Source organism: Cololabis saira, chromosome 3, assembly GCF_033807715.1.
Source record: "Cololabis saira isolate AMF1-May2022 chromosome 3, fColSai1.1, whole genome shotgun sequence".
Lineage (NCBI taxonomy): Eukaryota > Metazoa > Chordata > Actinopteri > Beloniformes > Belonidae > Cololabis > Cololabis saira.
In genome coordinates, this window is record NC_084589.1 from 30,424,976 (window position 1) to 30,485,744 (window position 60,769).

The 60,769-nt window shown below is 41.2% G+C and overlaps 1 protein-coding gene across 1 annotated transcript; it reads left to right on the forward strand.

Moving 5' to 3' along the window:
- The first annotated feature begins 2,649 nt into the window (after window positions 1–2,649).
- Window positions 2,650–54,361, forward strand: erfl1 (Ets2 repressor factor like 1). The gene is made up of 7 exons (XM_061718450.1): window positions 2,650–2,747; window positions 15,320–15,470; window positions 47,351–47,424; window positions 48,254–48,488; window positions 50,053–50,230; window positions 51,839–51,968; window positions 53,544–54,361. The coding sequence occupies exons 3-7, from the start codon at window positions 47,364–47,366 to the stop codon at window positions 54,359–54,361; spliced, it is 1,422 nt and encodes a 473-aa protein (XP_061574434.1). The 5' UTR covers window positions 2,650–2,747; window positions 15,320–15,470; window positions 47,351–47,363.
- The last annotated feature ends 6,408 nt before the right edge of the window (window positions 54,362–60,769 follow it).

Sequence of the window (60,769 nt, forward strand, 5' to 3'; positions counted from 1 at the left end):
GTTTAGAGATAAATGCCAAAAAGTTACAGTCACATCCAGACCAGAAAAATCCCAAGCAGAAGCTGAAATAATCATGCAATTTTTAAAGTGACAGAGTAGAACTACCAAAAACTTCATTCATCTTACCGTCAAAGAAAACCGTGCAACTCTAGAATCTCAGATCTGACAGGAGCTCACCTTTAGTAACAGTAACACCTACTGTGTCAAGTTAGATTAGTTGGTGACAAACCTCTGAAATGTGTTTCTCTAACTTTTTATGACACTATGAACCTCATACGTTTACGGGATACCAGAAAACACAGTTCCAACACCGGAAGAACGACTGTTGAACGACTGGGGACTTCATTCCATGGAATGAAGTCTACTTGTTTGTCTTGTGGTCTGAAGTCTGGCCTCCTTTGTTCCCTGTTGGATATAGAGCACTATTATAGGTAATCATATCAGGAGAATCCGAGCAGGTTTAGAGATAAATGCCAAAAAGTTACAGTCACATCCAGACCAGAAAAATCCCAAGCAGAAGCTGAAATAATCATGCAATTTTACAAGGACCCTAAAGTGACAGAGTAGAACTACCAAAAACTTCATTCATCTTACCGTCAAAGAAAACCGTGCAACTCTAGAATCTCAGATCTGACAGGAGCTCACCTTTAGTAACAGTAACACCTACTGTGTCAAGTTAGATTAGTTGATGACAAACCTCTGAAATGTGTTTCTCTAACTTTTTAGACACTATATGAACTTCATAAGTTTACGGGATACCAGAAAACACAGTTCCAACACCGGAAGACGACTGTTGTATTGCTTCAGCTTTCAAATTAGACAAACAAATATAATAAGTGTTTTGATTGGTTGTTATATGTCAGCAACACATGTTTACTATCTTTAGAGGCATGTTGTTTTATCAACACAGCTCTGGGTCAATGTCTTCATGTTATCTTTGAATCAAACGCACAAGCTCAAAAGGATGACTTTGTTCCCCTAACAGTGCAGCTCATTGAGTTTTTGCTCCAATATCTTCCAAAGCAGACAGTGTGAATCTCAATCACATAATTGATTTGGGTAAACGAACATGCATGGTGTGAGGAAGTCCTCTTTGCAATGACAGAAAATGGTAACGTGTCCGAGCGGCCAGGCCCAAATCAGCAATGATAAAAGCGGAGCTGAAATGGCTTGTGGGATGGAATCGAGAGAAATGAGATACGCCAAATTAGAAGAGATTGGCCTGATGGACTTGGATTAGAAGGAAAGAGGTATATAGGGAGGGGATGACGAGAAAAGGAGGAAAATGAGGGAGTGAGTGAGTGCATATGTGGAAGATGGGGAGAAATGGAAGAGGAGGAGGATGGAGGGGGGGTGGGGGGTCTCAGTACTTGGCAGTCTCTGGGTATCTCAGGTTCTCTCCGGCCGGGAAAGCGGTCGATATTTAATTGTTATTGCTAGCATGGAACGCACGGAAGCGGGGCCTGTACGAAAATTTCTCATTTATTTGGTATTCTTGTTTTCTCTCCCTTTCCTCCCTTCACCCACGGCGCCTCGTTGCGGGGTAAGATAGAGAAAAGTGAGGGGGGGCTTTTTGAGGGTCTTGTGTGCGCACTGGGGGCAAATGGAGAAAGGGGGGGGGGACGAGATCCTTGAATGAATCCTCCTCTCCCAAGTTTAGTTTCTGTCCCCAGACACATCACATCCACGCACTATCACCTCCACGATGCCCGAACTCCCCTCACCTCTCTGCACTCCATCTGCCCCACCTTTTCCCCAAAATGAAAAATCCGTCATTTTCATCAAACGTCCAACCAAATATTATCTACACTCCATCCCCGAAGATCGAATCTTATTTGGGAGTGGGGGGGCGGGGGGGTGCGGTATTTGCCATCTGTTTTCAAATTTCATTCCTCCATGAACTTTATTTTCCCTCGACTTCGGACAAAATTATAACCCGATCGATCCGTTTTCTGGCCACCAGCACCCGTCTACATATATTTTCCTTGTAGCGCTCCCTTCACTGTGCAGGTCAATTTTCAGCCTCACGTCCACACGAACACGCGCAGGAACACAGTCTGCAGCTGATGGAAACTAAAGGCTGATTTATGGTCCCGCGTTAAATCGACGCAGAGCTTACGCCGTAGGGTATCGCGGCGACGCAAGGCTGATTTATGGTACCGCGTTACACCAACGCAGAGCCTACGCCGTACCCCACGGCGTAGGCTCTGCGTCGATTTTACGCGGGACCATAATTCAGGCTTTAAATGCGGCCGGTTCAGGCTCAGCACCTTCTCTGTTACCCCCTCCCCTCTTCTCTCTCGTCCTCTCATCCCTCCCCTCGCACCTCTGACCGCTTCTCCTTTACCATCTCTTTCTTGTCCCGTTTGCATTGCGCGCGTAAAGTATACCGTGCCAGTTTTTGGACAGCAGCAGGTTACAGCGGACTGAGTCCAGTTTTCTTGTCAACTTTTTTGCTGCTCCGAGGATAACTTTTTCTTCTCCCCCGCTGTATCTTTGCGCGCTTCCCCGTTTCCCTCACTTTCTTTTTCTGTCGCGCTGCGCACCGTATCCACTCATATTTCCACTCATACATCATGCCAGTGTAACTCTTAACCAGTGTAGTTTAATGCAGCAGGAAGGATGCGCTAGTCCGATCTTCTCCTAAACTGCTACGATTACCATCAACCCCTCTGCGCACGTCGACAGGATTCCCATTAAACCAAGTGGGAGCTGCTGGACAAGTCAATGAAGGTGCATCGGTGAAGGTAAGCACCTTACTTCCTTATTCTGTTACGCACAGACGCGTATTAATAATTGAGAAAGCCGCCAGAAATCAGAGTCTCGTGAGAAATCTGATGCGCTTTGGTGGTGGGGGGAACACGCGCACCCCCTGCCAAACATTGATTGATGCAGGCTGTGTTCGCGCAGCACGTCCTGCATCTTTCCTCAACTAGATCGCTCACAGATTTTTTCATTTTGGAATAAAAACGTGTTAGAGCGTCGTATTTTCTTGTTATACTGCTTCATGAAGCAGAGACGTTAGGGACAGGGGTTGATGACAGAAGTGGAGGATAAGCTGCGAGAGGAAGTATGGAGACAAACTTGGGGAAATGAGGATATTCACTTCAAAAAGTTGTCCAACACCTGTTCATGTGTTAAAGCTGCTATTAAAACACGAGAATATGATACTGTATGCACATATTGTCCTTATTCGGTGTAGAGTGGAGAGACACACAACTATATTTAAATAATTGATTCACTGGTTAAAAATGTCGAAGATATCAACGTCATTGGTGTTGTCTTGGTCTGCTCAGGGTTTGTGATTATAAAGAACTCCTTCAAAAATAAATAGAGCAGAGAAGTGAGGGTCTCTGAGATCCTATATATGTACACTTCAGATGCTGCTCTGATTTCTGGAATGACTTTGTGAAGTCATGTAGAGTTTTTATACTTAGTTTTTAGGTTTTATGTTGAGTTAATTTCAATTTCACAAAAAGGGACACTGTGGTAAGAAGTGATATTGTCTACACCTAGGTTTTTGTTGAAGAAGCTCATATGTGCAGTTGTATAATCATTTTCACCAGTGATTTGTGTGTTTTTTTTATATATATAATTTATTTCCATAATGACAAACAGGAAACATTCCCTGATTTTTCAGTGATAATTATTGTTATGGGTAATACAACGCTCATCCTTGCACATGTTTCCTCTCCTGATGTCCAACCTTCTGATGACTGTCAACATGACCTCTTCATTGATTACAAGTTCATGTCACACAAGGTCAAAAACATTACACAGATGCAGTGCATGACACTAAGACTGCAACACAGCTTCTGTTGTAGAATATGTAATATATTAAAGATAATTATGAGCTAAATCCGAGCAACTGATTTGTAGCACCCAGGGTGCTTGATCTCAAATCTGAGCCATACGTCAACGCTCTCCACTTGATGTATAGCTCTTCCGGTTAAACTTTAGATGGATAGCAGTTTTGAGTCACAATCATTTAGTCTGTTTGACCATTTTTCAGCTTTGCTGTTTCAACATAAATATTATATTATCAATGTAAAGCAATGGTTTGAAAATACTTTCAGATCCTTATGACTGGTCATGCAGGAATTAATACAAGTCATTAGTTTCATCAATATAAAATATCTTTCCGGTGAGGTATTTTCTTTATGTTTAGCAGTTTGTGACTTAAAATTATACTCACAAAGAGAGTCCCGTAAATATTTATTGTGATTAACAAGGCTTTAAAATATTAAATAACTGAGTTCAGCAATGAAATTTAACGTTATGCTTACAACCTTACAAAACTCAAAGTTGTTGTTTTGGGGCAGGTGCAGAACCTGAACTGCACTAATCTGTACCACTGGCTCCCAACAGGACCCAGTCCCAGACAAAAGTCTGCATTTGTGGTGTTTAGTTCCCATTTCAGGTTTTTTTTTTTTTTTTACTTTATCCCTTATCCCTACATCCCTCCAGTTTTCACTTCTTCCAGAAGACTTGACGTTGATAATGTGTTAATCAATACGGCAGCTTTGTGCTTATTCTAAACAACATTATATCAGCGGCCTCGGTATGAATCAAGTTTCTGATAGTCCACTGCCAGGGAGTGTCCCTGCATTGATTAAGTATTAGCTTCACCACCTCTAACACCCAGCCACTTGTTTGTAAACGGTGGTTTATTTGCGAGGTATTCAAACAATCACTAAGCATGTGAGCCAATATTTATAGAGGCTTTAACGGGTTCATTATAGTCGGTGGGAATTGTTCCACAGGGGGGATGAAGCACTCGTAAAGGGCCGGGCGGAGTTAGTCCCCATCCGCTGAGCATTTGACAGTACAGTCAATGGCCCCAATCATTCCTCATCTGCTTTATGACCACACAGACTTTTATAGCTGTTATGGGGACTAAAACAAAAGCATAAATGGATGCAAAGGGTAAGATGGTGCATTTTATCGAGAGTCGCTCTCTGTAAAGTCCATAATCCACTTGATGATAGATAGGGCCCAGGAGTTTTGCCTGTGCACACACATTGTTGCTTCACAGGAAACATTGCCAATTACTTCAAATGAATTTAACTTTTTTATTTCACATCTACAATTAGTACATTCTTATAAACAAAAATACATAAGAAGTCATGATTTTGCATGTATTTCATCTGACTGTGAATTGTTGGAGCCAGACATGTCAAATGACATGACAAATATACACTGTAAAAAGTACATGGTTGAAATGGTGGTTGTTCCCAGTCAAACTCTATGCATGAAAACACAAGTTACCAGGACATGCAAGTCATTTCTGCTTACTGTCTTCATCTTAACAAACTCTTAATTTCCTTTTCCAGTTCCCTGACACAAGTTTAAACTCCATTCTCCACCGTCCACTCACTTTTCTCCCCCTACCGTATCAAATTATTATTATTATTCTCTTTCCCTCTCCAAAGGGCCTCCTTCAGCCCCGCTGAGCTTCTGTCTAAAATCACTTACATGTGCTCCCTCTTTTTTGTGCTGTTTCCACCGTCTTCCACTTCACTCAAAGCATCTCTAGCTTGAGACCGCATGAACTCTGTTTTGGAATCACTGACCCCCCTCGGCTCTCTCCTCTCCCCTCTCCGTCTCCCACTTAACCCCATATTTCACAGCTGAACTACGGCTAATTTCATCCCCAGTCCTCTGAACAGAGCTCTCTATACTGCTCAAGCACGCTTAATTACCCACAATTAAAGCCAAACGCTAACGAGAAAATTGCTCTGTTATGAAATGACTTCAAAAGGACTGGAATAAGTAGAATGGATTGAAGGAAAAGTTGGGTGGTAGCCTCGGGAGGCAGGGAAGAGCTTCGCGGCTGTGTTTCCCCCTCGAGCTGTCTCAGTGGAGGGTGCCAAGCAAAGATTCCGGTGGCGATGCCTCAAGCTGTAGACCGCGGTGCTTAACGGCTAAACACAAGAGAAAGCACAAGTATTCATTTTAGTAATCGAAGAGTGACTCTGAATATTTTGTTGTTAAAGGGGGAGGAACAAAACTTCAGGTTTCACTGTGGTTTCTTTGATCCCAGCAGTTATATGTACTCATTAATCTTTAAAAAAAAATTCATGTATAGAGTACGCTATGATAAAAGGAGACCCACAACACACTGATACAGTATTAATGTATAAACCTGACTGATGATGTGCTGGATAACCTCTACAAAGTCAGCCAGGAATCAGCCTGTTGTCCTTGGCGTCTCCTGTGTTGCATGTCAAGACGAGGTGCCACTTAAACCGATACAAGGACGTTCAAGTTTTCCAATGGGTCCTTACCAATAGCTCCAGCCATCTTTGCTCTTTTAGTTTAATACCCGATCTTGCTGCTGTTCAGTATGATTGACAATTGGTTGGACTCATCGATTGTATAAAAAGACACACGCATAATAATGTTATCATTGTCCCGTCTTGAAGTATAAACTCGTACCCTGTGAAGCGAGCAGGATGTGGGTGGCTGGTTAGCGCGATAACTTTGAGAGACACCAACATGATGAAAGGCTGTCAGTGATGTAACATCTTAGCAACGTTAATACGTATATCTGTTAGTCATTCACATTCACAGTAGTTTGGATTCACATATATGTCTGTTTTAAACTAATTTAAGCCAATAACCTCACATTTTGCGCTTTTAACTAGCATCTCCTGTGTCTCAGTAAACAAATACTGTATACATCATCTCGTATTTCATGACTGCTGTTGCTACTGAGACCAATGGATTTTCAGCTGGTTGCCTGCACTCTATATGATGAGCAAAACAGGCTATTCTATAAGCCGATGCTTATTACATTTCATTTACTGAGGCAATTTGTAGCCTCTGCGCTTGTCATGATACATAGAAGCCGGGAAAAAGAGAGCGTTCTCCCTGATAAGTAAAACACACAGAAGCCAGGGCCTAAAGCCCTCAGGTCACCCAAATGTTAAAAAACTTGACAAACACTTCCTCAGGTTTGGCTCTTGTGTAATTCTGATAGTAAATGCAGTTTTCATTTATTCCGCTATTACTCTCTGAACGTGCTTTCTTCAACTGCAATACAGTGGAGATAAGTGGAACATAAATTTTGGTACCCACAATTTTAATAAAACGCATTTTTATATTTTTAATGTTCAGAACAAATCAATATACTGTGGCGACCTCTGTTGAGTCAATGTTTTATGCAATCCCTTCAAAAATTGTTAAAATATATCAGTCTAAGTGACTGATATATGACCATTATTGTCCTTAGTGCAAAGCATGGCTTAAAAAAAATAATTCTGTAAAACAAAAAGTGATCTGTACTTTGGATAATACTTAAATGAATAAAAGTGATCCACATAGGATCCACGCATTTTGTGTTTGTTCTTTTTTAATAACAAAACTAAATTGTCCAAAACACATAACAAAACACTTTTGCAAAGTACCACATCCAGTAAGTGTATAATTTATGTGCTGTGTTTTATGTTTTACACATGACATCCCTTTATACGAGATGCTGGACTAACAAAAACGGCTGATAGCTGCTCCCAGAAATCAGAAAACAACATCGCTACCTTCAATACGACAATAAGACGGTCATTTTTATCTTAGTTTTTTATTGTGAGACAAGATAACACTACTTTATTACAAAACTGCAGCTGACCTGAGCTGAGACACCCAGATGTTCAGATGTTTGACCGCATCGACTACAATATACGTGACCAAAGACCCCGTTCCTGTTACAGAGGAATGAGCCTTCCATCAACATCCCCACCTCCCAACCACCCGATCCAATCCAATCTACAGTCGGCAAGATGAAACAAATAAACACTACTTCAGATTATTTACGTCCAGTTTACACCTCATGATGCAAGGTATGAGAAGGAAGGGGGGAAAAAAGAGGTATATGGTCTGGATAATTGGAACAGTGGAAGTAATAAGTGCAGCAGCTACAGTGATAACAATTAGATTTGATTTCATTTGAGAATGCCTCCACAGCTGCTCCCCACTCACCCCCTTAACCCCCTTCTTCCCCTGTTTTCCCTTCCCCCTCCTCTCCCTTCCCCTGCTCCTCTCCCCGTAGATTAAAGTGGGTGTGTTAATTCCGTGGTGTAGCGATCGAACAGCTCTGGCAACAATGGGAAATGGGCTATTGATCAGAACAGCTCAGATTAAGACTAGGCAGTGGAGCTCTTTCTTGCTCTCTTTTCCTTCCTTTTCTCCCCATTTCCCACCTTCTACTGGCTGTCTTCCTGTCTGTCCTGCTTGTGTCACCCCCTCCCCACCACACACATACACACACACACACTCGTGTCTTCTAACCTCAAAGAAGAAGACAGTGTTTTAAAGTCTATGAGGAATTAGTTGTCTTGGCCCCATTCCTCCTATGTTTCTAATTTATCTAATTCCAGCCCCAGCCAGACCTCATTGACTCTCTTAAAACATTTAGTTTTATCAGCCCTAAAATAAAAGGGGGGGGTGCAGTGAAACAACAAGTATATTGCAGGCTCAAGTTGAAATAGAATCCATAAAATTTCATCCTTTTAGCGGCGGTCTCGGCTGCAATGTGACATCTATCCACATCTGATTTCATATCACTCAATCACACTGTGGCTCTCTGTTGTGCCACAATTAAAATCTGTCATATCAAAACAGCTCACATCCCAAAATTAGCTGTCATGATTGTGCCGCAGGACGGAACACATTGAGTTTGCATTGGATAGACATAAAACATACCAAATGTAAGGAGACAGCAAATCCATACAGTGAAAAGTGAGCTAAGAATCGCCTGCTCTACTTATATTAATTAACTCAGTCAATGGGGATGTGATAGGTCCGTTTTTCATCCTCTTCCAGCGCCTCCCCACTCTGTCACACATACCTCCCAGGTGTCAGGGGATCAGACGCTCCAGCTGCTGAGCAACGGACGGCAGAGGAGGGATAAAAACAAACACACACAACAGGGTTGGAGTTAACTAGTCTACACTCAACTGGTTAGAGGTTACTGCCATGTTTAAAGGTGACATATATATATATATACATGTACAAATACCGACATGCACCATCGGCACATATACACACGCAGCAATGGTTGCATCAATATTACTATGACCCTCAGGGGACTCGAAGTATTGGCAAAGCTTTCATCTGCTGAGTGTATGAGTGTCTGATATTTTCATGACTCCCACACGCAAGCACAAGCACACTCAAGCTGACATACTCTGAGGGAAAAAAACAGCTGTAGAGACAAACAGATACTATACACAAGTGTAACTTTGAGAGATGTGAACCCAAAAATCGGGGCAAGGAGTTGAGAACAGATGGGGTCACTGCTCCAGGGGTGAACAAGCAGCGATAGAAGCCTGAGATGACACGTTGACACTAGAGGGCGATAAAGAGGCACATGGGTTGTCATGCATGTGTGGGAGCGTGTATGTGTGTGTGGCCGTGGCCATGGCCATGTAATACCAATCATGCATGGTACAATACATCTTGGTTGATGTCTGGCTAAACGTAGGAGCACCTTCAGCAGTAGATTCATTTCCCCAAGATGCACCACAGAGTGCCACAGGAAGTCATTCTTGTCTGTTGCCATCAGACTTTTCTGACACTTGGACTTAACCAAACTTTACAAATCTTCATCAGACTCCCGTCATCACTTTTACTTATTTATTTTAGTCATAATTCTTTGTGCAATACTGCATAAATGGACTTTACCTAACACCCATCTTTGTATACGGTACATAACAATCATACACAAGTTTAATAGGTATAACTAATAAGTATATTTCGTAGCATACAATGTGTGTATATGTATTTTCATTTTCCCATGTAAATGTAAATTTTTTTGCTCTTTTCCTTTTTTGTGAGTTCAATTTTTATGAGTTTGAGCTCCTGCACACAACAATGTCCCCCTGGGATTACTAAAATATTCTAATTTTGAATAAAAACCCCACCAAACACAAGTCATTTAAGACAAGTCCATTACTCTTATTGTTCCGATCAAACTTTATCTCTGAAATGAAAACAACACAGTTTCTCCTATTAAAAGGTGAGACCCCCTGTGACTGCACTTTGTCCAACAACCGAACTAAACCATGAATAGGAATAAAAGCAAGCCATCGATCCAATATTTCAGCAGGAATTGCAGTCAAGGCAGTCATCACGATGCTGACAAGGTCAAAAATTATAGGTTACATTTAAAATCCTTTTGTTGACAAAAGTCCTTCTTAGTCACATAAAGGCACATTTGCACTTGTAATTGTAGGTCACAACACGGTTTAGTGAGGTAACAATGATCCCTGCAAGCTTTCACATGGTCATTCTTGCTTTGACCCCAGCTGCAGTAGTTGCATAAAACGTTGCCAGTGCAAGATTGTGACCTTAATCCACCGTCAGCTTCAGCTCGCCGCCCGGCAGCAAGTGCATCCCTCCCTCCGGTTTCAGCCTCTTTCTCCCCATCCTTCCATCTCTCCTCTCCTCCTCTTCCCCTTGTCTCCTAATTCTCTTGTCATAGACTCTGGCTGTCCACCCTCAAGTGAGCGCCATTGGATTGCTTAATTGATTATTAAGCTTCTGATTAGGGATCAATTAAATAATTAAAGTTTGTTAAGCACAGAGTCAATTCAGTGGCACATGAGCTGCATGCTCTTCCCTGCTTTACATGTGTTTGTGTGTGTGATTTCACCCGTGGAGCGATGGAGGTAGTGAGATGAGCTGAAGACATGTGATGATGCTGTAGGGACTGTAAGGAAAATGTTGATAGTTTTCTTATAAAGACAGACTTCATGGATTGGGGATCCACTTTCAGTGACTCCGTTTTCCCCTTATAGTCACAGAAGAGGAAGAGTGAGGTACACTTTGCACATGATAAAAACAGAGATTCTTTGAGGTTCACGAGTAGGTTTTGTGTAATAGAAGACGTGATAATCAAAGTTGTCCACCAACACTTCAAAAGTCCATGAACTTTTGCTGCAGGTTTGGGGAACCATTCAAGGTGGACAACTTTGCTGGAGGGGCACTCGTGGCTCTCTATACTGTCCTGGAAGGGACACGCCAGGGTGGGACTCTTTCTTCTTTGTGGCAGCAATGGCAGCCCCGCATGAAAAGAGGAAAACTCGCCCAGACACGCAAACACACCTCTGCTCTGCACACACACACTCACACACACTCACAAACCTCATATATGAGACACAGGAGCGGAAACGGGTCGAATCCTACTTCAAATTCTCTTTCCTCTCGGCTTGTCGACCGGGGAAAACAAACCGACCCGAGGCACAGCGAATGGGGATTTACTAATTAACTACTTACACACACGCACACACACATACACACACACACACACACACACACACACACACACACACACACACACACGGAGAGAGAGAGAGAGAGAAAGAGAGAGAGAGATGGAGAGAGGAGACAGCGCCCCCCTCCCCCCCTCCCCCTCCTCCTCCTCTCCTCCTCCTCCTCCTCCTCCTCCCGGGTTCAGGTCGGTAGTGCTGCCTCTCCAGCTGCTGCCTCGCTGCGCCGTATCTGAGTGAATGCGTGTGGATTGACTGGTCGCACTTCAGCCGCAGAGAAACACCACTTCCCGAAAATAAAACTGGAGGTATGTAGTCATATTTGCTGATTTTTTTTTATTGCATTTATATATATTTTTTTTAGAATTTCACCTACCTTGACTGTCATTGTTTTCTGACAAAAGTTGCGGTTGTTGCGTTTTAGTGAGTGCGCTCCAAAGTGGTGTCTCGGCAACTATTATTACAATTGTTTTCCATATATTACAACTGCTTTTTATCTACATTGCGACCGCTTTGAGGAATGGCATAATCGAGGCAGAAAGATGCACCATGCTTAACTACATTTACGCGTATTTTGGGAACTCTTTTAGAGGCATCTTTTTGGAAAGGTTGCAAAAGTTTACATTCTACTCGCGTGTTTTTTTTTCTTCTTCTCATAGAACAGGATGTGATTAATGAGCGGGCTTGTCGTGAGCAGGTGTAAAAGCCTCGGCAGTGCGTTCAGCTGTCCGCGTTGGCCCCGGATTAGCCTTTGAATGTCTCTATTTGTTAAGACGGCAGCTCTCACCTCCGCGCCGCCGTATCAATCAGTCAATTAAACAGCCATTCACGCGGCGAACTGCACGAGACCCGAGTCCCTGCATATCTGCACTCTCTCTCCATCTGCGTGTCTGTTGGAGCGGGGCAGTGTGATTTACTTCCACAAATTTGTCAGCCTGTGTTTGTGTGAGATGTTGGGGGCATTCATTATTATTTCTGTTCCGAGCTGCAGGCTTGTGCTGGTCCTGGTTTATTATTATTATTATTATTATTATTATTATTATTATTATTATTATTATTATTATTATTATTATTATTATTATTATTATTATTATTATTATTATTATTATTATTATTATTATTATTATTATTATTATTATTATTATTATTATTATTATTATTATTATTATTATTATTATTATTAATAATAATAATTATTATTATTATTTGTATAGGGTTACGTTTTGAAAAAGTTTTTAATTTAAATAGTTAATTGCTAATTTCTATTGTTTTATTTTTTGATTTTGAGTCAGTCAGAAGTTCATCCGCCTTTGAGAGTTTTTCTAAGAATGTGTCAACGAATTAAACGTATCATTTTAGAAACCTTTTTTTCAGTTTTGTACCATCTTCAGCAACACCCTCATTAAGGAAAAAGAAATAGAAATCTGTCAGCAAGCAAATAGAAATGTTGAGCGAAGGGAAAAGATCTCGTTTACTCCAACAGGAGAGGAGCCCCTGGTTTGTGTGCGTATTTCCACGCTCACATGGGAGTTTGTTTAAGAAGTGGGAGACTCGATACAGTTCAGAGTCCAGCTTGAAAAAAAAAAAATTACAAAAATCGGAATAATCTTTATTTGATTTTACTGGTCTCTCCCGCCAATAAATTTATATATAAATATTTTTTTTATTTTTTATGTGTTTTCCCCCTTACAACTTTGATGCATATTTATGCGCGCTGTGGGTGTACTCCATCAATTATTTGTGCCAGTATATTTCCACATAAACAGTGTTTGTAAATCAATACATGCATGTAACTATTGCAGATTAAGAGATCGATCAATGGATCCATCCCCACTCCAGCCGATGTTGTTTTTCTGCCGTCAGTTCTTCACAGTCAACTTTCCACAAACAACATCAACCTCAGAAAAGTTTGGAAGCGTGTGCGTATAAGAGCGTGCATGTGACTTTAAAAGGAAAAAAATAGATTTACAACATGGAGGCCTTGAGTTCATTTGTTTCACTCTTGCATTGACAGTTAATTAGTTTACTCTTTTCATTAATTATATATATATATATATATATATATATATATATATATATATATATATATATATATATATATATATATATATATATATAATTAATGTATTATATATATACACACACACACACACACACACACACACACACACATAGCATATTTGAAACCATATGCTGCATATATCCTCGTGTACAGTGAAGTCGGGCCAATCTTACCTGTTCACTACAGTGTCCTCCAGGAACTACTCGCCATTTAATTTGATTATATTACTTTTTGTGCATTTTAATCCGTCTTTCTTTTGTCCAGTACCAGGTGGAAATATTTTTCCGACATTTGATGGCCTTTGGGGTAATTATCTGCCCCCGTCACTCACCCTCGCCTGCTGGTTCCTTCAAGTCTGTACAACTATCTCTAAACTAAGCCACCAGTTCACTTTTGTAACGCCGACGTTTATTTAACCGACATATTTAAGGAAATCATTATATACATATGTGAATCGTACGACTTCCAGGAGAAAAAAATTAAAACATAACATATTTATTATTATTATTATTATTATTATTATTAGTATTATTATTATTGGTTTCAAACTTATTCTCCAAACGCATTGTCCACCATCCGAAAATGTAATTGAATTTTTCATTGAATAAAGTTGTCTCCGGCTGAGAAAAAAAAAACAACTAAAAACTAAAAACGTATACGACATAATTGTATTATTTTCTTTATTTTTTTGGCCGGTTTATTGTTGTTTTTGAATAATAATAATTATTATTGTATTTTTAGTTAAATTTATTGCCGTCCCTTCCATGTAAATTAAAATATAGCCTATAGGCCTATCGTTGTTTCCTTGCGCGGCTGCAGGTTTGTTACTTATAGTTATCAAATAGTTATTAAAGTTACTGTTAAATTCCAAGTATTTCGGATATTTTGAATATAATTGTTCATGGTATAATATTGCTCGGAAGGTTGAGCAGACAAAAGCAGTGTACGCACGAAAGAAAACTATCGACTAAGGAAGAGCTGTATGAATATATGTGTTAATGAATCTGAGTGCTTAATGACACTAGAAAAATCCTGTAAGTGCAGACCATTTTTTGTTCTGTTTTAAAGCTAATTTATAGATAGGAAAACTTTCTAGACATGCCTTACTTTTTTGTGAGGATTTATGATTTTGGAGCAATTTCCGGTCAACATTTTCCATTTTTTACTTCCCAAATTTGTACTTTCTTGGAATGACGGTTACTTTTCAATGTATTTATTTTTTTATCAAACAGTCGACCTAAGGGGGCTTTCATGTTTCCTCATCCCCAACTCATTTGGATAAGAAACTTTTGACAGGTGCAAGTGGCGTTTTTCCGCATCTCTTCTTTTTTTCAAATGAATCTCGTTTTAAATGTTTTCGCCTTTAATTTGTTATCATCTGGACAGCAATTTGGAAAGATCAAAGTGCGGCTAGTTATCGCATCAATATCCTTTCTAGAAAGCTTCTCATATATCGATAACCAGACAGCAAAGCCTCCCGCCGTGCTGCGTTCACGTCTATCCGCTCTGTGCGCCTATACATCACTTGCGTAAAAAAGGAAAACTACTATTCAAGATTCTTTAATGTAATGAAAATTAACACTGACTTCAGGATTTTAGAGGAACATTTTACGGAGCTCAGCTCGAGCAGATGTAGTTATGTGCCGGCTTGAGCTGGTCCGCAAATGAAAGTCAAAGACGCGCCAACTTGCCTGCGACAACGAGAAAGGGCTGTTCGGGTTCGTATCTGTCCCTCTTTCCTGCGATCTCCATTACTGTTAAACAGTAAGGAGTCAAAAAGTGGATTGATCTGTGGTCTGAGAGTCAGTGGTGGTCCTGCGGGAAAACCAACACAAGCCACAGGATCGGCTCCCTCATCTGGGCCAGAGCGTCACCTCACCTCCTCCCTCTTACTTTTGACATGTTATATGTATTTAAAGGAGCAAAACGAAATAAACACCGGCCTGTCCGATGTGGAGCCATGCATAAAATGTATCATTGTTTATTTTAGTGACGCCTCCGTGCACTGCGACAGCGGCACCCCCCCATCCCCTCCCGGATCGGAAGGAGCGCAGCGGCGGGCGGACTCCACTCCAGACCCGGAGACAGTGCGCGGGCTTCGGCCTCAGGAGACTCTCTGAGGGGGCGACGCGGAGGTCCAGGTCAGTCAACTTTCTCCTCATTCTCAACCTAGTATCTCAGTTCCCCACCTTTCTCCGTCTCTCTCTCTCTCTCTCTCTCTTTTTTTTCTAAGTTCTAATAATACAAATAGGCAAATGTACTTTTGCTCATTCATGATGCTTTTGACCTAAATTAGGTAGATTTGTGTTGACTGAGAGTAGCTTAAGGATCACAGATAACAGATATACTGAACAATTTGAAAATGCAGCTGGAGTTGTCATTGTAAACATTTCGTAAATGCAACATTTCAAAATGTCTGGGACTATTGAGATTTCAGGGTGACAAACTGTAAAAAGAAAAGAAAACAGGAAAATATTTAATGAAGATATAATTCTCATATCAGCCTCCGAAAACGCCTCTTGCTTTTGAAATAGTGTCAGTAGTGAAACACCACAACCCCCCCCCCCCCCCCCCCCCTTCTTCCTGTCTGATATGAACCCACTGGGGTTAATATTTCCCACCTTCCTTTTTGTGATGCCTTATTCAAGACTCCTTACTTTTTCTAAACCCGTACCCATCACACTTCAAGCCCATAGGGCAATTGAAGGACTCCACTGTATCTCTGTCCACCATCTCCAAGCCTCTGCCCACCCCCCCTCCTCCCTCCGGCTTGTACCCCCCACTCCTCCTGTGGCCCCTCGCACCCCCTGTCGCCTCTCGGTGCCACAGCTGGTAACTACAAACTTGTACACAATAATAACAGCCAGATGTATCCATCTATCTCTCCATCTAGCCTGTCGGCAGTTAGTGGAGTGGCTGAGAGACTTGCAGTCGTGAAAGGTCAGTTAATCAATGGTTCACAATTTGACAAATCCCAGCGACTCTTATCATCCTCGCAGGCTTTTAGGGCCAAAAGGAGGACCACCAAGATAAATGCTTAATCCCGGCTGCTCAGAGAGAAAGAGCAAGAGAGGACAAGGAGCGCTGCTAAGCAGATGGGCATGCAGAGAGGTTGGGCGCTGGAGGGGGGGTGTAGGAGTGGGGGTGCTTGGAGGAGTTGGCAAGTAGAGAAAGGAAAGAAAGATGGAGATGTGGAAGTGTCTCCAAGCAAAACTGGAAGTTGAACAAATGTGCTTGCGTTTGAAAATGACAGCTTTTACTTTTGTATGTCAACGGTTGACTTTGTGGCTCTCTGATCACTGAATTTCCCCGAGGCTGGACGGGGCTAGCACATGCCTTCTGGGCTGACACAGAAATCCTGGTTCCGTTTTAGCTGTGGCTCTGCTGCTGTGTGTAAAGTTGAGAAGGAAAGAAAAAAAAAAACAGGGGAAAACAAAGGTGTATGAGTGGTTGAATTCCCCTGTGGTATGTTAGCCCGCCTGCAGCAGTGTGCAACCAAGAGGAAAATGAGCTTTTGTCCACAAGGCTGCCCTCTTTCTTCCCTCCGTTTTTTGAGCTGCAGGGGTCTGGAAGGTGGCACAGTTGCTTTGCCCCTATACCCTTAACAAATATCACCTCAGTATGACATGGAATCAGTTGTTTTTTTTGCTGAACTGTTTGCACTTTTTATATACTCTTGTGGTTTTCGTTGGCAATAATCCATTAACACTCAAAATTGTATCTCTGTCAACAAAGCTGTTGTCTTGTATTTGAGTTTTCAGTTTCTCTCTGAGTGCTTTTGGGTGTGAGAGAGCTGGAGCTCCTTGAGTGCTCGCACAGACAGACGCTCATGTCCTTTATTGCCATCCCAATACAAGTTCAATGTAATTCGATTGAGATTAGTTGAACTGGCATGACAGCAGATCCCTAGTATTGCCAAAGCACTTAGGAGGCAATGACAGGACTGCATTGATGTGTACTAACACAAACACAACACTCCTCAAGTGGCCAACCTTGTAACAAAACCCACACACACATACACAAATGGACATATATGCACACACACGCAAAAGTAGGGAATTTGGCGGTGAGGTTACAGCCAAAAGTCAAAGAGGTTTGGACGAAATAAGGATGATGAAGTTAAAGGATGATAGAAAGTTGTCGAAAGAATGTGAAGAGACGGGGAGAGAAATGATGAAGGGACCCAGATGACGAGCAGAGCTGAAGCATGACAGAGTGCGTCCAAGAAGATGAAAGATTGATTGGCTCTCAGGGAAGCGTGATGGGGAGAGGCTAAAAAGGAGGAGGGAAGTGAAACAGAGAAATAAGGAGGGACACGGGGGGTGGGAGGGGGTGTTGGGGGTAAAATGTATAAGAGTGATGTACGAGAAGAGGGGAGAGGAAGAGATTTACTAGAAGAAAGATTAAGTCAAGTTGTCCCCGGTCAGTCATTAATCCGATTTAAGTGCAATTAAGGTGAGACTGATTCCTTCCTAGAGAGAAAGAAATAGTTGGAGAGGGGGGAGTAGGGGAGGTGGGGGGAAATGGGGATAGAGTGATTGAGAGCGAAAAGTGAGAAAATAAAACAGGTGTCTGAACCCGCAATGCCAGTAAGTGGACAAATTAGAGGCAACGAGATGTACACTGGATCACAAACAGAGCAGTTGATCAGATGTCTTAAACTTTTTAGATGATCAAACTGTAAAATGTTGTTTCTTGATCAAACAATGGGTGTTTCATGACATCATGAAGAAGTAGTTCCCGTCTTTTGTCTTGCATTGTTCATGTGAATAACCAAACACTTCAATCTGCATGTTGGAGCTCTGTTATTCCCTCGGAAGTGAACAAAAGTTGTGAAATAGAGTTTAAGGTGCTGTTTCCCTCTCCTCTAATAGGAAGAGAAGGACGAGGCAAAGAGGACAGAAAAGAAGAGCAAAGTGGTCAATTTCCCTTTGAATGAACACAAAAAGCAGAAAAGCAAAGCATTTCCCTTGTCTTCCTCCTCCTCCTCTTCCTCCTCCTTCCTCACTCCACCTGCTTGTTGTTCCAGATGTGTATCTGGGGGTCTGCGGGTTGACAGAGGGGTCCCTCCGCTGTGGTAGCATTTCTATGTCTATTGGGAGATGGTGGTCCTGATAGCTCGGCCATCTGACACGTGCACAACAGTACATAAATCAAACGCGCACATACACATGCTCAGTCCATTTATCTCCCATTCAAGCGGTGTGATGATAGGGCCGCGCTCTGCATAGACTCAGCGGCACGGAGAGGTTGTGGTCTGTCTTGTTAAGTTGGAAGGTAATGGGTAATTGCAAAAGGTTTGTTTATGTTGCTGCCATTTCTTTTGTTCAGGCTTTTCCAGTGTTTGTCTCTTTTGTTTGACGTGTTTGGATAGTGTGCAGGACCCTCGACTACGAGTATAATTGCTGTTCCACTTAACAGCAGGACAACAGCATGTTATTACAAAGCTTGTTAAGGCAAACAATGGAGCAAATTGACAGCTGAGGACATAGATTTTGCTTGCAACATTTAAAGGCTTTAGATGGAAGTGTTTTTTTTTTTACTTACATATAAGATGAATGTAGCATTTCACCATTATAGGGGAAAATGCTTTTACAGCCACATCTTTTGTTATTGCATCATTTTCTTAACACTGTACTCACTCCCTAAAAGATTCTCTCAATTTTTGTTTTTCATCTGTGGCACATCTATTGCAGTTTCTTCAGTGCTGTTTCTGGGGCTCATCACAAGTCCCAGATTGAGAGGCCATTTGGCTGCTGTTGACAGGAGGGAGCAGCTATTGACAGGGCCCTGCCGGGGAGGCGTGTCTCAGGCCCCACGTCCAAAGAGTTTGTGGCGTTTAATACACTGTAGCTGTGGTCCTCACAGCCCTCGCACTGCATGCTACTGCCATAGGGATCAATATGCACTGGGTTAGAGAGAAATGGACCATCTGATGCACAGTCAGAGAGGGGTGGGGTGGATAAGGGGAAAAGGAGGCAGAGAAATAGAACCGCTGAGGAGGGGTGGGGAGGGGGATTTCAAGGGAAAAAAGACAGAAACAGACTTGCAGAAAAAGGGATATGGAGAGACCAAAAGGAACATAAAAGAAGTGAGGAAATGATTAGAGGCATGGTTTAAAAGACATGGAGGCAGAGCACTGCTCAGTACAGAGGTAGATGATGAAGGGGGGGGAGAGAGAGAGAGAGAGAGAGTGGCCAGTGGTTGAAAGAGACATTCAGCTGGGAGAGAAAACAGATTGGAGCGAACAAGGATAGACACTGAAAAAGAGGAAGAGTCTCGACACCAGAGAGGATACACAAAGGAAGGGGGGAAAAAGACGTAAGGGAAGAAGAGACGAGTGGGAGATGGGAAGAGAGAGGGGGAAGAGGAAAAAGAATGGGGGGAAAAAACAGGGGTGCGGGAGGGGTGGATGTGGGGGGAAGATGAGGAGGAAAGAAGGAGAGGGGGGGTAAAATTTCCATCAGGTTTTCAATTGGGGCGGATCAATAGTGTATTAGAGCTCACCTTGACCCTGTCCCTCCCCCCCCTCCCTCCTCTCCCCGGCCCAGCACACAGGCCAAGCTACTCTCCCTCACAGCAGGGGACATAGAGGGGGAGAGATTGCATTACGGCCTTTCTTTCTTGGACCAAAGTGGCAGAAAATGGCACAATAAAAGCAAGAGCAGACAGAGAGAAAAGGGGAAAACTAAGTCGTGGTGGGCAGAAACGGAGAAAGTTTGAGACAAGGAGATGGAGAGAAACCAGCAGGTGTTGTCGCTTGTTTGGATGGAGGAAACTTGTTGGGTTCCTCCTTGTGTGCATGACTTGAGTGTGATTGTATCACTATAAGAGAAGAAAGGACAGATTGGAGCTAATGTCGTCCACGTAGAGCATGTTGGGGCCCAGTCACATACAAACAGGCTGCAGAAATACACAACACAAATGTTCACTACTGACACTGTCAGAGATTGTGTAACCTTGATCTAACTTTGTATTGCAACATGAGCTGCATGGCCAGTGTACACAGGTTATTAATAGGGAGTGGCTGTTATTGAAAAATGCAAGGCTTTTTGGATTCCCTAACACACCCAATTTAGCTTATTTAAATGGCTACTATGTGAAAATGCACACATTGTTTAAAACAAAGTTATATTTTGTTGATTTGTCTTTTCAAAGTTCTACAAATGTTTCCAACTTTGTCAAAAACTTAGAGATATACATAATTTGTTTTGTGTAACAATGGTTTTCATTGTGGTCAATGCCATCATATTCCCTTTTACGTCTCTAGTTACTGAATTTACACAGTTAAACTTTCTTATTTTTTGGGAAAAGAGCAGTTTTTTATTTCTTTTGGAGGACGTGCAAGCCATTTTTCAACATGAAATCCTAAAGAGAGCCAAGTTATTGAAGTGATATCATAATGTGCTACGTAGCCAGAAACTTAGTACGGAAACATAATAATATCACAACTTTTTCTACAAGTTATTCTTACTGTAGTCATTTTTAAGATGAGTCACTCAATCCAATTCCTCTCATAACATGAGTCATTAGCTGTTTGTTTGGACTCTATTTGGTACGTCAGCAATTCATATGTGTTAAGTTTACCTGCAACACACATTCAAATAACATGACGTAACCTGGCTATATGGGATTTAATATAATATGAGTACAAATTTACAACATTTCCATCTTTTTCTGCCTGCATCAAATAGAGTTTTCATGGCAATGGTGGCTAATGCTCAAAACTCCAACTAGATTAGTTTAATAAAATCCAACTGACGATGTAAAACTTCAGTTAATCTACAAGATGTAGACAAAACAAAATTAAAAAATGACCGCACATCACACACTAAAGATACTCTAAAGATTAGTGATACAGAGAGAGCAAAAATTCGTCCTCACGTATATGCACCCTTGTGGTGATGTTGATGTAAACAGTACAGAAATTGTTCGGTGTCTTCTTGTGATGTCTTTCTTTTTTCGTAGAATATAAAAGCCAAGAGTAAAACAAATCTGAAAACAGTAAGTAATATCTGGTCAACATGAGCTTAGGGTGACCTTAAAAAAAAAAGTTTAACTTTGTTAGCGTTGGCCTTTGCTTAACTTAAATAAGCATTTCTTAAAGACGTTCTCATTTTCAGTTGATTAAATAAAACATGTGTTTAATATCCAGAGATTGCTTTTTATTCTCTGGCATTGGCAATTGCTGATAATTATTTAAACCAGTTCAATTTAATCAAGTTCAAATGTGAATGTTTACAGTCTTGCGGAAGATAACGGAAGTTGTGCATCCTTTTCTGTTTTTGAAACTTGTCGCATTGAGAAGAAAGAATAAATTCAGCCAAACATATTTACCGTCGGCATCACCCGCCCCAATTTTGGTATCGAACAGAGGGAAACTTTCATCCTTTGACCTCTACTGTAATTTCATCACATCACCAGTCTAGGCAGAACATCAGTACCAACCAAGGTTTCAGACTGGAGTTTTCCATTCAACATCTTGGATGGAAATCAGGAGTTTAGTCATTCTCAAACTTCTATTGTAGTTCTCTTCACAATGATAAATCTGAAGGCCGTTTCTTTGGGACCAACATTTAGACACTTTAAAGCTTTCATACTCACACTTTAGCCATGCATATGTCAATCCCGTAAGACCTTGAATACAATGAGTAAAAATCAGTTACTGAAAGATAAGGTGTATGAAAATAAAACACTGCGGTGAATAAGACATTTTTTTTTAAACCTGACACGTCATTGGCTGCTAGCGTTCTTTAGTCCAGAAGTCAATCTCTCTGACACAATCCTTCAACGTTTAACATGTTAATCAAATCCTTCTTACCAACAGTAAAACTGTGCAGTGCTCTGTCCACCTTCTGCCAATGCAACTGCGTAATCCCGCGATAGAACTTTAGTATCACGCGAGATTACAGTAGTTTGTCAGCGAGTGAGTGACGTATAAGGAAAACGAAAGAACCTTACACTGAAATCAGATTAAAATTCATTTTAACTTCAAGGTGCATGAAATGTTACATTTAAATGATTTATTTGTTTAATGAAACCATGAATTTGTTTATGCATATTGTGAACACCCATGCAGCAATAGGCTACTTACAATTAGCCTACCGATGATAAGATCCTTTTTTACTTTATGACATCATTAAAAATGATATTTATTATTTTGAAGAGTTATCCTTATAGAAAAAAAGCTATAATCAACAATGCATTTAATAAACATCTATTGTCAGTGTGTATTATAGACATTAGTGGTTAGCATGGTTCATTTTCAATTCATGGTTGTATTTACCATCTTATTTGTTAAAAGATTTTGGAAACCTGTGAAACTAAATCATTCCTGCTATGAGTGAGCAAAACAGAACAATTGGGTGAAATGTCCAAAAGTACCTTTGAATTGGAGGTTAATTCTGACTTAATGTCAAATAGAACTTTCTAACAATGCATTAATTTCAACAATGATAACGTATTCAATTGTCCAAAGTGTGTGATAAAATCAATTCAATATGTTGTACATAAGCACTTATTTGGCCATCAAATATGCTAGCAGCAACAAATTACACATAAACATGTCCGTCCTCCATCACTGGAGGACACCAACTAGAAATTGTTTCAGGAGGACAGAGGCAGGGACCGGGGGGAGAAGAGGGGTGATGGGGAGGAGAGGTTGAATAGAAAAAAAAATTGATCCGGGATTTTAGCATTTAGACACAGTTTACAAAGCGATATAGAGGGGAGTCGGGGGGCGGGGGGGCTGTGCCGGGGAGGACACTTAACTTTACAATAGGTCAGCTCTGCTTCTAATTCAGTTACTAACTGTAACCCTGATGTCCTGCCGGGCGCGCTCCTCCTCTCATACTCCAGAAAATAGATGCGATTCTCGGATTCTCCCCGCGATCCATCTGCGGGTACGCGCGGGGCTCGGCCGTTTAGACAGGAGCTTGTTTGTAAAAGCGCGGACCTACCAGCAGCCCCATCCTCATCTCTCCTCCACATTTCCTAATGCTGTTCATATTGTCACCCATCCACCCTCCAGTGCGCAAGCACGCGCCAGGACGCCCGACAACAGCACAACCCTGTGTGAGACACACACACACACATACACACACACTTTTACACACGCACGATTACACACAAACTCGGTCCCACTCACTGAGGGGGAGAAAAGGGAAGAAAAAAGGAGAGAAAAAAGAAATCGATCGCCGGGGATAGCGGTGCGCGTCGGAGGATCGTATCTTGTCAAAATAATATATTACCCTCATCCCCGCCTGATCGATGCGGTGGATTAGGGACGGAGGGCTCCCTCTCTCTCCCCTCTCCTCCCTCCCTCTCTTCTCTTCCTCTTCGGTGCTTGGTGCAGTTTAATATTTACCTCCGTGAAAGAGCGGCCGCGACGGCTCTCAGCCCTAATTGATTCCGACACATGAGGGTCTGTGCTCAGGCTGCGGATGAGAGAGGGAGGGCCGGCTGAATGCAGAGGAAGAAGAGAGAGAGAGAGAGAGAGAGAGAGAGACAGACAGACAGACAGACAGACAGACAGACAGACAGACAGACAGACAGACAGACAAAAAATAAGAATGGGAATTGAATGTAAAAAGAGAAGAAAACAAAACAATATGAGCCATATTATATATGGCTCTTAAGGAACTTTGAGGATAGAGGCAAGACGAGAGACATTCAGAGGCCGTGTGAGGGCAGGAAGGGCCAAACGTGAAAAGTCTGAGGTAAAGTATTAATTCCAAAGAAATTGACTTTTCAAGGGTGATGGAAAGAGATGAGCTCGGAAAGGTGGAACTCCATTGGGAGGTCATACGAAATACACTTGGAAATGTGTGAGATGGTGATGGCAACAGTCTGGAGATAAAGAGGGGATGGCACTGTGGCAAAACCAGTAACAGAGGGATGAATGGAATGGATAGCAGAGAGGAAATGGATCAGGAAGAATGAGGGAAACACAAAGATTAGGTGGAAATGGGACGGCACGTGGAACAGATTCCGGGAGAGCGGGAAGAGAGGGGACGGTATAGGGATGAGTGCCGAGGGGAGCAAATGAGAGGGGATTAAGAGAGTGACATGAAGATGGAATGGAGAAGTGAAACATGACAAGCGGAATGCATAGGGCCAATAAAAAAGCGAGAACAGGGAGGAAAGAAACAGGAGGATGATGGAAAAAAGAGCCTGGCGCAGAGGTGACAGAATGATATCAGGTGGGATAGACAGAAAACAGGAGTGATAGCAGAGCGAGATGCTGGAAGGTAGAGAGGGACCATATTTTCCATTGAAGGAACTGGCCTGTCATGCTGTTCCGCCAGCATAGAGCGGCTCTATAAAATACAAGGAGCAGGCAGGTCGTGTCGGGTGACTTATGTGTATATCTAGGCTTTGTCAATATTTCTTTCTGTCTCCTTTGTGCTCCCTCGATTCCCTGTTCTCTTTTGCCAACTAAAGTGCTTCCACCCTCTCCCTGTTTGTCCCAGTTAAGAGCTCACTTTTTCTCCATCTTCGGTTGTTTCTCTTCTTATTTCCTGTCAATATATATATATATATATATATATATATATATATATATATATATATATATATATATATATATATATATATATATAAAGGTTAATGTTTCGTGTCTTTGAACATTCATTGGCCTACAAGTCAAACATGACTCTTTCACAATGGTTTGAGGACTTATTCAGGACGCAGGATTATTCCCCAATGATTCTCCATTATAAGACAATACAGGCAGGATGATGTGGCTTGCAGTCAAATTGAGATCGACAGAGCGCCATCGCAGATATTTTCATTGATGTTCATGTCATAAAGTCTGCCTCCAGATCTGAAAACAGGGAAACAGCCACTGGTGGTGCACATCTATCACACCTACACAGTCCCCGTTTTACAACCTCTCTTCTGCATGAGCGCATGGATGAATTAATGCATGTGTTTGTGTCGACTTCTTGCTGTAAATGTACTCTTCTAGTCTGTCTCTGCCACGATACAGCACCGGGTGGTAGGTTGATTTATTCATGCAGTCCCAGGGAGGATTGCCCCTCCTCTTCCTCATTTGGCATGTAGTATCCTGAACACACGTCTGCAGAGACTTGGGTCCATGGGGGAGCCAGATATCCTGCAGATACACCTCTTTAGTCAACAACGGGGGAATACTCACATACTGCCGTACTCTGAATTTCAAGAAATGTTATCAAGAAAACACATTGCAACTTCTCCAGATGGTTTTGTCTTTCCAGTCATGTAATTTTTCTGCATTTATTTTTCCGCCTTTTGATTTGACTGAAGCCCAACTGACTTCAGGTGGGATCTTGGGGTGAATTAGTTTCCATAGAGAACAAAAGTAGAGACAGATTGTTTTACTTCACCGTGGATTCTGACATGGATCACATGACAACCGGGTGTCACCGCAGAAAAAGAGACAGGAATAAAAACAACACCTGATATAGGACAGAAAGTTGCACTTGAATGAAGCAGAACTTATTTATTTTACAGAATAAGCTGAACATTTTCAATTTATCCCCATGACTTCCTCTTTCTCTGTACTATTGTTTTTCTTCCCTCCCTACCTTCTTCCCTCTGCCTCTCTCAGTCGCCGTGTCTGCTCTTTATTTACACCTCTCCTCTGCTCTCTGCAGTGGCTCAGAGAGCGGTAACAGAAGTGTCACTTGTCATTATTGGTCTAATTCAGTAATCCGTCATCGTGCGCTCACTGTATGCAGCGCATTATACGCCGGCACAGCAGGTGTACTACGCACTGAGGTGGAGATTCGATTTGACACACGCACAGAGGCGAGAGGGGCGGACGGGGGCTGGGGGCACAAAGCCACTGGATGTGTGTACATTTGTTTGTGGAGAAGGAAACAGAAAGAAGGAGAGATTGCATTTTGTGTGCGTGCCTGCATGCGTCAGACTGTGGACTGTGTGTATGACTTTGTGTCGTATTTTCAATAGAAATGCACGAGCTCAGGCCTATCTCTGTGCTGGGAAGAGACGTCAGGGAGAGCAAAGAGGGTCGAGACTAAGTAGAGACAAGAAGTTGCAGCCAACCACCATAACAGAAGAGACAGTAGTCATTTTAAAATCAAAGCATTTCAAAAAAACTGATCTTAAAGTATATTCTGGATGATTTATATCCATTCATTCAAAACATGTGATCATCAAATTTGCCATTTGATGTGTCTTATTTGTGTTTGTTTATCTTGACTTCAAAGTTTGTAAATCTATCTTGTATATTCTTAGCATGCCCTCATCCTCATATAACACAATCTGCTCTTCAAAGCAATACTGTTGCTAGGTTTCTTGACATTTGTGGTGTAAGATGTATCTTTGCCCAACAAGATTATTTCAGAAATCAGTTAATTATGAAATTGTTTGTCAATTTTGGAAACTTGCAGATTTGATGCTCTGTTTTGGACTCTTGCCTGACCTTTTTTAGCAAATATAAAAGGTTGTCACTCAAGGCACGGATCAGCGATCGGAGGTTCAGTGTGCTGCTCAAGAACAAGTCCACCTGAGTGTCCATCCTCTCCATCATTAAAAGCTTACGGGAGGCAGAATATTTAAAAGGAGATGGAAATTATGATTCCAGACTGACTGACTAGAGCAGTCAGTTAAGCCTAATATATACAATCATAGTTGAGAAGCCATTTTAATGTTTATTTTGTTAGGATATTGAAATACCTTGATTTTCTTCATTAAGTCTTGTCTTCCTGCACCACATTTCTGGCAGTTTTATTTAACAGCGAGAGCACCCAGATGAAAGGGATGAGTGGAGTGAGAAAAGGGCAATAACATGCAGTCAAAGGAGCATCGTGCTTTTATGATCAGCATCTTCAGCACCTTTCACCATCTGGACGCCTACTCTTTTTATTAATAGACTCCATGGGATCCTTTTGCCATATTTAAAGAAAGGAGAAGATGAAAAGAAAAACTCAGGAAAAGTGCAAATAGCCCGCGTTATTACTAGTTGTCAGCAAAAACCTTTCTTTACAGTCACTCACATTCACTTAAAATAATGTGAAAACTATTTAGTTCCTTATTTTATCTGCTTCACTAACTCAGATTCACGTGTAAAAGAAACATGAGCCTCGAGAGAAAAATGTGTATTTACACATGTTTATGTATTTATACTCTGTTTAACATTCTTGGTGGTTTCAAATCACATGGGAACTTACATATGAAGCAAATATCGAAGTGCAACGGATCCCATGCACTTCACTTCTGGTTCCAATATCTTAATACCCACATGGCTAAATAACAGAATCAATGCTTCAAAAGTTCAATCTGTTAACCATTGGTAAGGGATAAACTGGAAATCTGTGTTTGTGTGTTGCAATGAACATGCCACATGTGTCTGCATATCTAACAACATCTGACCAGCATCATTTCACAAAAAGACACTGACCTCTGGTCTCCACACCAATCACTGGACATACAGTTGGCAGTGTACCAAGCTGATAACAGTGAAACTGCAGAGCTTCAACAGGGAGTATTGACTGTTCAAGTTAAAATTCTGTACCGCAGGTATTGGGAAGTTGGGCTTTTAAGAGTTAGAACTTGCAACATTGGAATATGCATAATATCAATGACGATGTGCATAAGGAATTGTAAATGTCCTGAGCAATTTAAGCCCTGACAATTGGTAACATCACGGTGGCTCTGCCCACTTTTCACTTAAAATCACAGATTCTGACAGAACCTGCAGGTACGGGTAACATCTGGAGCCTTTTCAAATAAAGAACGTTAGCTGACCGAATGGAAACTTTATTTCAGATGAGATAAACAATATAATGACAAAAGAATGGCCATGTGTCATTTAAAGTTAGACACACTGAGGTGAAGCAAGACACGGTGGCAAGTTGTTGTGGTCTGTCAGATTAATAAATGAAGACAGAAGACCAAGACAGAACAAAAAAAGTCAAACTGAATACAAATCCATATCAGCGAATGGGCTGAAGTGCCATCCAGCTTACATATGACCTGACATCCTGTCTGGTATTTGATGAATGAATGAATGCCTTATTTTGAACAAATAATAATAAAGATATTCCCCAAAGCAAGTTGTTCAAATATATAGTAAAGATAAGCAAAGTTTATTTGACCCTACTCCATCACTACTAATTATCATTTTCCATGATACATTATAAAAATACATACACAAATATAAATGTATATTTAAATACACACACACACACACACACACACACACACACACACACACACACACACACACACACACACACACACACACACACACACACACACACACACACACACACACACACACACACACACACACACACACACACACACACACACACACACTCTGATACTGTAGACTTACCTGATTCACCTTTATGTATACATGAAGTTAAGGGCTTTCTTCACCCTTGTATCTAGTGAAAATCATACTTTTGTACCGCTTTTTAAACCTGTCCATGTTTGGACATTGCATAATTTCTCCATTTAATCTGTTCCACAGCTTCACTCCACAGGCAGAGAGACAAGTGTCTTTCTGTCTGTGTCCATTTACATTGATGTTTCAGAAGAGAGTTCTGACTGTGTACATGCTTTTTTGTGCAGTTCAAAGTTCACCACTCTTGTTCAGTGCCAAACTTCTATATATCGATTTGACACCCAAATTGTTGCAAGTGTGGGTCCAGTTGCAAACTTTGGCAGATTCAAGCTTCTCTACTTTATAATCAGCATGAGAGGGAAGGGGCTTAAGGTTTGTGATAGTGGAGCTTCCCCTCCTCTCTTTATCAGTGGCAATTTGTATGTGAGCGCACACGTCTGCAGTCCCAGCAGACGCCGTGGATTTCATCAAGTTCTTAACCCCACAAGGCTACAAATCCGGTTACTACTGTAAGTGTTTTAAGCTGTTAAAACTATCACAGTGCTCCGTGCTGAGTCCCAGGCCGTGTAAAAGTCACGGCCAGAGAACGCCGAACCATACAAGTCTAACTGCATTTTCCTTTATTTTCTTCTCACATTTTATTTTTGCTTCATATAACACCTGCCATTTCCACCGTCTTATCAAACCCCGGCTCCATAAACTGACTCCAAGGGGATTCGGTTCTATTGTTCTCTTAAACTTTTTTGCAGTTGCTTTTATTGATTCGTTTTCATCATTCCTTTTTTTTTCATTAAGAACAAGTTAGAATAGTGAAAGGAAAAAAAACAAAAACAAAACAAAAAACACAGCCACCGTGTTTTTGACGACCCACAGCTTATTTCCTCAGAAAGGAATCAGTTTATGCATCACTGTGGGATCTCCTGAATGTTTCTGCTGTTACCAAGAGGGCTCAATCTGTGATTTTTTTCTGCGTACAGATAATTAGATAATAAACAATTCATATACATCCAAATATATTGTGAACTTAAATTGATTGTCTTAAAGATAGCATTCACAGTTCAAATTAAATTACTTGCTTCTGGTTTAAACAAGTTTCAATTGTTAAGTTGCTCATACAAATTTGAATACGTTAAACTATACTTTAAATCATCTCAATGGAGACAACAACTTGGCTCATTATAGCTTTTAGTCAATTCTCTTCAGACTGAGAATCTGTATATTACATTTTTTAAATGTGTCTAATCTGCAGTGGCTCTAATTAGGTCCAGTGATGATGCTGAAACTTGATATCTAAGTGTTAAAGTTACTATCAGCTGGGAGTAAAGCATGCATTAAAGTTAGACAATATACATATTTTAGCTCACAAAAATGTGTAAAGCAGAATTTTTAGCCCTCAGTCTTTAGTTTTTATGAATTACATCTCTTTATTAACTGTGTGAACCTCACATGATTCCAATTTGGAAGAAAGGTGACATTTGGAGTATTATGTAAAATAGACAGTTGTAAAACAACACTAAAAAGTACTGTTGGTGGACATATTTGCCCCCTAATTAGAGAAAAAAAAACACACTTTGTATATTCAAATGGATCAATTCCACCAATACCCTCTTTCTTCACCAAAGATGCTGCATGGCTGCAGTGATTACAATATTCATTATATTTAATAAGAAAATTAACCACGTGGTTTGGGTTTAATGAGGTTAATTACATTTTTTTTTAGAAAAAATATGGGAGAGGAAAGAGGGGAAGAAAAGTAAGATGAAAAGAGTGAGAGGAGGAGTAAGGAGGAGGTAGGATGAAGAGGGGGAAGTGGCGAAGGGGCGAGGAAGGAAAGTGTTTGAATTATTATCCTGTATATGCTTGAGTGGACGTGAGACAGAGCGCGAGGGGCCCGATATGGCGAGTTGTTAAAGAAAAGATGAGAGGTGATGCCAGCGGTGGCGAGGAGGGATGGGGAAGGAGGGAGGATGATGAATGGAGGGAGAACGGGGATGAGAGAGGGAGCAGCATGAAAGAGTGTGAACACTGCGCGGTCCCGCTCCGAGGATGATGAAACGTTAATTAAAGTAAACGAGCTACCTGAGCTCTCGGCTAACCCCCTGTCACACTCTGTCAGGAGACAGAAAGAGAGACGAGGGAAAGAGGAGGAGAGCACGGGTGGAAATTTGACTCTGGAGGAGAGGAGTTGGATAATCCAGCTGTGGCTTTATTCCACGGTTGACTGCTGTCACAGTCATCGGCACACGTGCATCTGCAAAGCAGCCACAACATGCTTAAGTTATGAATCTCTTGTTCTTCATATTCAATGAACTTCCGTGCAGGGGAAACTTTTGCACTGCAGCATCCAGTGGTTCTTGCAGGATTTTAAGCTCTCTGCGCGTTACTTAAAACTCTAAATCACTTTATCAGACCTGGTGCTTGCACAAGTAATTGCAAAACAGTTTTTGACAAAAAACAAGAAAAGAAAAGAAAAAAAAAAGTAGGCCCCAAATCAAATCCCCATCCTCATTCCTCGCATTGTTCCAGCCTGCGTTCCTCTGTGTATATAAGCCTCATTTCCCGTTCAGTCCACGCAAGATTTATCCGCCAAGATCACCTTTGTTTCTTTTTAATGCTCATATTCATTCAATTAATCTGGCCTCTAAATCGTTTATATATTTATTTACTCGCTCTCGCTATCGCCCTCTTCTCTTTTTTCATCTCTCTCCAACGATTATCCTGGCGTCTAATTAGAAATCGATGCCGCTGGGCCGGCGGGTATTTGCAATGTGTTTGTGGACGTTGAGAACAATTCCCCGGACAGAAAAGACTGGGAGAAGAAAGAGAGAGGAAGAGGAAACGCTGCACTCTTGCACTGCACTGTGAGCGCACACGCACGCACGCACACACACACAAACACACACACATACACTTTCTCTCTGACAACCGACTTTGCTGCTAGCAGCTATTCTTCTCTCTTAAAAAGCAGTAAGTAAGAAAAAAAAGAAAGAATGTAAGGAAAGAAAAAAAATGAAACGAAAATCATTTTTTAAAGACTGACGCAAGGGATTTCTGTACGATTGTTGAGGATTATTTCCCAGTCTTTTAGGAAAAACAAACAAATCTAGAAGTGGAAAAAGCACTTTAAATGTGATGGCCTGCATCGAACCCCCCTTCACACTATTACTATTATTATTATAGTTGTTATTGTTATTATTACTGTTGTTATTATTATTATAGTTTCAAGGCCCGCGTTGCATTTTATATATTTTCTCAATATGTAGTCCTATTTACTTTTATTCATCGCATTTTCCTTTGAAAATGGTCGTTTTTTAATCTGCATTTTTTTCTCATAACGAACAAAGTATAGTTTGAAAGTTTGGCATTAGATGTAATTGACCCACCGTCTTATATCTTTATTAAGATGCCAAACTGGAAAAACTGTAATAACTTTAAAGGTAGACTAATTAATCAGTTCCCTAATTAAGGTTGACACATTTTTGGCCATTTATTTTAAGTTGCCCAGAAAGCACACACTGTCGACATCAAGACGTGCATGAATTAATTAAAACAACACATTTTTCAAAACAAAATGACATTACATTAGTGTTACTTTTCAAGATTAAACTCTTATTGTTCCATACAGATGTTGGCAGAGACATTTAGAGATTATTTAGAGAACCAAGTTCTTATATATGTTTTGAAGAGAATGGAAAATAAATATATCATTTAAAATTGTATAAAGGAACAAAACTGTGGCTCAGACTTTTTTCACAGAAGAGCCTTTTTATTTCCCTTCCCTTTGTCATAACATGATCGTCCCTGGCACGCGTGCCCGGCGCTCCCTCCGAGCCGGCACCGCCCGCTCTCCGGGTCGGTGTGGAGTCGACGCGTTAGCGCCATTACCGGAGCCAATCGAACCTAACCGGATTATCAGCTGCCAGATGAAAAAAAAAGTGTTCCAACCAAGTGAAAGAAAAAAAAAGAAGGGGAAAAAAATAAAGTTGGGAACGAGAGACTCGCTCTTTTATTAGTTCAGCATCACACCGTGTTTACCGTCTGCGCGCGACGCTTTATTGGCTCGCTGCGTAATCTGTTTTTCAGCCGCCGCTTCTCTCCGTGTTCTCCGTTCATCACCCCGAAGCAGATGCATCACTTTTTCTCCTTCTCTGTCTCCGCTTTCCCCGCGACCCTGGACCGAGATCCAGCGGTCAGGAAGTGTCACATCGGCGGACGAGGAGTTGGAGTGAGTCCCCCCCCCGAAACCCCGTGATAAAGAATAACTTGCTTTTTTTCTCTCGTTGTTGCTTCGCATTACATCAACCTTTGTGATGCTTTACTTGTTGCAAAAAAAAGAAAACACCAGCCCGAACTCAGCTTTGTGCTGGTGCGCAATGAGCCAGATTTGAGGCTCCATCCTTGCATTTTCTGTCAGTCTATCTTTCCATCTTGCATTCTCATTAAAGCCCCCCCCCCCCCCCCCCCCTTCCACACACACACACACACACACACACACACACACACACACACACACACACACACACACACACACACACACTACCACTTCTCTCTCTCTCCCTCTCTCTCTCCGAGCCTCTCCTTCTTCTTCCTCCGCGCCTCACGCTCCCCTTGCCCGTGGCTATATGATCGTGAAAAATGTGTTTACAAAACTCGCTCTCTCGCAGATCAAACCGTACGGACGAATCAAAGACTTTGGAGGGAGAGGCAGAGGAGAAGCAAGGGAAGAGGCAGAGAAAGAGAGATATATAGAGAAAAAGGGGTTGCGAGCAGAGAGTGTGTAGAGGCCTTATAATTTTAAAATTCTCTGTGTGTTATTCTCCCTTTACCCCCCCCCCCCCCCCCTCCTTCTCTTTGTGTGTGTGTGTGTGTGTGTGTGTGCATGTGTGCCTGCATCTCCTTGGGTAATACAATATCTTTAAGGCCCCCAAAACAGCTATCTGTGTCTCACAGTTAAACATGAGATAATGCAATATTGATGTCTCCTTGTCTTTGCTATAACGCAATACAGGGCCCATTCTGGCTGGACACGCTAACATGGACTGATGGTGCCCTTGCACTTAAAAGAATTACTCTGCTCCTGTAATAAATTTTAGAGCGATGCTACACAAATATCAAGTCCCCGAAGAGCCGCAGCTAATACTGAAGCCAAAGCAGTTGAAATTACTCCAAAGTAGCATCAAGTATTCAGTACAAATAAAACATTAAGTACAGACTAAGCTGTATTAGTTTTCAGCCGGCTGCCTCAGAAGACATGCTTTCACAGTTTGGCCATAGTTTGAAGGCAACCTGGCGTCAGTCGATGTCTTTGTAAGCTAGAGGCTCTGCGAGTGAAAGTTCCTCGTGATCATAAGTGGTTTCTTCTCATGCTCACTTTTTTGTTTCTGAAGCACCTTGATAAAGTTGTTGGACTAAGGGAACTGCTGGGACGATAACCAACGTCGTTGTCGGACTTTCAACCAATCTTTGTACAGCATCCATACCAAATACAACTGATGGCTATTTAGTATTTAACCTCAGAATTGCTGTTTATGAGTTATCTCAGTACATAATGTGGAATATCTTACAACTTAATAAAGTCCTGTGCAAGGATACACTATTTTGAAGTTTTGTTTAAAATAACCAAGTTATTTGTGTAAGGTTAATGACAATTTTTGACTGATGGTGCATCTGTTTAGAGTGAGTTGCAAATCCAAGTGCTCAGACTGGATTATTGAGGCAAGGATTACATGATTACCCCGTCTGCGATGAAAGTTTGATGGTTATGAGACGAGAGAGTCTAAAACTATCCAAAGGTGACAGGAAGAGGACACAGTAAAAGACAGAGGGATACAGGAGGAGAGGAAGGGGAGCGCGGAGATGCTGGTGGAGGGGGTGAAGAGAGGAGAGGTGAAAGGAGGGGGAGGGAGGGGGGGCAGACAGACAAGGAGGGGGAGCGATTATAGCAGGGTTTATGTATGAGCTATTGATTGAGTCGGTGGTGACTTCTTGAGTGGTTAATTCGGGAAGTGAGAGCGATAGAGAGAGTAACTCACTGACCAAAAAGGGGAGGGAGGGTGAAAAGGGGGGATAAAGAGAGAGATGGAGAGAGCCTGATGAGTTGGGAGATAGGGGCAGAGAGGAGTGCATCTCCTCAGGTGAAATTTTGGAAACGCATGGCAATTTTGCAATAACTAACATAATTGCTAATAAGGACACTTCTGTTTGTATAAGAGCGATGATAAACATTTATTTGCTCACGTTATTGAAATCTCACCACGGGAGCACTGAATCCACATTTGTGACGAAATGGCATAAAGAATATTCAATGAACTACCAGACAATAACATATTTAACAATTTGTTGAGTTTATGGGAAATGCTTTGTTTTTTTTTCATAAAATAAGCACAATCAGACTAATGTGATATCCTGGTTTGTAAAGATGCTGGCTGCTTCTTCAGCCCCCCTGTGGACATCAAAATGTGGAGAAAGGGGTAAAACTTCATGGAACAGTGCCATTCCCTTAAGGCACAGTGTAAAAAATAAATACATAAATTAAATGATAAATACAGTGTAGTAAGAGTTGTTGTAAAACTGCAGTAACACTCCCAGTACATCTACCATTATGTTTTATAAAAGTATATTGTATCACGTTACGCAACCCTGACATATTGACATCATTTTAGAGAATCATCCACTATATTTTAAAATATCTGAAAAGATTCATGTATTCTGCAACCTCTGCATTCTGCTGCTATTAATCCTCCTGAATTAAAAATGGAAAGATGTGAAAACCTCCAGCAGCACAACTAAGAAGGGATCAAGTAAGAGCAAAAACATACAGGGATCACTGCAGAAGACAAAAAAAAAAAAACGACTGGAACACTTTACTCAAGGGTCCAGAGAGCAACTGAAACTGGAGAGCATACATACTGGGAGTTGTGATCGATTACAAGCAGGTGGATGGCAAGACAGGACCATCAGATAATCAACTAACCCCAAAACAGGTGTGAACAGAAGTAAAAGAAATGAACAGGCACAAGTTCAACTTCAAAATAAAACACAAAGTGATGAAAACGCTGGCAAAATAAAACCTCATACCATTCAATTGAGAATAAAATGTTGCTTCAATGTTATTATATTTCATGGTGCAGTGACTAGTTTGTACAAATGTCTTTTGAATGCTATTTCTTCCACACATAAGTCACGATCAACTTCGCTGAATTCAGTTAATTTCACTTTACCTCTATAGCTAGAATTCACATCAAAGACATGTCAAGACATTTTACACAGAAACCACTCAAAGTTTACAAAGTTAAACACAGTTCAATAAGTACAGTCCAGTTCAGTCCAAATTAAATTACAGTTCAGTTTATTGTAATTATGTATAGTCCAATTCATTCAGACACTGAGTCCAACATTAAACATTAATATAATTAGTTAGTTCAGAGGAAACAGCATAGTTAAGAAACCCAAACAGATTGAATTGAATCTTCTTTTTGGTTCAATCCTCCATCTTGAGCAAAAGTACGTGGAAAAAGTGGACGGAGGAGAAAAAATACTGGTAAACTGGGTTAAAAAAGAAGAAGAGAAAACTCCATCAGAACCGGACTCAGAGAGGATGGCCTTCTGCCTCAATCAGTCGAGAGTTTGAGATGACAGAAAAGAGAGACAGACAAACATAGAGGTCAGATGAAATCTCGGCCAATGAGACAAGAAAAAACAATGATAAAATATACCTATGAGAAGAATATGTATGTGTCGTCAATGAAGACATACCAAACTATAAGCTTTAACAAAAGGGAAAGTTTGAAGCTGAATCTTATGATGGGAAAGTTTTTAGCATCCACACTAAGGTTATTTTCACATTGGCACACTCAAGGTCAGCCCAAAGAAGCTCCGGTGATGAGTGTGGTACATCAGTGTGAACATAGCAACTGTCCTTTGGTGCGCACTAAAACAGCTGTATCGGGACTTCTTTGAGAAGGTGGTCTTGAGACAGCTATCAGTGAACTCTGGCGGTGTCCTGTTGTGGTGGAAAAGCTCTGCAACCTGGATTCGACCCAACAAGGGATGAGCCCGGAAGGCTTCTGTTCACAGGTGGGTGGTGCTTTGTGGGTCGCCACATGGGAAATTGAAGTAACGCAAACAGTCAGGGACAAACGACTTCCAGTCATATTTGAGTCTACTAACCGTATAACTGCCTAGAATGGTCCAAACAACACAGGAAATATGGCCAACTCTGGGTCAAAATACATAATCGTTGTGTCCCTATGCTTTTCAGCACTTCAGGCCAGTTGTCATGGAAACATGACTTCTGCCATCGACTGATGACAGCACTGACCGAAGCTGCATTTGAGCAAGAGTGAAAACAACACTTGTGAACATGAACCGGACTAATTAGAAAAAATTATACAATTAATCTGATCCACCCCGAGGACGCCCCACGGATGTGCACCAAAATACGTGAAAATGACCCAACTGGAAACTGAGAGAGGAGCCTGATAACTGAAGGCTCTGCCTTGCGTATACCTTTGGAAGCTCTGGGAACTTAAAGTAAGCATGCAGAGTGAAGTGCTCTGTTGGAATGATCTTGAACTATACGTTCCTTCAGATAAGAGGAAGCTCGATACTTAAAACAGCTAAAAAGACTCTTTATGTTAAAATGCCCGTTTCAATTTTATTTGAAGGAATATATCCTTACTTTTAGCAAGCGTTGTTTAGCTTTCCCCGTGACCCTACAAAGGATAAAGCGGGTATAGATGATGGATGGATGGATGGATGGATGGATGGATGGATGGATGGATGGATGGATGGATGGATGGATGGATGGATGGATGGATGTTTAGCTCTTGCGCATCCCCGTCATCTCACAACATCTTTGCCTCAACAATGATCAAACTAGCCCACTGAGATACAGTGGACATCACAGCAGGGGCAAGTATGAGATTCAAAACAGTAATGGCAGGACAGAAAATGGGAGACTGACCAAAAAAAGAGACCAAGAGATGATCTTGTTGTAAAAGGGACTGAATCTCTGCACCTGAGGGACCAACGCAAAAATGGAGAAAGTTCCTTTGTTCTGCTTTATTTGTGAGGATACAGTATATGACCAATATGGCAGTAGATAAGTGTCTACTAAAGATAAGTGTAAACGTCTGGGCCTTAAAGCTTATGCTTGCTCACATGCAGAACATGCTTCCCATTTGTCCATCCATGTTAATATGTGGATTTTTATCGGTCCAGAAACCCCCTGCGCTGATATCAGAATTTCACAAAACTAGCAAGAAGGTGAATTAAACACAACCCGAGAGTCTTAACTATTTAAATAATAATGAAACATAGAAGAACTCAGTGGGATGGACCATACATAATATTAGAGCTAAAGTCCATAAGCTTTGTGACTAAAAAGTTTGTGCTTCAGAAACATACCAATAAATTCAGAGTGGTGCAGAAAATTCACCTCCATTATATATCATTTTGCAATTAATTGATGTAAATGTACAAAATTGAATTAAGAGAGAACAGATTGGAAAAAAGCAATGGCCAAGTTGATTCATTCAGACTTGAGGTTTTATTCATAAAGGCTTTCTGAAAGTTGGTAATGTTTGCAAACAGACTCAAAACTCAGGTTTGAGAAGGAGTTACACACGTATGTTGAGTCAAGCACTGGTTCAACTTTCCTGTACAGTGAGTAAGATTATTGGGTCGATTACACCAGTGAGACATCCAAATCGATTGTTTGACCACTTAAGGACAAAATGTTAAAAAATTAACTCAATAAGAGAAATCCAACAGAACATTTTGAGGCATATTTGACCTTGTGAAGACTCAACCCCAAACGAATGTGTTAGTTCTAGAGAATACGCCTCTGCATCACACTGGCTCACAAGCTTGACAAGTTCAGCAACAGTGCAGCATTTGAACTGTTTTGTTGTTTGAGCAGGTACGTTTCCACGGCCAACACAGGTATCCGAAATAGGGAACGTTGACAAAGCTGTAATATTAATACACGTTGCAAGAATGTTCTTAACTCTCGGGCAACAAACACACATTTTTCCTCTTTAAGATTATTATGGGATCGGCTGAAAACCCAGGTTTTAGATCTGCCTTGTTTTTCAGACTCTTATCATTCAGACATTGTAATTTCCTCTTGTATAAATAGGCATGAACACACACACACACAAACACACACACACACACACACACACACACACACACACACACACACACACACACACACACACACACACACACACACACACACACACACACACTTCTCAATAGGCGTGAGCTCAAGCCCACAGGACACTCATCTGTTCGCTTGAAACAACAGATGGTTCCCTTGTTCTCTCTGTATCACCTTGTCTGAGGAAGTCAAAATCAAGAGTAACAACTTGGATGAGGAAGCAAGGTGCTGGTGTGTGCGTGTGTGTGTGTAGGAGGAGGAGGATTTCTATTAATGTGAAGGTGCCCATCGAATGCCTTCGTTTGCATCTCTGATAGCCGGATCGCCAGCAGGATATCCTGCAGTCAGATTCCTAAAAGTCGCTCTCGCGCGCGAGTGGGCTACGTGGGGTTTTTTTGAGCGTGTGTTTGTGTGTGTGAAGGTCAGCTTGCCGGCGCAGTTTCTTTTCCTATTCCTCTTCCCTCTCGCGCAGGTTTTGATCTCTCAGCCGCGAGATCAAAGGCGCTCTCTGGCTATTAGTCAGCGCGAGCCATTGATCCCTCATCGATCCGCGCGAGACACAGCCGCCCCGCGAACACCGCGCCGGCTCCCCAAAGCTCTGCCCGCGCGTCAGGAGAGAGAGGGGGAGAGAGATAGCAGGAGTGAGGAGAGGAGGAAGCAGAGGAGGGAGGTGAAGTCGTGTGTGTGTGTGTGTATTTTTCCACTGGCGCGGGCAGAGCCGAACTCGAGCTTTTTCTTTGCCGCGGGACATGAAACAATGAGGCTCGAGCCGGTTTTAATAAAGCGCGCTTTCCCTCCTTTCAACTCTGGCGCGAGGCGGACGAGCCGGCAGCGGAGAGCGATCGATAATTAATGACGATGAATAATTTAACCCTATCGATTGATACTTTTTTTTCTTCATCCTTTTTTCCCTTCTTTTCCTTATTTTCTTAAGGCCAGCGTTCTATATCACACTAATACCGTTTCGCTCGTTCAACATCCTCATCTCCACTTACCTTCTCTTAAACTTGTTGAGTTCTTCACCTTTCGTGAAAACATTTTAACAACAACAAAAAAAAGAAATAAAAACAAGTTCCTATTTATAACAGGCTAAAGTTGGTATACGAGTCGAATCGGGGTCTAAACTTCACCCGACTTTTCCCCATACATGGAAAAGGCGGAAAAGGAGACAATGTCATTTATATTAGTCTTATTTAACTTCACCGTGTCCATTCTGCAAAACCTACGTGATAATAAACCTGAATTGTCGTCCTATAGCCTAACAACTATAAAAGTTACAAGGAAATGTATTTACAAATCCCACACTAAACCCCATTGCCCTTCAGCTGAGCTAGAAATCTGTATTATTCCACGAAAGAAAGTAGTTCCGAACAAAAACCTTAAAAAAATAAAATTAATTAATTAAAATGCTAATGAACTGTAAAAAAAAAATACAACCTCAAAATGTGACATTAGTCACACAGATTGGGAGGTCATAACAATATTTCATGACTTTAAAGGAGAAAAAAATCCTCAGGTGGTTTGTTATGCCTTGAACCTGAGCTGGTATGTCTATATACAATATATATATATATATATATATATATATATATATATATATATATATATATATATATATATATATATATATATATATATATCTTACTAACTGCCCGTTTCAAAAAGCTCTGCAGGTTTTCTTGTTTGTATCCCTTCTTTTTGATCTCGCCCGCGAGGGAAGAAAACACCTCCCTGACAATCACAATGCTGCTACTGTATTGTATCTTTCAAACTAGATTCCTGTGGATGGCATTCTTGTTGGGCCATCCTGTCAGATGATAGCCTGCCTTGGTGTGAAGGACTCCGTATTAGCTTTGCCCCTGCAGTGTGGCGTAATGGGTGCTCTGTGGGAGAACAAGTGGAGAGCCTCTGTGCTCCTGTAACTATACATCTTGGTTAAATACAGTGACAGTAGTGCACTACTGCCTGTTCCTTTCACACAGGCTGCGCTGACTTCTCACCCGGTCCTCTGACAGCATGATGGGTGTATGGAGTTCAAGATACAGGGGAGTGACCATGTGGAAATGTAGCCGCTATTAAAGGTGCTATATGATGATGTAGTGTTATTGTGCAGAGCTTCTGACTCGTACAGTAAGCAAATAGTTTGAAACTGTTATTCCGGTTACAGCTACATCTGTGCCTTAATAAAAAGCTTTATGATTATAAATTTAATAAAAATATCTGTTTTGATGGTACCAAAAATATTGTTCATCTCATGGCAAGTTAATTTGGTTGACAAGGTTGCTGTATTGGTTTCTCTTGCTCTAATGAAGTCCGCCGAATCCATAAACTGTCATATATGCTGAATTATGAGGTTGGCTTTCTTGTTGGGTTCAAGGAGCAAAATGTAGACTCAAGCAAAAAATAAAAATGAAAAATAAATAAGTAACCAAGGTGGGTGGAAAACAAAGTTTTTAATAAAACAAAAACTCGCAAAAGTTCTTAACCAAGGACAACTGGAAGTCTAAGAGTCTGTGTACAAAACACCTGCCAAAAAGTGAAGCAAAACTAAAATACAAGCCAACGGCTGGAAGGAGCACGAGCGGAGAGAACAGGCAAGGAATACAAACAATCCGAAGAAAGGAAGTGAGAGGCTAAACGTACACAGCGGCTGACTGACAGTAGGGGCAGGGGTTTGAACAATAACCACACGAAACAGGAGTCACAGAAATATAACTATTTCAAAGTTTCAAAATGAAACAGGAAGTCTAGTTAGACATAAGATAATTCAAAAATCCTAACTAAAGCATCATGACAGAGCTGCGGTTAATTCTTTAAAACACATTGATACAATATGTATATCACCCATTATATATGACACATAAGTCTCAAATGTTAATTACTATATATTTTAGCCACATAAGAAGACCTACAAATGCACACACACTATATACTCCTACATTATTTGTAGGAATATAACTTGATGCAGCATTGACTTTTCTCTTTAGCATTTAGATAGACAGGTTCTCTTCCCTCTCCCTGGCCTATCCTCCACCCAACCCCTTCCCCATTCCTCCTCCTCCCCTGCTCTCTTCTGTCTCTCCCCTCCTCGTTTCTCCTCTCTCCTTCATTCCATCTCCTCTAACAAACCCATAGCAGAGTCCCTCTGTTCTTCCACCCTGAGGCTGACCAGTGTGTCAGAGCTAACCAGGGAGAGGAACAGAGAGAGGGGGGAAAGACAGAGATAGCAGGAGAGAGGCAAGCAGAGAGGAATTGAGAGGGAGACGGTTCAGTCGGGGCCTTTTTCAGGGGCAACCAGAAAAAAAAGAAAAGGGAAGATGAGACAGATGTACTGAGTCTGTTTCATCTTATGGAAAAAGAAAGCGGGAGAGGCCAGCTCTTCGTGATTCTCGTAGTGTTCTATCTTTTTATATCGCGACCCATCACTCTTTCCTTCTTTAGACACCACTGGAGACATAATGTTGCCTGAATGTCAAGCTGCCCCTCTTCCCCCCCTCTACCCCAGTCACTTTGCAGAATTTCAAATACATAGTTACTGTACAGTACACTCTTCACACCGTTTCATTGTTTCCCTTTTTAGTGGCCTACTAACCTTGGCTGCCAAAGTACAGCGTGTCTGCTGATGGGCCCAAACACACGGCAGAATACTGTCATCACTTTCTACGTTTTGGAGGAAAATGTTATGGCTTATTTGGGACATATATCTCCTCGTGGACTCTATTGTCTAGAAATCACCAGCTCATCACTTATATTGACATGCACAAACCACTGCAAGTAAACAGGCATCGCCACTTCGAAATGTCATTTTAGGTGGGTCAGTGAAATTTTTGAGTCCTCTGTGTTACCTTTTTGTTTTGTTGTATTTTTTGGGGGGGCTAAATATTTGGTTTTGGTTAAGTTTAGTTGCAATAGATGCTCAGTTACTTATAAGTTGGTCCTTTTTAGGCAGCAGATGTACGTGGTTAGGGTCAGGAAACATCATAGCTAGCTTTGGACTGGTTTTCATAAAGTGTACTTCCTGTTAAACGGCTGCATTTTGTAGGTGGTTGTTGCAAGATTTCACATGTTCTCACTCACATAGCCCGAGGTTTTTATATTTTTAAACCTAGAAGTATAGGTATCAATAACAGTTTGCATAAATAATGCATGCTGTCATTTTTATCAATAAAACAATTTCACAAAACAACAACATTGCAACTGTTTTTATTTTTATTTGTCTTTACTAAAAGCTGTTGAATTTTTGAACTTGATCCTTTTTCCATTATAATGAAACGGGATCAAGAAGACAATTCATGGTTTCCATGACCAGGAGAAATCACAAAGCAAAAACTACAGTTCTGTTTAAAACAAAGAAAAGTTACTCAATAAAAAGGCACAAACTTTGTCTTTTAACTTCTTAAGAATTGGTTCAAGAAAAATGATGTAAAATGTAAAGTATTTTTTGTTGTTGTGTTTTGTTACTGTCCAAAAATCAGCCTGTCCACCGGTTCCACTCCTCCCTTTATTGCCATTAAGTTGTTTAATCAACAGTGTAGAGTAGTGAACACTGTACAGCTATGCAGTTCGTTAAATTGTATGATTGTTTTTCTTTATTTATATTTCACCCTTGGATGCTTTAACGATTGGCTGAAAGTCATTTAACTGCACAAATTTAGATTTGAGATATTTGGTAATTTAATGCACGAAAAAACCTTTCACCTTTGATGCGTGATCCCACGAGCGTGTGTCCTCGCATTGTTGTTGTGTCTCAAGGACGCAGAAAAACATGTCACAAAACCCCCCGGCACTGTCTTTTAAGTTAAAATATCAGAAACCTCTCACTCATCCGCACACCAGTGGGTTTCCATTTGCTGGAAACCAGTTTAGGCCTTCGCTTCACAACATGTGCAGGACCCCAGCAGAGGCTTCCTTTGAATTTGTTTTTATCAGGATGAGACTGTGCACAGTGATTCAGTGCCCCTTTTGTGGATTTTCACTATTGTCACACTGCTAACTGTGTGATTCATCATCCACATTGGTTTTATGGGTGACCTTTTGTGAGAAAGAAGTCCTTTTGTTTGGACTCTTGTGTACGCTGCCGCTCTTTGCAAAACAAAGTGCCTTGGTGTTTGTTTATTTTCATCTGCCCACACCTCTTCGCTCTATCAGCACACCAGCAGTTTCGGTGAACAAAATGCACTCTATTCGACTTGGTGAGATGTGCGTTAGTGTGTCAATATTGATTCAGTCAATATCTATGGCTTCATGTCTTCACTTGTGTGTTCCTTCTCACTGTGTGCAACGGCTACCTGAATACCTGCGTATCCGTGCCATATCTGTTTGAGACTGTACAATCTTACTATCTGTGAGCGTCTGTATCTGAGTCTGTGTGTGTGTGTGTGTGTGTGTGTGTGTGTGTGTGTGTGTGTGTGTAGAGGTGTGTGTAAAAGTGTGGTACGAGTGTGTGCGTATGAGGAACTGTATTCCCTGGGCTGCTAGTTATAATGTTTCTGGGGGTGATGGGGGGGAACTTGAAAGCCCTGTGCTGCCCAAATCAAAACTAACAAGGAAATGATGGGGGCTCCTTTATCTCCTCTCTGGCCTGGGGGGCCGAGGGGGGCGAGAATGGGAGACTGGGCATGGAGGAAAGGAGGAGGAGAAGGGAGGGAGGGAGGGAGGGTAGGAGAGACAGAAAGATGGAGAAGAGGGGGAGGGAGGGGGGGCAGCCTGGCTTCCTCTTTGATTTGTAAAAAATGCATTACCTCCGAAATCAAACGGAAAATTACTGCGCCGAAGTGAAACACACGGAGCAGGAGAGAAGAGGAGCCGGGTGGGGCAGGAAGAAGGGAGGGAGGAGACAGTGGAAAGGTGTGTGTGAATAGAAAGGAGGTGGGAAAGAGGAAGGGAGGATTCACCTGCTGCTGGGGACAAAAAAAGGGAGAAAAAAACAGAGAATGGGTATAGATTTGAGGCAGTCCATATATGGGGGATATTTAAGGTAGAAAGATAAAAGCACATGTATGCTTTCCTTAGCAAAGATGAGCCTATACATGCTGTGCACCATGGGAAAATGGCAATTGAAAGAGATGATGCAGTATTGATAACCTGTAGCCCTCAGGGAAGACCAAACTTATAGATTATACTTCCAACCTAAAGAATAGCTCATTTTTTAAAGATCAGTCCTTGCAGAGCCCTTCAATTAAATAAACTGGTTAGATATCAACATTTTAATGGGAGGAAGCACTTTTGAAAGAGTTTCTATTACTTGTTATCCTTGTTGAATTTTTTAATATGAGCCATGTTAGGTTTTGTTTGTCTCAACTTTTTTTTTGAAAATTCCCACCTGAAAATGTGTAATTTTGTGCAAAGCCATAGGTACTATTGGAAAATTTGTGAAAAGTGTGTGCAAGGAGAAACACATGATGGACAGCAAAAAGAATTATAATGCAGATGACGATAAGAAATAAATCCCGGCTCGATACACTTGAGAACAGACAGTACGGGGTTGAAAACAAGGAGGATGGAGAGCAGGAGGAGAGCAAAAAGGGGGCCACAATCCAAACACTAGAAGCCGGGTGAGAGCGACGCAGAGACTGAGAGAGTGAGAAATGCCTGGAGTTAGCAATAATAATTTATACAAACACACCTTAATAATTCACGTTCTATTTCAATGCTGGAGGGAAAATCCAAAATTCACAGAGCATAATTAAATAGAGACAGAGAGAGAGATAGAGAGAGGGGTGGGGTGGGGGGAGAGGTAGAGAGGCCAGCTTTAAAGATACCAGTGTATCAGCGGGGTATCTCTTCCATTTGAGCTTTGTCAAACAACTCTGACGAAACTGCATTATCCCAACCATATCCTGTCTGGCTCCTCTTCGAAACACTGAAACTTCCATCCCGTCTCCTGTCAGCAGATGTCTATATGCATAGTTAGCAGACATTACCATAATGAGTTCCCATTTAACAAAGCAGACCACCCCTTTATCATTTACACAAGATTATATACTGAGCTTTAGGGGAAGTAATGGCATTATCGTCACAACTCTGTACATAGGATTTTTTTGTGTTTTTTTTTAATCGACAAATCTGATGTCCTTTCTCTCTGGAAGTTCATACAAGTGGTTTTCATCTGAGTATTTTGAATGTGTAATTTGTGTAATTGCTAAAGGACGTTCAAATGTCATGATGTTTGACTATGAAATTGTATTAAACAACCTGTATCTGATTAAATTCTTTGCATTTTTAAAACAAGATTGTATTCTTTTCAGTTGCATTATAACAGAATTACAATCGTAAGTTATTGAATATTTCCCCCTTTGTTTGTAGTTATATCTACTTTGTTACTTTGTTTCTCCTACAGTTTAGTGGTAACTTATTTAAGGTAAATACAATGATCACTAACCCTAACCAGCCATGACTTTAATCGTTAAGAGCAGTTAGCAGATATCGCCACGCTCTTGGAAGAGAAGTTTGTAAGTGCATACTTACTCTGAGTACTGAGGGATAATGCTTGTGTTCTTTAAACTAAGAATACTTTCAAATGCCAGGGCATCTGTAAAACAGCATTTATTGGTTATAAGGGTATCATTTATGAGGTGTCACTGGGAGGGGGGGTGGTGTTCTGCACATTTTTAGATACATACTGGAACTTGGGTTGTAGCAAATTACAGTTGAAAAACTTGAAATATCGCCCCTCCCAAAAAAAAGCAAAACAGAAATCTGCCCAAATATTAAAGTGGTAATAGTACCTGCTCAAATATACCCTGGTGAATCATTACAAAATTAAAAAACAGTATTATATGCACAATGGAAAAACGAGAATATTTTATATGTCTTTAAACTCTAATTTTGTGATAAATACTCAATTTTTTATCTATGCCGTTATCAAAATTCCACTACAGTGTGGTTACAAAGCTTCTTATTTTTTAAATAGAAATTTTCAGCGTTATAGATAAAGGCCAAAAACTATAGACCTTAGATCATGAAGACATATAAGATGGAACAAATTTAAACTAATGCGTAGAAAAAAAAACACTCCTCGGTGCATAAAGTGAGTTTACCTGCAGAAAACTTTGCAAAGGACTAACCAAGACAAAATCTATGTTTAAAATACAATTTTTGATGTATAATTTGGCTGGGCTGTTGAGTTGGTTTTCAAAGGTCTATGCGGTTCCTCCTTTTAGATATGCACTTTAGGGATGTCCACCACATTGCATCAGACACAGCCTCAGGTGGCCATACAAGATCACATCCATCAAACACCTGATCTCCACCAAAGACATATGAAACATAACCTTGCTATATTTCACATTGATTTAAGATATCATTTTGAACTCACAGCGTGCCTTTAGACCCTTATGCAATACCTCATTTTTCACCAAAGTTTGTACTCAACTTCAGCTCCCTGGAATAAACGTTGTTAACTTGCCCTACAGAGATTTTTTTTTCTTCTATCAAATGCCATGTGATGTTCTTGTGGTTTCATTTGTAGAAGTCTAAGTCTTCTCTATGAATTGTTGCAGGTGTTGAGGAGGTATGGACTGCAACTGCGTCAGTGATCTGCTGCTCCCCCCTGTGCCCACACTCTGGACGCCAGGTGAGTAGCTCAGAAGATAACATGGTCTTTCTTCAAGTGGGACATTATTGGTTTGATACCCAGATTCCCCAGCCTGCATGTCTAAATATCCTAGATAATGAACCCCTGGTATCTCAGTGTGTTCTTTACTTGTAAATTGCTATGGGCAATTGCATCTGCTATTTAACTTTTATATAAGTCATCATAGCCAGTTTCTCATAAAACAGGCGACTTAGTGATACGTTTTCTTTGTTGTTTCAAATCCGTAAAAAGGTTTACATCAATCCCAAAATCCAGTGCAAAGCCAAATAACAAGATCACTAAATTCTCTTTTCAAGAAACATCACTATCATCATCAATATCACATGTTGAAGTTCATCTAAAATATTCTGATTTGGGGGGAAAAAAAAAAAATTAACCCCACAGACGCACATGGGCAAACAAATTGAGTCTCTGGTGGTAATTGGCTCTATGTCTTATGATTTTAAATGGCTAGTTAGAGCCAGATATACTGTGAGCAGAGTAGAAAAAGCTACCTAACTTCATCTATGATGTGCATACAGTTGGCTTTTAAAATTCAGGCCCAAGCAGCATCAATCAGATCTCCCCCAGCGAGCTGTCATCATCCCACTGACCAATCTGTTGAGGCTAGAGGGCATTAGCACAGACTAACATTGCTCAAGGCACGTGCTGTGATATTAAACACATCATCCCTCACCTCCATCACTCATCAGTCACTCAGACAGCGATCGCTCCCCCTGCCCCCCCCCCCTCCCCGCCGGAATAAACAACAGACCATAACTTCATCCTCTTCACACCAATCTGTTTTTTTCCTGCTCCCTCTGTTCAGGGTTCGCCTTCCCCGACTGGGCTTACAAGCCCGAGTCGAGCCCCGGCTCCAGGCAGATCCAGCTGTGGCACTTCATCCTGGAGCTGCTGCAGAAGGAGGAGTATCAGGGTGTGATCGCCTGGCAGGGAGACTACGGGGAGTTCGTCATCAAGGACCCGGACGAGGTGGCCCGGCTCTGGGGTATAAGGAAATGCAAGCCCCACATGAACTATGACAAGCTGAGCAGGGCACTGAGGTATGTCCGCATCTGATAAGTCACACCCTTTATCACACTTCAGTTACATTATTTGTTCAGTCCCAGATTTAATCCCTCACTTAACTCTTTTCCGTGTTGGTGAAAAAGGAAAGATAACTGTTCCGGGAGGGGGGGTGGGGCGTCAATACCCTCAATTTCTCCTTATCTGTTGACATCCTCATGGAAAGTTCACCATTCAGCTACCAAATAAAAACAAAAATTCAATATGGATTTCAAAATAAAGCCCCAGTGGGAAAAATGTCTGACTTCTTCAGAACGGGAAAAACTGCAGCTCCGAACTCGCGGCAAGTTCACACTCTATACCTTCAGCATTTTTTTTTTTACATCCCCGACCACTTTCGCAATTTTCTTATGCAAATACCCACTACCCCAAGTTGTTCCCCACCCCACCCCCTCCTTCTGCTTTCCTTTGGCCCCTTGTTAATGGGGGCTGTCGTCAGAGTCTAATTGTTATGAATTGGCTGGGGCCACAATTAGCCTTCTTAATTAGCCTCACTTAATTGCTCAATTAAGGGCCACGGCACAATTGCCACGCAAAGCAAAACATGTACACATCATTGCACTGGGTTCAGCCACAGTGAATACACGCTGATATGTAACGCCGCTGTGCTTGTTGATATAGTGGGTCTGCATAATGAGGCGCCGCTCACCAGTATTTACTGCTGAGGTCGTGTAATGCAGCCTGTGCTCTCATTGTGATCACTTTGAAACAAAGGACTGTAAATGCAGGGAGACATCTACACATCCGCAGGTTTTTTTTAATTTGAACCCACCCCACCACGCCGCCCCACCAGAGCTCTCAGCTCCTCTACCTGGACCAGATGGCTCTGTGTTTTTTCCTTCGCTGCCGATCAGACCCATCCTGGTACACGGTGACGCCTCCGTGGGTGGCAAAGGAAACTGGCATGACGACAACTTGACATGCCCAGTGGGAGACACCGGAGATTGTTACCATGGAGACTGCTGTTGCTGTACCAACTTTTTGTAAATGTGCTCTGCTGCTGGAAATGGTGTCAGCTTTCAACACAGTTTTAGAGAAGACTAAACATTCATACGTCAAAAAGCTTTTATTCTAAAGTCTTGCAAAAAAAAAAAGTATTCACATCAACAAGGAGGTGTTTGATTATATTTGTAGAAATCAATTTGTTTTGTCATTTTAGGTCTACAATACATCTGAGAATCATGACATTACCTTTTCATTTCGTGTTATTCTGTAATTTGGGTGATGTTTAATGAAAGGAAATTGATGTTCTGTAGTGTCTTTATGTTCGGATTTCAGAAGGATTTGGCCTTGTATTGAATAAAGGCAGTGAGACATGAATTGATCGGAGGAAGGAGGAGATGAATAAAAACAGTGGGAAATCAGCTTAGCTCTTTGCCTCACAGCGTTGAAGTTGTTTATTTATTCTTTTCTTACAGTGAGGAAACACAGAACCTTGACACGAGCATTAAAATAATCCTTCCCTCCTCTTTTTCCCTTTTCCTGTATCCTTTATCCCCTCTCTCCATCCCTCTATCGATATCCTCTCCTCCTCCTTTGCAGGTATTACTACAACAAGCGTATTTTGCACAAAACCAAAGGGAAGCGTTTCACCTACAAGTTTAATTTCAGTAAGGTGGTGCTGGTGAACTACCCCATCCTGGACATGGCCAACTCTCCCTTCTTTCTGGCCCAGAACCATTTCAACGGGGGCTCTGCCACGCCAGACTGCAGCCCAGAGGTATGAAGGATGGACAGTAATGGATATACTGCAGTCAAATAGAAAGATATGATGTGACACATTTGAGAGATGAGGCTCACACAAGCTGACTTATGAATTATTTAATAGTTTTTTTTTTTTTAAAACAACAAAAAGAACACACAAAAGAAAACATGATGATTTTTCTTTTTTTTTTAAGTTGTAGAGCCTCACAAAAAAAAACCCTGGAATATAGCAGAAGATCTCACTCCAATCCTCAATTAGTTTTAATTAACAGGGCTTTAGTTCAGGTAACTGAGATCTGCTTCACCGTTGTGATTTTTGCTGTTTTACTTCTCGGACTCCTGCTGCGTATTCCCTTTCTACACAAGAACGGTGGTACTCACCGCTGCTATCTTTTATTCATCATCTCTAATGGTTGTCATAATAGCTTACAATTCACTTATCATTTGCCCGGAGAGATTGTAAAAATTTTAAAGAGAGAAATTATGTCAGAACACAGAATGAGCACAGCATGAACAAAGATGTCCTAAATTGGGTTAAAAAAATAATGCTTTGTCTTTACTTGCGTATCCATTAAAGCTCTAAGAAATTAAGAGCTTTTTTTTTTAAGCATGAACAAATAAATTAAATGTTTCAAATTCTCATGTAAATTATGGATGAAGCCGAGCAAAAGACTATTATTATAGTTGGATGGAAGTGCAGGCGTGCAGATAATTAGATTTTCGACTAATAATGTCCTAGAAAGTACACAAAACTTAAAAGTACAACATAAGGGGAGAAGCATCCATCATTTGTCTGTGACAATGTTAAGATAGGATAAGGAGATGCAGGCTCTGAAGGAGACCAAGCAGTGGGACGGTTTTAACTTGTCCTTAAAACAAAAGAAAACATTATCCCCTCCTTCTCTCATCCCTGTCTCCGACGTGGTATCCATCTGTCATCGATTGAAAATGAAAGAAACAGAAAGCAAAGGGGTCGCGTCAGATCAGATCAATGGAGGGTCGTTAATGCGGTTTGTTAAGCAACGTAGATCTCGCGGCTTGGAAGTACAGTCTTGCCTTTCAAACTTGGGGCTGCGGGGGTGACAGATAGTATTGATCCAAAGTCATGCGACGGAGAAAAAATCCTCCCTTTGTCCTCTTGATTCCTAAGATTCAACTGTTACACTCACTTTACCTCGTCTCACGCTTCTTCACATTATTTTAAACTGACATAAAATACACGCACACGCACAGACTCGCAGACACACACAGCTGCCCTACTTCCTGAATGGATGTGACTCTCTCATGTTTCACTTTGTTTTGTCCTGTGTCCCTTCGCAACGACTGGCCCACTATCCCCCTTTCTTCTTGTCATTTATGCTTCGTGCTCTCAGTCTTAACCGCTGGTCTTCATTTCTCTCTGAACCCTCCCTGCTTTTGAGTCTCTGAGCCTCTGCGTCCTCCTGTCTTTTTCTCATCCTGTCCTTGCCGCAAATGTGTCCCTGTTTGCGTCACACTCCGTTAGCTGCTGCTGCTCCTGCAAAGAGCAGAGGCAGATTTGTAGGAATACACGCGTTAAATTTAACAGGTATTTTCAATTTCCTTTTTTTGTTTTCTCTCTCCTTCTCCTTTTTTTCCCACTCAGGCCATACAGTCTCTGTTTCCTCGTTTGCCAGACACTGGTAGGGGAACATCTCTTTTTGATCGGGGGACCACGGCGCCGGGACCGGAGGGAGACAAACTGAGACTGGACGCGTTCCCTTTTCTCAGTTCAGGTGAGATCAAGGAGCGAGAGAAGTTAGTGCCATTCAAGTGGCAATGGAAAATTACCAATCCACCCATATCTCAGGGACATCAGGAGGAGAAAGACAGATGGTATACCGTCAGAAAGCAGTAAACAATGTTGGGAGGTGGAAGGAAAGACAGCCGACAGAGGAATGAGGATATAAGGAGGCATGAACATTTATTGTTAAAGGAAATAAGAGAGATGGCTGTCCCACAGCAGCCCGCAGTGAGGCCGTGCTGCAGGTGAGAGAGGCCAGGTTCGCCTGTGAATTATGCACGCCGGCAGTGGAAAGAAACACGTTGAAGGCCAGAGAAATTATCCACTTTTTTGTTATGATTGTTCACATCTTGCACTCCTCCATCTCAGCACGAGAGCGTCCACCGAAGCCGCGTTAGAGTTCCCTTAGTTGTGAGTGAGTCAACATCCGCATCTGCTTTTGTTTGCGTCCCTCCCCGCTTGCACGCTGTGTGTGCATCAGAATGCACACGAATGTGCCGAGATGGAGCGGTAGCGTGCAAACACATGCACTCACACACATGCAATCAACACCACACAACCTGCAACACCCCCCCCCCCCCATTCTCTCCCTCCTCCCCACTCTGTTTGTCCTCGGGTCCTATTCCCCCCTTCTTCCCTTCTTACCCTCCTCTCCCTCCCATGTGTCCCTGCTGTCCTAATCCCTTCCCAAGCAGGAAGGCCCTAATTGAGGGTGCAGGCTTCAGTTTGTGGCCTGTGGGCGCCCATTACTGTGTTTTCATAAGCAAGTGAGGCCTGCCTGACTGATTCAATATTCATGTGTCTGCCAGCTACTCCTGGCCCAGCACGCAGAGACTTCACCACTGTCAAATTAGCCCTGCATAGTAAATAACAGAGTGAAAGAGAGAAAGAGTGAGACCGGGAGAGATGGAGGGTGCAGCAGAAACAGAATGTCTGAGCTGCTTGTCATTTGGAAGGAAGTCGAGCAGGTTGAGAGGCAAAGCTTTTGTTTGTTCATTAAAAATAAATACCAGCATCACCTCAGATTTCCTCAATTTTTCCATTATAAAATGATGCCTACGAGGAACCACATTAAAATGTGGTGCAATGTTGAATTTTCCATTTTGCTGAAGGGATTTTTTTTTCTCTTAATCTGAAATGATACAGTGACATGTCAGAACATGAGACTGACACTATTTCTCAGTGTGACTGTGATGATGTGCTGTCAAATCAGAGCCTGGGACTCTTCTTTTTCAACACGCAGTAGTCATCAGCTATTAGGAGGATTTGAACTCTGCCTGATCACTTTTTACTGCAGTGCAGAATCTTTGTGCTCACATCTGTTTTGCAGCAGTGTGAAGTGGGTGTACTACACAGTACTGGCATGCATAAATGAACCATCAGGGTTTTTTTTGTTTTTTTTCTTCCCGTTGAAAGCAACTGCGCTTGAATTAGCCCCTGTGGCTCCTGATTAGAATTGCTAATACCACCGACTATAATTAGTGAACATTCTTGGATGTTGAATGTCAGGAAACCTTTGCCCCTTCTGAGACTTAACCTCCATCTCTGGATCTTTTCTGTCCTATAGGTGCCCCATGCTACTCCAAACCTCCATCCCTGTTGGGCCCGTACCCTCGCAGCCCACCTTTTGACTACCCATGGGGCTTCAACCCCTACCTCCCAGGGGCATTCTCTCTCAATAACTGCCCCAAACTTCCCCCTGGCTCCCTCTACCCCTCCCAGTTTTACCCCAACCCTTTGCAGAGCAGCCTTTCCCAGCTGCCTCACCCATTCTCCTCCCTGCTCCCCCCAGCGGAGGCAGGAGGGGGCGAAAGAGGCGCGGCAGGGCAAAATGGCGGGACAAACGGCACTGCGGGTGGTCAGCCAACCAGGCTCTGCCTGCCTCCCTACCCGGGCAGCTTAGCGCTGGCTCGGACAGACGCTGGCAACGGGGCACCGCTGGGGGAGAGGGAGAAGGCGGAGGCCAGTCCTCCAGGTTCAGGGCTGAGTCTGGGTCTGGGGGCGGTCAGCCTAGCAGTCGGGACTGGGACGGGCCAGCAGAGCCCCACGGAGAGGAGAGGAGGGGTGAAGCAGGACCCAGAGTCAGACTCAGACCTGGAGATAACGGATCTGAGTGACTGCAGCTCGGACAACGAGAACGACCACGAATTCAGCATCAGAAAGGAATCCAGCCTAGCCAACAGATCACAGGTTGCGTTGGATGGAAAGAAAGGAAACGTGCTGCCCCCCGTCACGTCTCTCCCCCCACCAGTGTCCCCTCATCCTCTGAAGAGCCTGATGCCCATCAATCCTCATCCCCCGTCCCTGCCGCCGTCGCTTTCTCCTTCCATGGCTCTGCATGAAAGACACAGGGAGACAGAGACACTCAAAATGATACACAGCTAAGACATTTTCTGCGTCCACCACCATATCAGTCTACGCTCTAACAACTCTCTTTTTCTCTCCTGCCATTTCTGATACTCTTTTTCTGCATTAAATGATCTAATCTTCAATCACTAGATTAACCCCCCCAGCCCCCAAGGAAAAGCAGTTGCGTTTTTTACTTCTGAAAACTTCTCTTTCCCTGTTCGCCATACAAGTTTAAACTTGCCATTTGTGTTTTACATTACTGTCTTGTCCATCTCCCAATACTTTAGGTCAGTTTTTTAGGATGTTATTTGTCTGAATCAACTATCTCGTCCCTTCTGTTTTCATCTTTCACACCAAATGTTTGGCCGAGACTGCCAGCAGAACTCTCGAGTTTGTTGTCCATAGCTAAGGTGTTATAACACAGCAGTGCCTGACTTGACAAGAATTAACAAGTATCATCCCTAAATTAACAGAACAAAGCAACAAAATAATGCTCAGACTGCTCCAGTTTCACAGATATGTCTTTGAATTCTTGAGATTTAGGACTGTAAATAAAATCACTTCCAAGGAATAATGAAATACTGCCACCTAGTGGTGTTTTGAGTCACCATCTCTAACAAAGAATTTCATCCAGTCGCTGCTTTGAAATCCCTAAGTGAAACTGTTACCCCTAAGTTAATTTAACACTATTTATGTATTCATTTGTTCTAGTGGATTTATTTAAATGCAAAAAAAAAACCAACATATTTTTCAATAGTGTTAACTGTGTCAGTCTGTGAATGTTTACTTTGTCCAGTGGGTTCCTGCACATTTGATAATGGGAAAGAAAAAGAGAGCAGCAAAGAGCTGGATCAATTTTGAATTTGTATGAATATTTCTGTGTATATATTTTAATATGGTGTATATTACATTTAATTATTATTCACTATGATAAAATTAGCTGTATTGTTGTGATTTAATTCAGTATTTAAAAATGTTGGAAAAATTTTAAGCCTAGGTGTATCAAAGTTTAAATTATTAATGGCAGAAGATCTGCTCTGAAGATGTTTTCTATGTTGAGGACAGAGTTCACGCTGGGAATTGTCTCTGATTTCCTCAACCCCGGTTAATTGTGCCCTTTGGTCATTTTTGCCAGATGCCCAGCGAACAAACCCTTTGGGTTCTAAAAACATGCTGGTAGACTTATTTTTCTAGTTAGCATTCATGTAACTGTCCTGTAATTAGTCAAATGTGAATAATATTGGTCTTTGCATTTTCTTTTTCAAATCTTCCCCCCAAAATCTGTTTTGATTATTTTTCAATCAATGCTTTTCGACCACACCAATAGCAGCGGCAGCAGTAGGGCAATTTGGTTTGCTGCAAGACATTAAACAGTGGGAAAAATATTTACAAAAACAGTTTATCTTTGCTCTCCTGAAATCTAATGAGCCACATCCTTTCTACAGCCTGGTTTTCTCAGCACAGACTCACCACTATTGTACAGTTTCTTAGCCTTTGCGGCCCCTGGTTTTGTCAAACAGTGGCGGTTTACTGATCGGTTGTGAAAGCTCTGTTGTAAAGTTAATGTAAAGCTCTATGTTCGTTGAGTTATTCCAGGAAAGGCCTTCCCATCACCTCCATGTGAAGTCCACTAACTAACAGCTGTAAATACTGTTTCCTTTGTGCGTGTATGTGTGTGTATACACCTAAAAATGGCAATGCTGTGAGTTTGCCAATCATCTTTCTTTGTTTTACTGTAAAGAGGAAAAATGGAAAGTGCAAAAAGAAGAAAAAAGATTAATATCTTCAAAAGCAATAAATATTATTCTGGATAGTGGGCTGTTGTTGAGTTTTTTTTATGCATTAATTTTTCCAAGAGCAACAACAACAGGTAAGACTGTCTTAACCGTGAAACTGTTTCTCTCTTCTAAGAAGTTTATTGCATTGCAATATTGAAAAAATAGTTTAAAATAATGATTTGATAAATAATTCAGATTAAGCCACCAATATCTGCTGAAGATTGTTTTTTTGTTGCTGTTTGTGGGTTCTGCTTAATTTACCTCTGAATGTGGTCATTATTGCTGCTGACAGCGGTAATAATCATTAAGTTTGTGCCTCTGTACGGAGAGTTGCACTGATTGGACACAAATAATGATTTTTTGAACAATTTACATTCCTGAAAATATCATTTCATCTATCAAAAGTATGAAATCTTGATTATTTTACAGCAAACTGCTATAGATTTTGGTTGGAACACTTTGTCCACATTTAATTAGATTTATAAAACGAGAGCATTGATTAAACAATCAGATTACTTAAAGTAATCTACAAACTGTCATGCTGAAAATGTTAATGCCTGTTCTAAAAATGAAAAAGCAGAGCAAACAATCACATACAGTGGTAATTTAATTTATTTATTAATAGTTTGTAAATTTGCTAACAATAAAGTGTCAACTGCAATTGTGCCTAATTTTTTTGTATTGACACTTGTTTTGCTGTTTCTCTCCACAGCATAGAAGACAGCCTTGAGAATAAAAATATTTTGAATATAAATGAAAAAATTACAATAAAGGAAAAAACTTGTCCATCCACATAAAATAAATCACATTGATAGCTGATGATTCATTCATGCGCACATGAAAGCATAAAAGATTACATCTATGATCAGGTTGTTTTTTCTCTTGTCCTGTTTACTCTCCTATCTTACTGGAGTTTAAACACAAACTTATACTGTAGTTCCAAATATTGAAAAAGAGAAATAAAAATATGTAGTAATGTAATAAGTAATTCAGCATACTGTATGTGCTCACGAGATTCAGATTTCTTTCTTGTGATTGTAACGAGAACAATGAAACTAAGGTGCAGGCATTTCTGTGCTATATAAAAACATAACTCTAAAATATATGTACAAAAAAAGCAATATAAATTAACAGGACTATGTGTAAAAGACATATATTGCACTTATTGCGGTGAAGAGGCATTTATGGTTCTGACAGCAGTTGAAAGGAAACTATGTCTCAGTCTGATTGTTCTGATGTTGATGGCTGTGACTCTGCCCAACGGCAGTGGGTCAAACAGCAAATGTCCCGGGTGGGATGTCCTTCAGGATGGTGTTGGTTCTCCTGAGGCAGCAAGAGCCATGAAGGTCTTCCAGTAGAGGTATTGGACACACAATGACCTTCACAGCCATTTTGGTGACCCTGTGCAGCTGGCAAACCACGTACAGAGGCACAATGTGAGGATGCGTTCAATGGAGGAGTGGTAAAAAGACACGAGCTGTCTCTGGCTGGTGTTGGTCTTCCTGAGGATCCTCAGGGAAGGAAGTGGAGTCTTTGCTGTACCTTCTTAACCACCTGTGTGGTGTTCTCCTCCCAGGTCAGTTTCTCCTCTGTGTGGACTCTCAGGAAGCAGAACCCTTTCCACACAGGTTCCACCAATGAGAATGGGTTGAGTGTCTGTTTTATTTCTACTGAAGTCGATGATTAGCTGCTTTGTCTTGGATGTGTTCAGGAGCAGGTTATTGTCTCCGCACCACACAGTCAGTCTTTGCACCTCGTGGACTCATCACCTCCACTACCACTGTAGTGATATCATGATATCAAATAGCATGATATAGCATGATATCAAATGATAATGATATCAATTTAAACCACATCTTTGTCTTCAGAAAATTCCCTGCAAATGCATCAAATCTTCCATTTCAATTATCAAACACCAATTCATAAAGTTTGATGAGGTTTGTGTTTTCAGGTCCTGTACATAATAAAAACAAGGCCTTTTTTCATTATCAAGAGAAACTCAGCAAATCACCGTGGAGTCAGTGTTTAATTAGTAGGGGAAAAAAAGATTGCGTTGAAAGTATATTCAAATTGTGGATTAGCGCCTTCATAGGTTCCATTATCTGAGCGATTAATCTTTCCTGTTACATTGAAGCAAAATGTTTTTTCGTAATTATTAAGACGTAAAAGATCTAAAAAAAAAGAGTAATTTAGATATTAGATAGATTAGATAGATATTAACGAAATGAATGAGGAATATCTTCAAATTCTCACAGTGGAGTAAAATCCTTAAAACAGGTGAAAGGTAACAGATATAAACAAGAATTTAGCTTGAACATGAGAGGCCACATTTCCACCATACTTGGCCCAATTCTTCATTTTCTTTAGGCCTTTCAAGCCTGGCCCCCATCTTCCCATATCCCATGTCAAAACTAGTTGATATTATTTCCCCCCAGCTATCTTAAACAACGCATGCCAAAACCTAAATTTGACCCAGTTCATTAACTTTGGGATATGCCTGGCTCACATAGCACTTGCCAGTACCGTAACTGAACCGTGAGTACCAAAAACATCCAACGTTAAGCTTGAACGTGTCCGTTATTCCTGAGAAATACAATCAGCTTTGTGGCCGTGACCCATGAGTGACAGTTCTTGCTGCAGTGCCATCAGGTGGTTTGAAGATTGCAGGTGTCCAGTTTAGGCTTCTGCTCTTAATACATTTAATCCCATTATGTGATGATATTAGGCACTGAAAATTGAGAAATATACAAATCTATCTCAGCTTTCCTCGGGGAAAATTGTTCATAAACATGTCCATTATTATTCTTTATTCCTCACATGTTTCTGAGCAGCTGGATATCCTCTGTGTATTTAACTTCTCTGACTCAGCCTTTCACGGATGTTGCTTTTGTACTACAATATAATTGCAATTTAGAAATATCTCAGAAAGCTGACATGCTTATTGTAGTGTAAATAAACAAATAACCGCAAAGTAACTTCTTTCAGCTTTCCCCTGCAGAGATCACCACGGTGGATCATTGTTTTCCACATATTGATTTATCTTAGGTTTTTTGTTGTTGTTTATTTTTGTCGAATGCACTTCCTGACAAAAACCTAACCATTTATCCAGGGTCAGGACCAATACTATGAGGACATTGTCGGGTTCTTTGTCTTACCAAGTGACACCTTGAGACATGACAGGGATGAGGGACAGCCCCCATGCCTTGGCCACCCCATTGAAATGTAGAAAAACTATACAACAGCAGCTGATTTTGACATGATCTATTTGGATGTATATTATATGTATATGTATACAGGTGTATATTAATAAATGTAATAAAGCTGACAAAATAAAACATTATATTGCAATGATATGCATTCATACCATCTATTAAAATCAAATAGTGCTATTACAATATGTTGAATATTAAAAGTGATATTTCTATTTGTAAAATCTTTGCTCTTCTTGAATTTGCTAAATATATTTCGCCAAAAACTTAATGATCAGTTCATAATGTGTCTCTTAACAATGTGCACTAAGGCACAGATACTGAGTCTGCAATATAGTGACCAAAAGTCTGAGGCTGATAGGATCCAGATCGCACATTTGGATCGATACCGATTCAGACCACAGAAGGACATGGAATGTCTGGATCTTGTTGAAATATGTTTTTTTTTGGTCTTTTTTTATTCCATAGATTAGAAATTAATTAACATTTTGGATCCATAACCATGTGAACTGATTATTGTTTTCAGAAGTGTTGCTTAACCCTGTGGAGTGATTTATCACTACAGAGAAGTTCTGCTGAAGGCCCAAATATGAGCCATTTAAAACGGATTTTCTGCCTTCTCCATTAAATAAAGAAATTAACTAAAATGTATAATAATATTATATACCACAAATGATTAAATTCTCAAATTCTTTGCAATTTTAAACTGAGAAAGGTTATTCTTAAAATGCCAAACGTTTTGCTCCCACAGTTGTGAAAACCCTCCTCACCCTCCTCATCGTCACTTGTACACTCAGCCTCTCTGGAATGTTTTGATATGCTTAATCAGGGTATTGAGTTGTTGCCAGTTAAAATAGATGTTGTTTCCTTTTTTTCCAATTACACAACTTTTCCAGTGTCTTGTTGCCCCTCCCTGCACTTTTACTGGAATAACATTTTAATCACGTGTTGACGGACATCTACCTGTAACAGGGCACTCCCACTGTGTGGCCTGATATTAGGTAACAGCTATGGGTGCTTTCTCAAAAATGAATAAGACTTTGGATCGAGAAGTCTAAAGTCCTTTGGGCTCAATGTGCTGGAAAACATGATTGTCTGAATCGTGACCATATTTGTCCACAGTGTGGCGCCAGGGGGGTTGCGTGTATAAGTGCTGACCAAGCTCGGAGTGAGGTTTCATTTAAACATTGGACTGTCAACAGCGGCCTTCATGGCTGTTCATTAAACAGCTGCCGCCTCATCCGAGCAGCAAGGACAGATATAATCTCACATATAAAGTCAAATCACCATCATGTATTGTTCATTTAGAAATCAGCAGCAGCTTCCCATTCTTGCTGAATCTTAGACAGTTAAACTTCACCTAGAAAGTTGACATAATATGTTTTTCATTCCTATGTATATACTGTTTATATTTTGTAATTCTATATTATATATATATATATATATATATATATATA

Excerpts from the sequence above, each read along its gene's own strand:
- erfl1 (XM_061718450.1), top strand. The coding sequence starts at position 47,364 with ATGGACTGCAACTGCGTCAGTGATCTGCTGCTCCCCCCTGTGCCCACA. Across the intron at positions 47,425-48,253 it reads GCCCACACTCTGGACGCCAG|GGTTCGCCTTCCCCGACTGG; the intron begins GTGAGTAGCTCA and ends CCCTCTGTTCAG. Across the intron at positions 50,231-51,838 it reads CGCCAGACTGCAGCCCAGAG|GCCATACAGTCTCTGTTTCC; the intron begins GTATGAAGGATG and ends TTTCCCACTCAG.